Source organism: Camellia sinensis, chromosome 1 (assembly GCF_055761805.1).
Source record: "Camellia sinensis isolate YWXY chromosome 1, ASM5576180v1, whole genome shotgun sequence".
Lineage (NCBI taxonomy): Eukaryota > Viridiplantae > Streptophyta > Magnoliopsida > Ericales > Theaceae > Camellia > Camellia sinensis.
Window position 1 is genome coordinate 12,994,064 of NC_138961.1, and position 72,089 is coordinate 13,066,152.

Below are 72,089 nucleotides of genomic sequence, written 5' to 3' on the forward strand. Positions count from 1 at the left end.
ACGTCCGGCCGAACGTCCACCCGAATGACCAGCTCAAGCAAAATTTTGTGAAAATTTTACACTAGAAGGTTGACCCCCCGATCAACCACCTCTTTGTTTTCTCAGTAAAAAAAAAAAGGGAAAGAAAGAAAGATCAGAACCAGGTTTTTCATTGACTGGTCGACCGGCCAGTTTGATGAAAAGCCAAATTTCTCCGTTAGGGCAGGCGATATCAAATAGAATAAATTGTCTTTTTTTTATACTCAGATTTGATGAAAAATCTGATGAACCATTGGAGATGCTCTAAGAGTATCATATCAATGTTTTATTAAATTTGAATTTGATGAAAAACGTCTCATTTTGGTACTTCAACTTTTTCACCAGATTCATATCAAATATAAGGAAAACTAAGGAAGTGTTTGGTAGAGTTTTAGAATTATGATTTAAGAGTAGAATTGTATTTTGTGTTTGTGAGTTTTGAAATTATAATTTGAGTGTGGAAAATTTGTTTGATTATGAGTTTTGAAAGAGTTTTAAATTGAGTTTAAATTGAGTGATGTGACATATGATATTTGATACAAAAATTTACAATTCATAACCAAACACACAATCCAAAATTCTATTCAAAACTCATAAATTTTTTTAAAAAAAATCACAAATATTTTTTTTGTAATATAAAAATAACAGGTGCAAAAGGAAAAAGGAAAAAAAAAAGCGAACATTGTTTCGGTCAACCGGCCGGATGACTAGTTAGTCCAAATTTTTCCGCCTTTGAAAGAGTCTTCAAAAGTGAGTATGAAATTAATTTTTAAAAACGCTAAACAAACACCACACTCAAAAGTGAGTGCGAAATTATATTTCAAAAGTTTCACCAAACGAAGCCTAAAACTTTCATCAAATAAATGGAGTTTTTCATCTTTTATTAAATTTAAATTGTTATCGTTAGGCTGAACATCCTCTTGGATGTCCACCTCAAAAGCAACTTTAATAATTTTTTTTATTCATGTTCGAACGATCTTCAAAACATCCACTTGGACGCCCTTTTAGATAACCGGAAAAACATTGATAAAAATTTTAATTTTAATATTGAAATGAAAGATATCAAATCAAATTTTTATTTAAATTTGATAAAATTTTTAATTCACTGTTAAGATATGATCTAAAAGTAAAAAAAAAATAAAAATAAAAATTATGAAGTAAATACACAAAATAAAAATAAAAAAACAAAATAAACCCCGAAATGTATAATCCCTCTCCCTCCCAACAACTTGGTAGAGAAAATTAAAGAACCAGCATGGTAGAGAAAATCAAAGAAGCAACTTGGCAGAGAAAATTAAAAAAGCAACATGGTAGAGAAAATCAAAGAAGCAACATGGCAGAGAAAATCAAGGAAGCAACACGGTAGAGAAAATTAAATAAGCAACTTGGCAGAGAAAATTAAAGAAGCAACATGGCAGAGAAAATCAGAGAAGTAACCTGGTAGAGAAAATTAAAGAAGCAACATGGCAAAGAAATTTAAAGAAGTAACATGGCAGAAAATATCAGAGAAGCAACCTGGCAGAAAAAATCAAGGAAGCAACCTAGTAGAGAAATTAAAGAAGCAACATGACAGAGAAAATCAGAGAAGTAGCATGGCAGATAAAATTAAAGAAGCAACATGACAGAGAAAATCAAAGAAGCAACCTGGCAGAGAAAATTACACATGGCAGAGAAAATCACACAACTAGCCAGAGAAAACAAAGAAGTAACATACCAGAGAAAATTATACATGCCGGAGAAAATTACACATGACAAATAAAATTAAACATACTAGAGAAAATTACACTGGGACTTTACTTGATGGTACTCAGTTCGATTCGAGTCGTGATAGGGGAACACCGTTTAAGTTCACTCTTGGCCAAGGTATAGGTTTCGTAATCTTTTCCTTATTTGTTAGATCGCTATTGATTGTTCAACCATAAAAGATTGTAAGGGGAAATTTCTCTGGGCTTGGAGAGGGGGAATTTCTCTAGGTTTGGAGAAGGGAAATTTCTCTGGAGAAAAGGGAAGGCCAGAGAAATTTTCTCTAGAGTGTGAAATTTCTCTTAAGGCCAGAGAAGGAAAATTTCTCTGGAAAGAAGGGAAGGTCAGAGAAATTTATCTGGGTTGGATCAAATTTCTTTGGTCCACAATTTCTCTGGATAGAATTTCTCTAGCAAGTTCGGAGAAATTCTCTGGATGAAATTTCTCTATATCAGATTGAGGGACTATAGACATCATGAAAATATTAGATATCATTTATGCTATAAAATCTTAATACCAGAGACCTTAAAAAAAAAGACCCCTTATTTTTTACTAGTTTTCACTTAAAATAATGTTATACATATTAACAAATTAATAATAAAAATTTAGAAACTGAAATAAGATTCACATTAATCCTAATAGATACAAAATTTGTAGTTATTTGTATAAAAATCTTCTTCAACTTAATTGTAATTCCTATATCAAAGTAACTGTCTTAATTGTAATGCCTATATCAAACTGTTACTAAAGTCTTACTACTCAAAACTTCCTCCTCTCTCTCTGTCGCTCAAGTCGGTTACACCCAAATCTTTCATGCCCTCTACACTCTCTATATCCACACCATGTCTCTGTGCGTGAAACGATCCCCTCCGTCGATCAATCGTCTGCAACTGATCCATCTTCTCCAGTTCCGCCCCTTTTCTACCTCACCACCACCACCACCGCCTTCTTTCATTGTCTCAAGGTCGGAGACCAATTCTCATGAAAACCCAAGCACTTTCAGATCTTTCCTCAGATGGGTTTCGGGAATTGTTCTGGGTTTGAGCGTTGGGTTGGTCGGTTACTTGTCTTCTTCAGAGAAGTCATTTCTGGCTTTCGCTGACTGGTCAACGGCTGTTACTGCGGAAGTCTCAGTGGATGATCATCAGACCTCAAACCCTAAATTTCTCTTTGAAGGCAAGCCATTGTCTTTTGTTTTTAAGTATTGATTTTGGGGATGATCACATTGTCTAAATTTTGATAAGTTGGGAAAATCCCTACTAGCTCTTTCTAATTGTTATGTACATCTTGTATGTTTTAACTTCTTATGTCACAGTATTGCTTTGAGAATTTTTCATTTTCCATGAACACATTTAGGTAGTGTTTGGTTCGTTGGAATGATTTTAGGCCAAAATGGAATGGCTATTCCTTGGCCTCCCAATGGAATGGCCATTCTCCTAAATTGGTGAATGATGATTCCACTTCCAATGTAAATTTCTTTCCCTTTTACCAAACAAACATGAGAACATGTATTGCAATGGAGTGACCATTCCATTCTAGCCTCTTTCCATTCCGAACACTGGATTAGGGTTAATGCAACAGGATTATATTCTCTCTCTCTCACAGTAAGTAACGGCGGGATTTTATTTTTGGTTACAATATTGTTCTTAGCTGTTGGACTAGCAGAGGAAATTCATTAAAAACGTTGTTTTTCAGGCACTTTTAGAAAATTCAAGGAAAATTACGGCCATCAAAATCCTTTTGCTCATGAGACCAAAGTAAGCTTCTGTTGTTATATTAGCAGTTTAACACGTCTCAAGATGATTTGTGACATTCAGATTTTCCTTGTTACCATTGTCTGGTGTATTTTATTTTTTTCCCAAACTCCCTTGCTCACCTTAACAAACTGGTGTTTTGTTTTGGTCTACTCATCTTTGTGATTCCCACTCGTGTGTGTGTGTGTGTTTTGTTTATTTCTTCTGTCATAGCCTTCTTGATATTTTGATCCATTAATTATCTGTCTATATTTGAGTGGTGCTTATCTTTGTGTGGAAATGGATTGCTTTCTAATCTTTATCCTTTATATAGAGTTTGGACAATTCCATGGAGGACTTCTGTGCAAACATCAAGGTTAGATGAGCTAAATGGTTCATTTTCTTTGTCCTTGCTTTTTCTGTTGACAGATTGCTGAAACTGTTGAAATTATGTTGTGGTGTCATGAGATGGAAAAAGGAAAATAGATAAATAAATAAATAAATGTGAAAATTGTTGAAATTATGTTGTGGTTTCATAAAGAGGGGGAAAAAAGGAAAAATAGGTAAATAAATATATGAATGAATGAGAAAAGTCAAAACGTCGTACAAAATTATTATTGATTATTTGTGAGGATAGTTTTATAGGATAAAAACATAAGTTTGCCCTAAAGGGACAAAATGATGCAGGTTCAGGCATTATGGAAACAAATCCCTTTATTTATTTGTTTCAGTTTGTTTCTTTCTAGGCATTTAGCACTCTGCTATGAATATGCTATTGTTCTCATGGTTAGTCCATTTAATATCCTTGTCCGTTCCATTTGACATTTACTAGATCATGTGCATGGTCAAATAATTTTCTTTCATGCCCTTTATACGTCTTAAATTTTATAAGAGAAATTTTGAGTTTTTATTAGGTGTATTTAATGCTCAGAGCTACTTTCCTCCATATGGCAATGATTCGAATTTAATAGAATTGAGATTTTAGAGAGTTTTTAAATTTTCTTTGGGATGGTTGTGTGATGCAATTCTAAACCCAGTGCAATGTCTAGAGTTTATCCTCGTCTTCTTCTTCCTTTTTTTTTGGGGAGGGGCATTTGTAGCCTTTTCCCACAACCAGATCTATTTTGTCACTGCCATTAACCCATAATCCCTTCATATTTTAACACTAATTTGCAAAATAACCTAAAACTATCCTTAGTTACTGTTCATGGAACTGTTACAGCACCAAGAACACCCTCCAAAATCAGGTCTTCTCATGCCCAAAGCACTACTCTTTTATTGCCCCATACAAATCCCGGTAATCTACCTGATTTTTTCAATCTTTTGGCTGCTAAAACCAACTAAAATGAGGCTTTAAACCTGCTTTCACTGCTGCTGTTTATTAGATTTGGGCACACTACTAGTAGGACCGTGTCTCTTGCACTCATCCTACATGATTCATTTGTTACTCTGCTGGATTGGTTTGACTTGTTAGAAATCAACATGGATTTGTTGTCTTAAGATAACCAAAACAGAACTAAAGAGGGCCAATACCGTTTTGTCTTTGTTTTTTCTCTGATCTAGTCCATTTCGGCTGTTTCATGAAATTTGGTTGGGTTTTGAGCATACCGGTGTTCTGTCCAGTATTTGCACTCGGCCTTCTCTTTTGTCAAACGTCACATTTTAAAGAACATATATGGAGTATATGGCCTAGTTTGTTTGTTGGAGATGGAGGGTGGGATAGTATATAATATACTGTGGGCCCAATATATCTATTGTTTGGAAATTTTTTTGGAGGAGGAGATAATATACCTCTTCATTGTATATCCCCTATTTTGACTGGATATACAATAACACTACCCCTTCGTTATTGTATATCAGGGGGTGGGGGGATAAGGAAATATTTTACTCTTTTACACCTTGCTATATATAATAACCCACATAGGAAACCCTACATCATTCTCACCATCTGCCGTTGCAAGAAGAAGCGATGGAGAAACGGCGCTGACCAGTTGCCGATCTACCCCCGATTGCCGATTTCTGTCGCTGGCATCAAACATAAGGTTCTCCTCTGTCATTTACTTTACCTAAACACACAGATTTTCTATTTTGTTTATTCCTCAAAAATCGCCGGCATCAATCTTTATTCCCCATTGTTGATTTGTGTATATATGTCAAATCTGTGTCTTCTCTCTTGTATGTGTGATGGGTTTCCATAGCTTTGAGCCATTGGGGCTCAGCCTTGGCCAAACCTTCATTATACATACACATATATATACATATATATATACACACATATATACATATGTATAGCCCTCCTGTATCCATTGAGCAGTGCACTATACCTGTATCCAATAAACATTGGGATTCAAAATTTGATAAGTTTAGAGATACAATAACGAAGCTGTAATGCCAAATCTCTCACATGTAAGTTTTTTATTTAATTATTATTAAACCCAAATTTTGTTCCTATCTTTGTAATTAGTTTTTATCTGGGTGGGTAATTTTTTATTTTTTTTTTTAATGTTATTTTTATTTTTGGGTCAACAAATAGTTCTTTTATTTATTGACATTCCCAGTATTATTTATCAAATTCTCTGTTTTTAATGTGCCTAATTTTGTTGTAATTGTTGGGGTTGTATAAGTATTCTATGTTATGGACATATGTATGGTATATGATGGATGATGACAATTAGTATTATGCTTAACATATTGCCTTGTTTGTTGTAAGATATATTAGAATTTGATTACTGGATGAATTTGATTCTGTCCATGTTGTAAGATATGTTAGAATTTGATTCTACCCAGGTTGTATATTACCTTGTTTATTGTAAGATATAGAATTTGATTCTACCCAGTTGTATATTGCCTTCTTTATTGTTGCCTATTGCCTTAGGAATGACAAGAAAACAATCAAGATTTTCTTTGATGTGGCTTAAGTTTGCTTATTTTTTTTGCTTATTTTTGTGTTTATGAGTTGAGTTGTAAATTTTGAGTCAATTTATAAAGAAGAAAATAAGCAAAAGAAAAAAAAAATTTAAGCTAACTTTTTAGGCCAATGGAATTATTAGTGTATTATTGAATAATTGCTTTGATAAAAATTAACCTCTTGAAAATTTAAGAAAAAGAATGATGGTTATGTTTAAGAATAAAAATTTTAATTATAACAATTTTTTGGTTATTAATTTTAATTATAACAATTTTTTACTTTGGCAAATCTTGAAATTTTGGTTATTAATTCCAAAATGTTGGGCATTGGTGGCCCAGATGGGCAGTATTATGTATGGTATGAGGGCAAAATTGGAAATTGCTTGCTCATATACCCCATCCCTTTTGTAAACAAACATGGATAATTTATATCCAATGCTTAAATCCTGTACAAAACAAACAGGGCCCTGGGATATGTTATCCAATGCTCAAATCCTCTTCATTGTATATACCCTTCCAAATCTCAAAGATATCATATCCTGCTTTTTATATCCAAGCAAACAAACTGGGCCTATGTATATAAAGAAAATGGATTTACATATGCAAAACACAGATCTAACATCTGGAGCATATATACATATATATATATATATATAGAGAGAGAGAGAGAACATATGTATAGAAAGGAAAGATCTAACCCATGGAGAGAGAATGTGTACTCTAGAGAGAGAGTGTGTCACTAGGAGATAATCCATATTTGAATCTTTTTGGTCTCCGGTGTTAGAAAAGATTGGCAAAAGATTAGAGGGGTGGAAGAAATATTTGTTGTCTAGGGGGGTAGGTACACTCTCATGCAGTCTGTGTTAAGTAGTATTTTCAAGATCCCGATTAGGATTGCAAGGAAGATTGAAAATTCAATGAGGGATTTTCTTTGGGAAGAAAAAAAAAGATCATTTAGTGAATTGGAGCATTATTTCTCTTCCTAAGGAGAAAGCAGGACTAGCTATATAGGAAATGTTGTGGCTAGGAACACAACCTACTTGGTAAGTGGTTATAAATATGGTTTGCCATCATTAAAAGTAAGTATGGGCTTCAATCTAATGGGAGAGACTCACATGTGGTTAGCAGGGGTACCAATTGTGCTCCATGGAAATCCATTTCTAAGATCCTCCTACGAATATCCAGATTTTTTTTCTTTGAAAGTGGGTGATGCAGAGAATTCACAGAATGATTTACTTGAAAAATTGCTTATGGCATGACCCTGCCAAACTTGCTTATCACATGAATTCGGAGATGGGGAAATTCCATCAAGCAAAGATAACAAAGATACCCATTCCAAATTTTCCCGATCATTGAGACTCCTAGAAAATTCTAGATTTCAAGAAATCCGAGCAACACTAGAAGAAACCGAAGAAGCAACGGACACAAAATGTAACCGATCAACCATATAAAGATGTGGAAATGACATATTAAAGGAAAAATGTGCCGCACAAGTGTCCTCCGATTTTTTCAATCTTTTGGCTGCTAAAACCAACTAAAATGAGGCTTTAAACCTGCTTTCACTGCTGCTGTTTATTAGATTTGGGCACACTACTAGTAGGACCGTGTCTCTTGCACTCATCCTACATGATTCATTTGTTACTCTGCTGGATTGGTTTGACTTGTTAGAAATCAACATGGATTTGTTGTCTTAAGACAACCAAAACAGAACTAAAGAGGGCCAATACCATTTTGTCTTTGTTTTTTCTCTGATCCAGTCCATTTCGGCTGTTTCATGAAATTTGGTTGGGTTTTGAGCATACCCGTGTTCCGTCCAGTATTTGCACTCGACCTTCTCTTTTGTCAAATGTCACATTTTAAAGAACATATATGGAGTACATGGCCCAGTTTGTTTGTTGGAGATGGAGGGTGGGATAGTATATAATATACTGTGGGCCCAATATATCTATTGTTTGGAAATTTTTTTGGAGGAGGAGATAATATACCTCTTCATTGTATATCCCCTATTTTGACTGGATATACAATAACACTACCCCCCCGTTATTGTATATCAGGGGGGAGGGGATAAGGAAATATTTTACTCTTTTACCCCTTGCTATATATAATAACCCACACAGGAAACCCTACATCATTCTCACCATCTGCCGTTGCAAGAAGAAGCGATGGAGAAACGGTGCTGACCAGTTGCCGATCTACCCCCGATTGCCGATTTCTGTCGCCGGCATCAAACATAAGGTTCTCCTCTATCATTTACTTTACCTAAACACATAGATTTTCTATTTTCTTTATTCCTCAAAAATCGCCGGCATCAATCTTTATTCCCCATTGTTGATTTGTGTATATATGCAAAATCTGTGTCTTCTCTCTTGTATGTATGATGGGTTTCCATGGCTTTAAGCCAATGGGGCTCAGCCTTGGCCAAACCTTCATTATGCATACACATATATATACATATATATATACACACATATACGTATGTATAGCGCTCCTGTATCCATTGAGCAGTGCACTATACCTGTATCCAATAAACATTGGGATTCAAAATTTGACAAGTTTAGAGATACAATAACGAAGTTGTAATGCCAAATCTCTCACATGTAAGTTTTTTATTTAATTATTATTAAACCCAAATTTTGTTCCTATCTTTGTAATTAGTTTTTATCTGGGTGGGTAATTTTTTTCTTTTTTTTTTAATGTTATTTTTATTTTTGGGTCAACAAATAGTTCTTTTATTTATTGACATTCCCAGTATTATTTATCAAATTCTCTGTTTTTAATGTGCCTAATTTTGTTGTAATTGTTGGGGTTGTGTAAGTATTCTATGTTATGGACATATGTATGGTATATGATGGATGATGACAATTAGTATTATGCTTAACATATTGCCTTGTTTGTTGTAAGATATATTAGAATTTGATTACTGGATGAATTTGATTCTGTCCATGTTGTAAGATATGTTAGAATTTGATTCTGCCCAGGTTGTATATTACCTTGTTTATTGTAAGATATAGAATTTGATTCTACCCAGTTGTATATTGACTTGTTTATTGTTGCCTATTGCCTTAGGAATGACAAGAAAACAATCAAGATTTTCTTTGATGTGGCTTAAGTTAGCTTATTTTTTTGTTTATTTTTGTGTTTATGAATTGAGTTGTAAATTTTGAGTCAATTTATAAAGAAGAAAATAAGCAAAAGAAAAAAAAAATTTAAGCTAACTTTTTAGGCCAATGGAATTATTAGTGTATTATTGGATAATTGCTTTGATAAAAATTAACCTCTTGAAAATTTAAGAAAAAGAATGATGGTTATGTTTAAGAATAAAAATTTTAATTATAACAATTGTTTGGTTATTAATTTTAATTATAACAATTTTTTTATTTTGGCAAATCTTGAAATTTTGATTATTAATTCCAAAATGTTGGGCGTTGGTGGCCAGATGGGCAGTATTATGTATGGTATGAGGGCAAAATTGGAAATTGCTTGCTCATATGCCCCATCCCTTTTGTAAACAAACGTGGATAATTTATATCCAATGCTTAAATCCTGTACACAACAAACAGGGCCCTGTGATATGTTATCCAATGCTCAAATCCTCTTCATTGTATATACCCTTCCAAATCTCAAAGATGTCATATCCTGCTGTTTATATTCACTAAATGATCTTTTTTTTTCTTCCCAAAGAAAATCCCTCATTGAATTTTCAATCTTCTTTGCAATTCTAATCGGGATCTTGAAAATACTACTTAACACAGACTGCATGAGAGTGTACCTACCCCCCTAGACAACAAATATTTCTTCCACCCCTCTAATCCTTTGCCAATCTTTTCTAACACCGGAGACCAAAAAGATTCAAATATGGATTATCTCCTAGTGACTCACTCTCTCTCTAGAGTACACATTCTCTCTCCATGGGTTAGATCTTTCCTTTCTATACATATGTTCTCTCTCTCTCTCTCTCTCTCTCTATATATATATATATATATGCTCCAGATGTTAGATCTGTGTTTTGCATATGTAAATCCATTTTCTTTATATACGTAGGCCCAGTTTGTTTGACAGGTGAACTCTCTCTCTCAATCTCTGTCTCTCTCTCTCCCGATCGTTGATTTTTTGTGGATGAACAACAGATTTGATTTTTTCATCTCTGATTTTTTTCATCGCACAGCCGATCTACTTCGTAGGTGATCTTTGATTTCTTTCATCATCGCACAGCCGATCTACTTCACAGGTGATCTCTCATCTCTGATTTTTTGTGGACGAACAAATCTTATTTTTTGTGGACCAAAACAGATTTGATTTTTGTTGTGGGATCTGATTTTTTGTGGACCAAAACAGATCTGATGGGATCTGATTTTTTGAATCTGTCTGTTTGAATGTGTTTGTTTGAATCTGTCTGATTTTTTAACTTCTATGGAATTTTATGATGTTTTTTCATTTTACTTAAAAGTAAATCAAATGTGTTGTGCTGTGCTTCAATGTTAATTATACAAATTAGATCAGTGCTATGCCTGTCCTTAGATTATTTCTCTTCCATTATTACAAGGGCAAATGTTGTTGATTATTATAGTTTGCTAGTTATCTGGCTCAACATCTGAGTGCTTGTGCTGTGCTTCATGTTCATTATTATAGTCTGTCTGTAAAATTGATTATAGAATCTGAGTGGAGGATAGTATTTCTGTAAAATTGATCAACCAATAACAAATAAATTGAGGCAGGAAATGAACATGAGCATTCTATAATTTTCCAAATAACTGTAGATTTCCACAATCGATTCATTGACCTCTTTTTGTTGTCGCAGTATACGTTTTTGCTTTGGTCTTATGTTTTTGTTTATGTATCCAAAACTCTGTAGGCCTTCATCCTCTTGGCAATGCATGAATTTATTCTAAACTCTGCAGGCCTTCATCCTCACCAATCGTTGATTTTTTTTTTGTTTTATATATATATAAGTTGAATTTGTTCTAAACTGGTATTCTGACATTGAATTTGTTCTTTAGATTTGTGTATTGACATTTACAACTTGATTTTCAGGTTCCCAAATACATGAAGGCCCCAATTTACATCTACTACCAGCTCGATAACTACTACCAGAACCACCGACGGTGAGAGTATTTCTTCTCTTACCTAATGTAGTGACAAGTTCATTCATTTACTTAAATTACCTTGCTTCTTTCATCAAATGTATTTCTATATATATATATTTTTTGGTATGATTATATTATATATATGTGTCCATTATCTTTCCTTCCATTTATCTAGTATTATTGGCATCCTTCTATAGTTAATGCTCTTGATGATAATTGGTGCTTCTTTGCATTCATTTCTGGTAACTGTCATGGTATCTATTTGTTGCAATAATCAATGGTAAAATGTTATCATGTTAGTCACTGTCTTATCACATTTCCTTTTTGGTTCCTTCTTGGTTTATGTAGAAACCCAAGCTTTGTTCAATGGTAAAATGTTATCATGTTAGTCACTGTCTCCCAATTGTTCCTTGTGGTTTAATTGCATGGAGTTTGTTCAATGATACGTATAGCTTTTCTCGTGGGACAGAGGAGTTGAAGGTCAACAGGAAGAACATTGCCTGGAAGAGTGACCGATATCACAAATTTGGGAAGCAAGTTTATCCCTTCAATTTTCAGAATGGGACCTTGATTGGTGGTGGAAATCTGGACCCAAATATTCCTGTAAGCTTTTACAGAGAACAAATTAATTAGTGTAGACGCGCCCGCGGAGGGGGCCTTATGCTACTACAGTTCGGACTCGCGATTTTGTTGTCGCGGTTCTTAATCTGAACCAAAGAGTCCAAATCTGGCAAATCATTTTGAGAAACAGATTTTTGAAAAAGTAGTGCCAAACATGGACTGCTTTGCCAGATACAAAGTCGCCACCTAAATGTTTTTTAATGGGGGAAATTTAGGAAACCTTGACTCGGTGCCGAAGGCCACATGTCCGTCATCACCGGAGTTGTCTCGGCTCGGGAGCTTGGGTACGATTGGGGAAGGTCAGCTATGAGCACCCCCTTTCGCCCGATCCGAAGACCGGCCTCTACTAACCATGATATCCGATTTTGAAAACATTACGTGTTCTTATTCCATTTATTAGCCTAGAATTACTACGTTATACGCGCAGCAAACAAGTATAGACTAGATTGCCTAACTTGGAAATAAGCATTGCATATCCGTTTGTTTTGGAAAATGTTTTGGATTTGCTACTCGCAAGTAGGCTAAAATGCGGATTTCAACGAGTCTTTCCAACTCAAACAATCTAACCTTCACCCACAGGCATTCAAACAATTTAACACATAAGCACTTAGCCGCATGGCAGGCACACTGTCATGGCAACACTCACACGCATGCGGGATGCTAAAGCATAAATACTTACATCGTACTCCGCGCCAAAACAGTAAACTAGTTAGCAAACATGCATGTCCTAGTTTATGTTAAAAATGGCTAATGCATCACATGCAAAAATGCAATCTAGGCAGGCTCGACTAACCCTAAACATGGCATATGAAATGCGATCAATTACCACATATTCAATTTGTGAATTGAAGTACAGATGCAGTTAGCGTGATGTACCGAGCCTAATGTATGTAATACAAATGTATGGATGCACGCATGCATAGCATAAGGTATGCTAATTTTAAAGATGCCCTAATCTACCATCATAAGCCGGTAAATAAAAGGGAAGAAAGAAGTGGGGATTGGAAGACATACACACCACCCACACACACTTATTACAGATTTGCCCTCACTCGGAGGGACCGAATAAATAATACAAATTTAATTAACTACGCAAGCTAATTAATATTACAAATTGCCTAATTAACTAAGCAAATTAAATAGGCTAAGAAAAGCAGTAAACCGCCTCGGGGGGAGGGCTCAATGCAATGCATGCCCGGTCCCGCTCGGAAATGCGCTGCCATGCGTGAGCTGCCTCTGTTTTCCTTCCTTCACTTCTCTGGAGGTTGCCAAAACCTCAGGACTGCTTCCTTGGGAAATGGAGATCACCACCAGCTGAATGGAATTGCCACCGGCAGTGTGGTATTGTCACCGGCACAAAACAAAGCTATCGGCTGGTGATTTAATGCCGGTCGGCAACATATACTGCCGGTCGGCAAAGAAAGTCTGCAGAACCTGCAACTCACAGCAACAGAGGGCAAGACAAAGCATGGCAGCACAATTCAAGGCATATATGCACCAACTATGTCCCTTATCATGATAATGACTCAAAGGGGCATGTGCCTCGATTCTTGGACCACCAATCACGCATTTCCATGCATGATGGCCCAAGGAATCAAGTATGCAACTTTCATGTCAAATGAAATGCAAATCAATCAAACAAACTAAGGCCCAATTCCTATCATCAAGTCAAGCAACAAAGCATGCATGCAAGATGCAATGCAGCCTAAGCATGCAAGCTAAGGATGCAACATGACATGGCAACAAGCTTATGCAAGCATACAAGCAAACATGGGGCCATGCAAATGGATACAAAGATGGACTTATACATGATTTAGGCAACTCTAAATAGGCCTAAAACAGTAGCCAAAATGACCAAAACAGAGGACCAAAACACATGCACACATACATATGATAAGGCCCAACACTTAGGCACAAATGGGGCAACTCTCAAACACATTTGAAAGAAGGTAATCATGGACATATAGCATGCAGCATGAGCATTAAAATCATGTTAAAACATAATGCCAAACCAAGCAATAAATCAAGCCAAACATGCAACTAATGGCCTAAGTGCTCAAAGCAAACCAATGGAGTTTTGAACTACACTTAGCAAGACCAAACATGGCATGAACTTATTGACCAAAAACAGAGTTTTAGGACATTAATACAAGGCCTAAGGATCACTTAGATGGCATCCAAATGACTCAAAAACAAAGGCATGCATAATCACCAAAACAAGGAGCATTGCTACACAAGCTTATAAGGCATTAAAGATGCATCCAAGGTAAACATATAGGCATGCAAATAGGACTGAAATGACATGGTGGATGATTCCAAAACACCAAATCAATGCAAAAATAGCATGCTACACACTCACATACTTAAGGCCAACAAGCCAAAATGCAAAGAGGCTATATGATGCATGCCAAATCCGACCCATACAACCTAGGACAGACCTAGAACATGTCAAGATAAGCACAAAATCTTCACAAATGTAAGCCTAAAACATGCTAGAAACAAAGGCACACAACCTAAGACATGTTAAGGGATCACAAGGCATTACATGGCAACTATGCTAAGCATGCATGGAGTACCAAAACCAATTTAAAATCATGTTATATTATGGAAATATAAGCATGAAAAACAGTCTATACATGCTCAACACACACTCAAACATAGGCTCTCTTTAGAGGCCAAAACATGCCCTTTTCAAGGACAACAAGGAGAGGGGGTGGCCCTCTCCTTTTAGAGACTTCAAGGCACCATCTCCACCACTGAAATCCCTCAAGATTTCAGTGGTGAAGAGGCCCAAACACCGAAGTCCCGAAACTAGCACAAAATAGCACAAAATGAGGCCTTTCAAGGCCTAAGAGGGGTCAAACACCTCCAAACCAAAAAACACCCTTAATAAACAATCAAAAGGGTCTAAAAACAGAACTTTTTTGTATTATACACCAAGCTTAAAAACGAATTTAAGACAGGTATAAATAAGGTGCAAAAATAGGGAATAAAGGGGTGAGATTCTTACCCTTGAAGCCTTCTTCAACAATGATGCTCCAATGGTCTTCCTTGGCTTGAATCCAACACCAAAACTTCAAAATCAGTCCCTTAGAACCTCAGTTCCAAGAGGAAGGTGAAACACTAGGTGCTTGTGTGCAATAGTATGGACTAAAACACACACAAGAGCACAAAAGAGAGGGAAAGAGAGATAGGATGTGTATCTAACCCTAACCCTAGAACTCAAACCCTAACAATGGCTGTCTAAGCTCTCAAAATATCTCAAGTGTCTTACCTCTCAAGCCAAGAGACCAACCTCTCCCTTTATGGCACTTCTTGTCTTGTAAAGCTTACAAGACAAGCTTCATAAGAGGGAGATCCCTCCATACACGTGTATGGAGGGAAGCAAAAGGCAAGACAGCTGTCTTAAAATATCTGCAAAAGCAGATGCACAGTAATCGGCCGGCCAAAAATGCCATCTTGGCCAAAAAGAGTGCCGGCTGGCACTAAAAAGTGCTGACCGGCAACAAATAGTGCCGGCCGGCAATATAAATTACCGGTGGCAGCAAAAACCAGCCGGTGGCCTCTAGCCACTGCCGGTGGTGGGTGGGGATGGTCTACAAGCCCTACCCTGCCTCTCAAAGGCAAAACACAAGTGTTTGGTGTGAAACCAGACACTAAACAGTCAAGTTCGGAGATCCTGAGGCAAGGCGCGCGAGCCGAAACCTCCGGGAACTCCAAACGAACACAAACATGGATAATCACCGAGTGTTCCAAGCGGTGACGTCCAAGTCTTGAGGACGGTCAAAAATGGGGTGTCTACAATTAGTCTCTTCTTTCTGAGTGCTTATATCTTCTTTGTATCCTCCTCATGGAAAATACTTATATTCTTGAATATGTGCCTACTTTTTTTTCTTTTTTTTTTTTGCAGTACCATTCTGTGATCACCCTTCTTATGTGTCATATTTAAAGCCCTAATTTGTTCCAAACTGGTATTCTGACTTCACTTGCTAAGATAGAATTTGTTCAGACAGATTCAATATATTTAGAACAAATTCAATGTAAACAGATTGAATTCAACTGGTATTCTGACTTCACCAATTGAATTTTAATATATTTGTTCTAAATTGAATTTTGTTGTGTTTTTTATTTTATAAATTTTTTATAAGTTTTAATTTATTAATTATTAATGTTGGAGCATTTTAGAAAATATGAGAAAAAAGGTCCAAAATAAAGATTGACAAAATGGGAGAAAAAAAGGGTATAAAAATAAATTTTTTATAGCGATCCCGGGTTTTACCCTTGTTGTGTAGTGATCCGGACATGTGTCCGTGGATGTTGGTTGTTGTTTATTATCTTGTTTGCATCCTCTTTATTTTATATTTGAGTTATAGGATGTGTTGGGCAAGTTTGTTACAGGTTGGTTGTGTTTGGGAGCCTAGTGTTGCTGCCCAGATTTTTGGCCATTCGCTCGAGCGAGGAGTTGGTCGCTCGAGTGAGAGTGAGGTTCGTGTCTGGTGGGTCGAGCCAGGGTGGCTTCGCTCGAGCGAGTGTTGCGTCTGGTTCTGGACCTGAGAGTTGCCATTCTTGGCTCGAGCGAGCTTCCTTCGCTCGAGCGGTCTGGGTTTTTCCTCGCTCGATCGAGAACATCTTGGCTCGAGCGAGAGTTTTCTGTGTCTGGTCGCTCGAGCGACGAAGGCTTCGCTCGAGCGAGCGTGTTTTATATCAGCGGATAGTAGCGTTTTTGAACATCACTTTTTCACTTTATTTTTCTTTCAAACCCTTGATCCGAGACCCTCTCTCTCTAAACTTATATTCTCTCTAAGAATTGATCTCCCTATAGTGTGAATCTAGCCTAGGGCCTTTGTTAAAAAGATAGAGGGCGTTGAGGGCTTTGATTTAATCTGAAAAAGTTGGGATTTGGAACACATTGATCTTCGACTCTTCATCTCCTTTTTGGCTCAAACTTCGAGGTAGGGATATCCTACTCCTCTCTATGGATTTTGTCTTTAAATTTTGGTATTTTGAGATGTTGGGGTTTGTTTGGTAATTTGGTAAAAGTTTGGGGCTTTTGTGCAATTTTACAAAAGTTGGGGTTTTATTCATAATAAACCTAGATGCATGTTTGGCATAGAGAAATGGAATGAATGTTAAATCATTGATGGAAATGGGACCTAAGGGTTGAAATGTTAATTATGGGAATTGACCTAATTACATTGTTTAATTAATTGGGATAATTAATTGAGAAGAATGAGAAAATGAAATGTTGATTTAATATCCATTGTGCATTTATTTTCTGTTTAGAAATAACTGCTTTGGGCTATCGGTGGGGGATGGTCGTGATTGTTGTAGACAATGCATGATGATTAGGCAAACTGAAACTAATCAATGGAATGTGTCATGGAATTTGACGGTTAATAGAATACATTAATTGTATGTATTGAGTGATTGTATATAGAACCAATGTGTTTGTATACGTTATGTGTAGAGGAGGAGATGGGGGATGTACTCTGAGGTTTAGGGAAAGATAGGGGATGTACCTCTAAACCGGATAGTGTTGGGAGAAGATAGGGGATGAACTCCGTAGATACAGCTCATATGCTTGTCTAGAAAAGTGAAGATAGAGCTCATATGCTTATCTGTGGATATTGTGGTTATACATATCTGTTGTGAAGTGTGGATATAGCTTATATGCTTATCTGTGGATATTGTGGTTATACATATCTGTTGAAAAATGTGGATATAGCTTATATGCTTATCTGTTGATATTGTTGTTATACATATCTGTTGAGAATGTGGGTAGTGCTTATATACCTATCCGTTGAAAAAGGGAAAAATGAAAGGAAACTTGGACTCATAAGTCGTATGACATAAATATGTGATTTATGTGATTGTATCAGTGTTAGCCATCTATCAATTGCTAATATTTTAGTCATTGTTCATGATTGGTTTAGTGTATTTCTACTGGGCTGTGGCTCACCCTATATGGGAATATCATTTTCAGGTGCAGGTAGCATGCCACCTCCAAGGACATAGCTTGGGAGGCTAGAGGCGGGCACACTGTTGTCGTTTTACTTTTTGGTGTATTACATGTAAATACAAGCCAAGGGCTTAATGTGTATGAGTTAGTACTCTTTTGTTGTAACCAAGTGTTAACTTGGAAAGCTGTAAGCCCGTAGGGCATTTTGTTTTGATGTTAACATGTAATACTTATGTAATGAGACGCTAATGAATAAAAGAAGGTGGTTAGTTTATATGTCAATGCATGTCTTATTTGATGGGTTTAATGTTATTATTTTGAGGGCGTTACAACTTGGTATCAGAGCGTACCGGGTTCGAATACTTTGGGTACGTGGGAAGTGATTAGGATCACAATGGGTTTGTCTCGCTTGATAGAGACGTAGATGTAGTATCATATGCTATGTGCTTAAATGATAACATGCTTATGTGACTATGTGGGTATGGGATTTACTTTCTAGGATGTTGATTGGATCCTTGAGTTTCTGGGAGTCTTGTTGGAAAAGCACTTGATCAATGCTGTTTCTAACCGGAACTCTAGTAACGTCTCGGGACTATCATTATCCGGAAATGAAATTCGTAAGTGCTTATGTGTTTATGTGCTTACGTGGAGTGAATTACAGTTGTCCATGTATTAGGACGTGAGTGTTTAGCTTCGGCACATTTATGAATGTGCTAACGTTCTGTGTTGCCTTTATTAGGATGTCAGGACGAGGAAGAGGAGCTAGGCGTGGTAGACCTGCGAGGCAGGAGGTACCGTTACCGGAGGAAGTTCCGGCAGTACAGGAGGGAGTTGGTCAGGCCAATGTGGCCGAGCCAGCAGGTCAGCAGGCTATGAGTGCCTTGACCAGAGAGATAGCAGGAGTTTTGGGTATTCTTAGAACTGAGAATCAGGCAACTGAGGCAGGGCCTTCTTTCTTGAAGAGGGAGTTTTTCCGGTCTAATCCGGATGAGTTTATCGGGGATCCGAAGGAGCCACTGAAGGCTGATGAGTGGCTAGAGCAAATGAGTAAGACGTTCGAGATGCTTGGCATCGAGGACGGAGCACTGAAAGTGACCTTGGCATCATTCCAACTGAAGGGAGATGCGGGTCAATGGTGGAAGTTTGAGAAGGCTCGTGTTGGTGGTACCTGGGAGGCGTTTGTGAATGCTTTTCAGGAGAGGTTTTTGTCTGCAGCAGCTAGGGAGAAGCTGAGGGATCAGTTCAGCCGGCTTAAACAGCAGGGCTTGTCAGTGGCCGAGTTTGAGGCTACTTTTACCAGTCTGTCCAGGTTTGCACCTGAACTGGTGGCGTCTGAGGAACGCCGTTACTATGAGTTTGAGCGGAAGTTGAGGCAGGGCCTCAAGCTGAGAGTTGGTGGGTCTTATATCCGAGAGTATAGGCACTTGGTAGATGCTGCTGCTCATATGGAAATTATGATGCAGGAAGAGGAGGAAGAACAGAAGGGCTCCAAGAGGAGCCAGGATAGTCAGGGTGATGGCAGGAGGCAGAGGGGTTATAACCCTCAGCAGTCTCAGGGAGCAGTTGTTAGATCGACATTTCCAGTGCCGAGTGCAGGCTCGGGGAGAGGCAATCAGGGGGAGTTTACTTGTTACAAGTGTGGCCAGCTAGGTCACAAGGTTTCTGTTTGCCCGCAGAAGGGTGGGGGTCAGAGAGCTGTTTCTTTTTCAGCTAGACCGCAGAGTCAGAGTTTGGGCAGGGGGCAGCCCTTGTCTTGTTATCAGTGTGGACAGCCTGGGCACCTGAAGAGGTTTTGCCCGCAGTTGAGTGCCACTTCGAGAGCGTCTGGTTCTAGGCAGACGCAGGGTTTTCAGCCAGCTCAGTCTGTGCAGGCCTCGAGGGCCAATCCGGGAGCTTCGTCATCCCAGTCTGTGCAGCAGTCTTTTGCTCCGAGAGGTGAGCAGGTAGACCAGGGGCCTACAGAGCGCGTGTATGCTGTTACCGCGCAGGATTTAGTACCGGCTCCATCAGTAGTGAGAGGTACTTTTCTGTTTTGCAACTCGGTTGCTAATGTGTTGATAGACACGGGTGCATCTCATTCTTTTGTATCTGCTGCATTTGCATCTGTTTTGGAATTGGAGTTAGCACAGTTAGCATCTCCTATTTGTGTGGTATCACCTTTGGGTGGTGAGTTGATCCTGAAACAGGGTGTTAGAGGTTGTGATATAGAGGTCGCCGACTATAGGCTTCCTTTTCCGTTTGTTGTCATGCCTGTGAAGGGTTTTGATGTTATTTTGGGTATGGACTGGCTATCGTCATACCAGGCTGTTATTGATTGCTACCGCCAGAGGGTCACGTTATGTACCTTGAGCGAGGAGTGGTTCCATTTCTTGGGAGACCGGGTTGGTAGTGTTTTGCCAGCGGGGTATGATTCGCGAGGGCGAAGTGAGCTTAGTGGTCTACTTGCTAGCTTTGAGAGTAGTGAGTGTGTTGAGACACAGATTGTATTGCCGAGGGTGGTTTGTGAGTATTCGGATGTCTTTTCCGAAGATCTTGTTAGTTTGCCACCTCACCGAGAGATAGAGTTCTCTATTGATTTAGTGCCCGGCACGGTGCCGATTTCTATGGCACCTTACCGTTTTGCTCCAGCAGAGTTGGTTGAGTTGAAAGTTCAGCTCCAGGAATTGCTCGATAAGGGCTTTGTTCGCCCTAGTGTTTCGCCGTGGGGAGCGCCGGCCCTCTTTGTTAAAAAGAAAGATGGTGCCTTGAGATTGTGTATTGACTATCGGAAGTTGAATCGGGCTACGGTTAAGAATAAGTATCCTATGCCCCGTATAGATGATTTGTTTGACCAGTTGAAGGGTTCCCGTTGTTTCTCTAAGATAGACTTGAGATCGGGTTACCATCAGTTGAGGGTCAGGGAGGAGGATATCCCGAAAACGGCATTCCGTACGCGGTATGGCCATTATGAGTTTTTGGTGATGCCATTTGGGCTTACCAATGCACCGGCAGTCTTTATGGACTTGATGAACCGGATTTTCCAGGAGTTCTTAGACCGATTTGTGGTCGTCTTCGTGGACGACATCCTTATTTATTCGCCTTCAGCGGAGGAGCACGAGGAACACTTGAGAGTGGTGCTTGAGTTGCTTAGAGCCCATAGGCTGTATGCCAAGTTTGGGAAGTGTGAGTTCTGGCTGAGGGAAGTCAAATTCTTAGGCCACGTGGTATCTGGGGAAGGGGTGTCTGTTGATACATCCAAGGTTGAGGCAGTGCAAGATTGGGCACAGCCTAAGAGTGTGTTTGAAATCCGCAGTTTTCTGGGATTAGCTGGGTATTACCGTCGGTTTGTGAAAGATTTCTCCAGGTTAGCGTCACCGTTGACTAGACTGACTCGGAAGGGAGTCAAGTTTGTGTGGAGTGAGACTTGTGAAAAGTCGTTCCAAGAGCTGAAAGTTAGATTGACCACCGCTCCGGTGTTGATTATTCCGGAGAGAGGGTTGGGTTATGCGGTTTATTGTGATGCCTCACGAGAGGGTTTGGGTTGTGTGTTGATGCAAGAGGGGAAAGTGGTAGCTTATGGCTCACGTCAGTTGAAAATTCACGAGAAGAATTACCCTACACACGACCTAGAGTTAGCAGCAGTGATCTTTGCCTTGAAAATCTGGAGGCAGTACCTTTATGGTGAGAAGTTCGAGGTGTTCTCGGACCACAAGAGTTTGAAGTATCTGTTTACACAGAAAGACTTGAATTTGAGGCAGAGGAGATGGATGGAATTCATCGAGGATTATGATTTTGAGTTGCATTATCATCCGGGAAAGGCCAATGTTGTGGCCGATGCCCTTAGTAGGAAATCCTTTAGTGATGTAGCTAGTGTAGCTATCCGGGAATGGGAGATGTTGGGAGTACTTGGCGAGTTTGATTTGCTACTGGGCGAATCTGTTGAGGCTGCGGCCTTGTTTTCTGTTGTTGCGCAGCCTACACTTGTGACACGAGTGTTAGAGGCACAGGGAGGTGACCTTGAGGTAGAATCCCTCCGAGAGAAGATCTCCAGTGGGAAAGTTGAGAAGGGTTTGACGGTGTATCCCGACCTGAGTGTGAGATACCGAGACCGTTTGTTTGTACCGGAGTCTTGCCGAGAGGAGGTACTCCGAGAGTTTCACCATTCGCGCCTTGCGGTGCATCCGGGAGGTACTAAGATGTATCAGGATTTGGGCTGCCAGTTTTGGTGGCGGGGTATGAAGAGAGATGTGGTTGTTTTCGTATCAAAGTGCCTTACTTGCCAGCAGGTGAAGGCCGAGCATCAGAGGCCAGCGGGTTTGTTGCAACCCTTGCCTATTGCCGAGTGGAAGTGGGAGCATGTCACTATGGACTTCGTTGTAGGTCTTCCGAGGACTCAGCGGGGTAGTGATGCTATTTGGGTGGTTGTAGACCGGTTAACAAAGTCGGCGCACTTTATTCCTATGCGCGTGAGAGATTCAGTAGATCATCTTGCCGATTTGTATGTTCGGGACGTAGTGAGATTGCACGGGGTCCCAGTGACGATCATCTCAGATAGAGATCCTCGTTTTACTGCTAGGTTGTGGCAGAGTTTGCAGAGTGCCTTGGGCACTAAGTTGACCTTTAGTACGGCCTATCATCCTCAGACTGACAGGCAGTCCGAGCGTACTATTCAGATCCTCGAGGATATGCTTCGGGGTTGTGTCCTGGACTTCAGTGGGACGTGGGAGAGGCACTTGCCATTGGTAGAGTTTGCCTACAACAACAGTTTTCAGTCTAGCATCGGTATGGCACCGTTTGAGGCCTTGTATGGCCGACCGTGTAGGTCTCCAGTTTGTTGGGCCGAGGTGGGTGATGCACCTTTGTTGGGTCCGGAGTTGGTTAGGGAGACGACGGAGAAAGTTGAGCTTATCCGTAGGAGGCTTGTTACAGCCCAGAGTCGGCAGAAATCTTATGCTGACCGTAGGAGGAGGCCTTTGGCGTTTGAGGTAGGTGATCATGTCTTTCTGAAGATATCACCTAGGCGAGGTTTGCTGAGGTTTGGGAAGAGTGGGAAGTTATCCCCTCGGTTTATTGGTCCTTTTGAGATCCTTGAGAGGATTGGTGAGGTTGCTTATCGGTTAGCCTTACCGCCTCAGTTGTCCGGAGTACATGACGTGTTTCATGTGAGTATGCTTCGGAAGTATGAGCCAGATCCATCACATGTGTTGGATTGGCCGATTTAGAGGTAGATGAGGATGCCTCGTATGAGGAGAGACCGGTTCGGGTCTTGGATAGGCGGGATCAGGTCCTGCGTGGCAAGACCATTCCTTTGGTGAAAGTCTTGTGGAAACATCACGGAGTGGAAGAAGCCACTTGGGAACGTGAGTTGGAAGTCCGAGAAAAATATCCGGGCTTGTTTGTTGATATGTAATCTTGTATTTAGATTTTGAACTATTGTTGAACTTAAGAGCTTTTATATATGTCTTAAGTTGTGAAACATTGAACATGTTTTGGTTTATTGGACGTATGTTTTGGAACTTGCCTCATATGGAAGTTGAATGTAACATTGTACATGTTGAATATATTGTTGAAATTGGAAAGATAGTGCATAATGTTGATGCATGTTGCAAGTACATATGTTGTTTACATATTGTGAAATGTCTCTTGTTAAAGGGATGAGATGACCAGTAATGGGTCGAATTGTTGAATGTTAGAATTGTAACATTGTCTAAAATGAAGGAAAACTTATTTTTGAAAACTTGTGCTTAATTTCGGGGACGAAATTCTTTAAGGGGGGGAGGTTATAGCGATCCCGGGTTTTACCCTTGTTGTGTAGTGATCCGGACATGTGTCCGTGGATGTTGGTTGTTGTTTATTATCTTGTTTGCATCCTCTTTACTTCATATTTGAGTTATAGGATGTGTTGGGCAAGTTTGTTACAGGTTGGTTGTGTTTGGGAGCCTAGTGTTGCTGCCCAGATTTTTGGCCATTCGCTCGAGCGAGTAGTTGGTCGCTCGAGCGAGAGTGAGGTTCGTGTCTGGTGGGTTGAGCCAGGGTGGCTTCGCTCGAGCGAGTGTTGCGTCTGGTTCTGGACCTGAGAGTTGTCATTCTTGGCTCGAGCGAGCTTCCTTCTCTCGAGTGGTCTGGGTTTTTCCTCGCTCGATCGAGAACATCTTGGCTCGAGCGAGAGTTTTCTGTGTCTGGTCGCTCAAGCGACGAAGGCTTCGCTCGAGCGAGCGTGTTTTATATCAGCGGACAGTAGCGTTTTTGAACATCACTTTTTTACTTTATTTTTCTTTCAAACCCTTGATCCGAGACCCTCTCTCTCTAAACTTATATTCTCTCTAAGAATTGATCTCCCTAGAGTGTGAATCTAGCCTAGGGCCTTTGTTAAAAAGATAGAGGGCGTTGAGGGCTTTGATTTAATCTGAAAAAGTTGGGATTTGGAACACGTTGATCTTCGACTCTTCATCTCCTTTTTGGCTCAAACTTCGAGGTAGGGATATCCTACTCCTCTCTATGGATTTTGTCTTTAAATTTTGGTATTTTGAGATGTTGGGGTTTGTTTGGTAATTTGGTAAAAGTTTGGGGCTTTTGTGCAATTTTACAAAAGTTGGGGTTTTATTCATAATAAACCTAGATGCATGTTTGGCATAGAGAAATGGAATGAATGTTAAATCATTGATGGAAATGGGACCTAAGGGTTGAAATGTTAATTATGGGAATTGACCTAATTACATTGTTTAATTAATTGGGATAATTAATTGAGAAGAATGAGAAAATGAAATATTGATTGAATATCCATTGTGCATTTATTTTCTGTTTAGAAATAACTGCTTTGGGCTATCGGTGGGGGATAGTCGTGATTGTTGTAGACAATGCATGATGATTAGGCAAACTGAAACTAATCAATGGAATGTGTCATGGAATTTGACGGTTAATAGAATACATTAATTGTATGTATTGAGTGATTGTATATAGAACCAATGTGTTTGTATACGTTATGTGTAGAGGATGAGGTGGGGGATGTACTCCGCGGTTTAGGGGAAGATAGGGGATGTACCTCTAAACCGGATAGTGTTGGGAGAAGATAGGGGATGAACTCCGTAGATACAGCTCATATGCTTGTCTAGAAAAGTGAAGATAGAGCTCATATGCTTATCTATGGATATTGTGGTTATACATATCTGTTGTGAAGTGTGGATATAGCTTATATACTTATCTGTGGATATTGTGGTTATACATATCTGTTGAAAAATGTGGATATAGCTTATATGCTTATCTGTTGATATTGTTGTTATACATATCTGTTGAGAATGTGGGTAGTGCTTATATACCTATCCGTTGAAAAAGGGAAAAATGAAAGGAAACTTGGACTCATAAGTCATATGACATAAATATGTGATTTATGTGATTGTATCAGTGTTGGCCATCTATCAATTGCTAATATTTTAGTCATTGTTCATGGTTGGTTTAGTGTATTTCTACTGGGTTGTGGCTCACCCTATATGGGAATATCATTTTCAGGTGCAGGTAGCATGCCACCTCCAAGGACATAGCTTGGGAGGCTAGAGGCGGGCACACTGTTGTCGTTTTACTTTTTGGTGTATTACATGTAAATACAAGCCAAGGGCTTAATGTGTATGAGTTAGTACTCTTTTGTTGTAACCAAGTGTTAACTTGGAAAGCTGTAAGCCCGTAGGGCATTTTGTTTTGATGTTAACATGTAATACTTATGTAATGAGACGCTAATGAATAAAAGAAGGTGGTTAGTTTATATGTCAATGCATGTCTTATTTGATGGGTTTAATGTTATTATTTTGAGGGCGTTATATTTTTTTTAAAAAAGTTCAATCCGCAAACCGCCCGTAACCGCCCGCACATCCGCGAACCCTATCCGCACAAACCGCAAACCGCATTGCGGGCGGTTGCGAGTTGACTTTTTCCCAAACCGCATAGATGCGGGCGGGTCCAAACCGAACTGCAAACCGTCCCAAACCGAACCACGGACACTGCGGTTTGTGCGGATAGGGTTCGCGGATGTGCGGGCGGTTGCAGGCGGTTTGCGGATTGAACTTTTTTTTCAAAAATTTATTTTTAAACCCTTTTTTTCTCCCATTTTGTCAATCTTTATTTTGGACCTTTTTTCTCATATTTTCTAAAATGCTCCAACATTAATAATTAATAAATTAAAAATTATAAAAAAAATTATAAAATAAAAAACACAACAAATTCAATTTAGAACAAATATATTAAATTTCAATTAGTGAAGTCGGAATACTAGTTGAATTCAATCTGTTTACATTGAATTTGTTCTAAATATATTGAATCTGTCTGAACAAATTCTATCTTAGCAAGTGAAGTCAGAATACCAGTTTGGAACAAATTAGGGCTTTAAATATGACACATAAGAAGGGTGATCACAGAAAGGTACTGCAAAAAAAAAAAAAAAAAAAAAAAAAAAAAAGAGAGTAGGCACATATTCAAGAATATAAGTATTTTCCATGAGGAGGATACAAAGAAGATATAAGCACTCAGAAAGAAGAGACTAATTAATTTGTTCTCTGTAAAAGCTTACAGGAATATTTGGGTCCAGATTTCCACCACCAATCAAGGTCCCATTCTGAAAATTGAAGGGATAGACTTGCTTCCCAAATTTGTGATATCGGTCACTCTTCTAGGCAATGTTCTTCCTGTTGACCTTCAACTCCTCTGTCCCACGAGAAAAGCTATACGTATCATTGAACAAACTCCATGCAATTAAACCACAAGGAACAATTGGGAGACAGTGACTAACATGATAACATTTTACCATTGAACAAAGCTTGGGTTTCTACATAAACCAAGAAGGAACCAAAAAGGAAATGTGATAAGACAGTGACTAACATGATAACATTTTACCATTGATTATTGCAACAAATAGACACCATGACAGTTACCAGAAATGAATGCAAAGAAGCACCAATTATCATCAAGAGCATTAACTATAGAAGGATGCCAATAATACTAGATAAATGGAAGGAAAGATAATGGACACATATATATAATATAATCATACCAAAAAAAATAAATAAATAGAAATACATTTGATGAAAGAAGCAAGGTAATTTAAGTAAATGAATGAACTTGTCACTACATTAGGTAAGAGAAGAAATACTCTCACCGTCGGTGGTTCTGGTAGTAGTTATCGAGCTGGTAGTAGATGTAAATTGGGGCCTTCATGTATTTGGGAACCTGAAAATCAAGTTATAAATGTCAATACACAAATCTAAAGAACAAATTCAATGTCAGAATACCAGTTTAGAACAAATTCAACTTATATATATAAAACAAAAAAAAATCAACGATCGGTGAGGATGAAAGCCTGCAGTGTTTAGAATAAATTCATGCATTGCCAAGAGGATGAAGGCCTACAGAGTTTTGGATACATAAACAAAAACATAAGACCAAAGCAAAAATGTATACTGCGACAACAAAAAGAGGTCAATGAATCGATTGTGGAAATCTACAGTTATTTGGAAAATTATAGAATGCTCATGTTCATTTCCTGCCTCAATTTATTTGTTATTGGTTGATCAATTTTACAGAAATACTATCCTCCACTCAGATTCTATAATCAATTTTACAGACAGACTATAATAATGAACATGAAGCACAGCACAAGCACTCAGATGTTGAGCCAGATAACTAGCAAACTATAATAATCAACAACATTTGCCCTTGTAATAATGGAAGAGAAATAATCTAAGGACAGGCATAGCACTGATCTAATTTGTATAATTAACATTGAAGCACAGCACAACACATTTGATTTACTTTTAAGTAAAATGAAAAAACATCATAAAATTCCATAGAAGTTAAAAAATCAGACAGATTCAAACAAACACATTCAAACAGACAGATTCAAAAAATCAGATCCCATCAGATCTGTTTTGGTCAACAAAAAATCAGATCCCACAACAAAAATCAGATCTGTTTTGGTCCACAAAAAATAAGATCTGTTCATCCACAAAAAATCAGAGATGAGAGATCACCTGTGAAGTAGATCGGCTGTGCGATGATGAAAAAAATCAAAGATCACCTATGAAGTAGATCGGCTGTGCGATGAAAAAAATCAGAGATGAAAAAAATCAGATCTGTTGTTCATCCACAAAAAATCAACGATTGGGAGAGAGAGAGACAGAGATTGAGAGAGAGAGTTCACCTGTGAAGCAGATCGGATGTGCGATGGTAGATCGGAGATGAAAAAAATCAGAGATGAAAAAAATCAGTGAAGTTGTTCATCCACAAAAAATAAACGATCGGGAGAGAGAGAGACAGAGATTGAGAGAGAGAGTTCACCTGTGAATGAAGTAGATCGGCTGTGCAATGAAGTAGATCGGCTGTGAGAAAGAGAGATCGATCGGTGTGTGCAGAAATGAGAAGAGAGTGAGAAAAAGAGAGACAGTGAGTGAGATGAGACTGAGAGAGAGTGAGGGAGGGAGGAGCCGATTAGATTATTAGGCTTTTTTTTCTCTTTTAGTATAGGTGAGTGAGTGAGATGGTGAGCGAGAGAAGAGATGGACGGTTTAGATTAGATTTGAAAAAAAAAAAAATTAATTGTGGCATGACCCTGCCAAACTTGCTTATCACATGAATTCGGAGATGGGGAAATTCCACCAAGCAAAGATAACAAAGATACCCATTCCAAATTTTTCCGATCATTGAGACTCCTAGAAAATTCTAGATTTCAAGAAATCCAAGCAACACTAGAAGAAACTGAAGAAGCAACGGACACAAAATGTAACCGATCAACCATATAAAGATGTGGAAATGGCATATTAAAGGAAGAATGCGCCGCACAAGTGTCCTCCCAAAACTGTGAATTCTCTCCATCACCCACTTTCAAAGAAAAAAAATCTGGATATTCGTAGGAGGATCTTAGAAATGGATTTCCATGGAGCACAATTGGTACCCCTGCTAACCATATGTGAGTCTCTCCCATTAGATTGAAGCCCATACTTACTTTTAATGATGGCAAACCATATTTATAACCACTTACCAAGTAGGTTGTGTTCCTAGCCACAACATTTCCTATATAGCTAGTCCTGCTTTCTCCTTAGGAAAAGAAATAATGCTCCAATTCACTAAATGATCTTTTTTTTTCTTCCCAAAGAAAATCTCTCATTGAATTTTCAATCTTCCTTGCAATACTAATCGGGATCTTGAAAATACTACTTAACACAGACTGCATGAGAGTGTACCTACCCCCCTAGACAACAAATATTTCTTCCACCCCTCTAATCTTTTGCCAATCTTTTCTAACACCGGAGACCAAAAAGATTCAAATATGGATTATCTCCTAGTGACTCACTCTCTCTCTCTAGAGTACACATTCTCTCTCCATGGGTTAGATATTTCCTTTCTATACATATGTTCTCTCTCTCTCTCTATATATATATATATATGTATATATGCTCCAGATGTTAGATCTGTGTTTTGCATATGTAAATCCATTTTCTTTATATACATAGGCCCAGTTTGTTTGCTTGGATATAAACAGCGGGATATGATATCTTTGAGATTTGGAAGGGTATATACAATGAAGAGGATTTGAGCATTGGATAACATATCCCAGGGCCCTGTTTGTTGTGTACAGGATTTAAGCATTGGATATAAATTATCCATGTTTGTTTACAAAAGGGATGGGGCATATGAGCAAGCAATTTCCAATTTTGCCCTCATACCATACATAATACTGCCCATCTGGGCCACCAACGCCCAACATTTTGGAATTAATAATCAAAATTTCAAGATTTGCCAAAGTAAAAAATTGTTATAATTAAAATTAATAACCAAAAAATTGTTATAATTAAAATTTTTATTCTTAAACATAACCATCATTCTTTTTCTTAAATTTTCAAGAGGTTGGTTTTTATCAAAGCAATTATCCAATAATACACTAATAATTCCATTGGCCTAAAAAGTTAGCTTAATTTTTTTTTTCTTTTGCTTATTTTCTTCTTTATAAATTGACTCAAAATTTACAACTCAATTCATAAACACAAAAATAAACAAAAAAATAAGCTAACTTAAGCCACATCAAAGAAAATCTTGATTGTTTTCTTGTCATTCCTAAGGCAATAGGCAACAATAAACAAGGCAATATACAACTGGGAAGAATCAAATTCTATATCTTACAATAAACAAGGTAATATACAACCTGGGTAGAATCAAATTCTAACATATCTTACAACATGGGCAGAATCAAATTCATCCAGTAATCAAATTCTAATATATCTTACAACAAACAAGGCAATATGTTAAGCATAATACTAATTGTCATCATCCATCATATACCATACATATGTCCATAACATAGAATACTTATACAACCCCAACAATTACAACAAAATTAGGCACATTAAAAACAGAGAATTTGATAAATAATACTGGGAATGTCAATAAATAAAAAAACTATTTGTTGACCCAAAAATAAAAATAACATTAAAAAAAAAGAAAAAAATTACCCACTCAGATAAAAACTAATTACAAAGATAGGAACAAAATTTGGGTTTAATAATAATTAAATAAAAAACTTACATGTGAGAGATTTGGCATTACAGCTTCGTTATTGTATCTCTAAACTTCTCAAATTTTGAATCCCAATGTTTATTGGATACAGGTATAGTGCACTGCTCAATGGATACAGGAGGGCCATACATATGTATATATGTGTGTATATGTATATGTATATATATGTGTATGCATAATGAAGGTTTGGCCAAGGCTGAGCCCCATTGGCTCAAAGCTATGGAAACCCATCACACATACAAGAGAGAAGACACAGATTTTGCCTATATACACAAATCAACAATGGGGAATAAAGATTGACGCCGGCGATTTTTGAGGAATAAAGAAAATAGAAAATCTGTGTGTTTAGGTAAAGTAAATGACAGAGGAGAACCTTATGTTTGATGCCGGCGACAGAAATCGGCAATCGGGGGTAGATCGGCAACTGGTCAGCACCGTTTCTCCATCGCTTCTTCTTGCAACGGCAGATGGTGAGAATGATGTAGGGTTTCCTATGTGGGTTATTATATATAGCAAGGGGTAAAAGAGTAAAATATTTCCTTATCCCCTCCCCCCTGATATACAATAACGGGGGGGGGGGGGGGGTAGTGTTTATTGTATATCCAGTCAAAATAGGGGATATACAATGAAGAGGTATATTATCTCCTCCTCCAAAAAAATTTCCAAACAATAGATATATTGGGCCCACAGTATATTATATACTATCCCACCCTCCATCTCCAACAAACAAACTGGGCCATGGGCCCAGTTTGTTTGCTTGGATATAAACAGTAGGATATGATATCTTTGAGATTTGGAAGGGTATATACAATGAAGAGGATTTGAGCATTAGATAACATATCCCAGGGCCCTGTTTGTTGTGTACAAGATTTAAGCATTGGATATAAATTATCCATGTTTGTTTACAAAAGGGATGGGGTATATGAGCAAGCAATTTCCAATTTTGCCCTCATACCATACATAATACTGCCCATCTGGGTCACCAACGCCCAACATTTTGGAATTAATAACCAAAATTTCAAGATTTGCCAAAGTAAAAAATTGTTATAATTAAAATTAATAACCAAAAAATTGTTATAATTAAAATTTTTATTCTTAAACATAACCATCATTCTTTTTCTTAAATTTTCAAGAGGTTAATTTTTATCAAAGCAATTATCCAATAATGCACTAATAATTCCATTGGCCTAAAAAGTTAGCTTAAAATTATTTTTTTTCTTTTGCTTATTTTCTTCTTTATAAATTGACTCAAAATTTACAACTCAACTCATAAACACAAAAATAAGCAAAAAAAAATAAGCTAACTTAAGCCACATCAAAGAAAATCTTGATTGTTTTCTTGTCATTCCTAAGGCAATAGGCAACAATAAACAAGGCAATATACAACTGGGTAGAATCAAATTCTATATCTTACAATAAACAAGGTAATATACAACCTGGGCAGAATCAAATTCTAACATGTCTTACAACATGGGCAGAATCAAATTCATCCAGTAATCAAATTCTAATATATCTTACAACAAACAAGGCAATATGTTAAGCATAATACTAATTGTCATCATCCATCATATACCATACATATGTCCATAACATAGAATACTTATACAACCCCAACAATTATAACAAAATTAGGCACATTAAAAACAGAGAATTTGATAAATAATACTGGGAATGTCAATAAATAAAAGAACTATTTGTTGACCCAAAAATAAAAATAACATTAAAAAAAAAAGAAAAAATTTACCCACTCAGATAAAAACTAATTACAAAGATAGGAACAAAATTTGGGTTTAATAATAATTAAATAAAAAACTTACATGTGAGAGATTTGGCATTACAGCTTCGTTATTGTATCTCTAAACTTCTCAAATTTTGAATCCCAATGTTTATTGGATACAGGTATAGTGCACTGCTCAATGGATACAAGAGGGCTATACATATGTATATATGTGTGTATATATATATGTATATATATGTGTATGTATAATGAAGGTTTGGCCAAGGCTGAGCCCCAATGGCTCAAAGCTATGGAAACCCATCACACATACAAGAGAGAAGACACAGATTTTGCCTATATACAAAAATCAACAATGGGGAATAAAGATTGATGCCGGCGATTTTTGAGGAATAAAGAAAATAGAAAATCTGTGTGTTTAGGTAAAGTAAATGACAGAGGAGAACCTTATGTTTGATGCCGGCGACAGAAATCGGCAATCGGGGGTAGATCGGCAACTGGTCAGCACCGTTTCTCCATCGCTTCTTCTTGCAACGGCAGATGGTGAGAATGATGTAGGGTTTCCTGTGTGGGTTATTATATATAGCAAGGGGTAAAAGAGTAAAATATTTCCTTATCCCCTCCCCCCTGATATATAATAACCGGGGGGGTAGTGTTATTGTATATCCAGTCAAAATAGGGGATATACAATGAAGAGGTATATTATCTCCTCCTCCAAAAAAATTTCCAAACAATAGATATATTGGGCCCACAGTATATTATATACTATCCCACCCTCCATCTCCAACAAACAAACTGGGCCATATACTCCATATATGTTCTTTAAAATGTGACGTTTGACAAAAGAGAAGGCCGAGTGCAAATACTGGACGGAACACCGGTATGCTCAAAACCCAACCAAATTTCATGAAACAGCCGAAATGGATTGGATCAGAGAAAAAACAAAGACAAAACGGTATTGGCCCTCTTTAGTTCTGTTTTGGTTATATTAAGACAACAAATCCATGTTGATTTCTAACAAGTCAAACCAATCCAGCAGAGTAACAAATGAATCATGTAGGATGAGTGCAAGAGACACGGTCCTACTAGTAGTGTGCCCAAATCTAATAAACAGCAGCAGTGAAAGCAGGTTTAAAGCCTCATTTTAGTTGGTTTTAGCAGCCAAAAGATTGAAAAAATCAGGTAGATTACCGGGATTTGTATGGGGCAATAAAAGAGTAGTGCTTTGGGCATGAGAAGACCTGATTTTGGAGGGTGTTCTTGGTGCTGTAACAGTTCCATGAACAGTAACTAAGGATAGTTTTAGGTTATTTTGCAAATTAGTGTTAAAATATGAAGGGATTATGGATTAATGGCAGTGACAAAATAGATCTGGTTGTGGGAAAAGGCTACAAATGCCCCCCCCCCAAAAAAAAAGGAAGAAGAAGACGAGGATAAACTCTAGACATTGCACTGGGTTTAGAATTGCATCACACAATCATCCCAAAGAAAATTTAAAAACTCTCTAAAATCTCAATTCTATTAAATTCGAATCATTGCCATATGAAGGAAAGTAGCTCTGAGCATTAAATACACCTAATAAAAACTCAAAATTTCTCTTATAAAATTTAAGACGTATAAAGGGCATGAAAGAAAATTATTTGACCATGCACATGATCTAGTAAATGTCAAATGGAACTGACAAGGATATTAAATGGACTAACCATGAAAACAATAGCATATTCACAGCAGAGTGCTAAATGCCTAGAAAGAAACAAACTGAAACAAATAAATAAAGGGATTTGTTTCCATAATGCTTGAACCTGCATCATTTTGTCCCTTTAGGGCAAACTTATGTTTTTATCCTATAAAACTATCCTCACAAATAATCAATAATAATTTTGTAAGATGTTTTGACTTTTCTCATTCATTCATATATTTATTTACCTATTTTTCCTTTTTTTCCCCTCTTTATGAAACCACAACATAATTTCAACAATTTTCACATTTATTTATTTATTTATCTATTTTCCTTTTTCCATCTCATGACACCACAACATAATTTCAACAGTTTCAGCAATCTGTCAACAGAAAAAGCAAGGACAAAGAAAATGAACCATTTAGCTCATCTAACCTTGATGTTTGCACAGAGGTCCTCCGTGGAATTGTCCAAACTCTATATAAAGGATAAAGATTAGAAAGCAATCCATTTCCAAACAAAGATAAGCACCACTCAAACATAGACAGATAATTAATGGATCAAAATATCAAGAAGGCTATGACAGAAGAAATAAACAAAACACACACACACACACACACGAGTGGGAATCACAAAGATGAGTAGACCAAAACAAAACACCAGTTTGTTAAGGTGAGCAAGGGAGTTTGGGAAAAAAATAAAATACACCAGACAATGGTAACAAGGAAAATCTGAATGTCACAAATCATCTTGAGACGTGTTAAACTGCTAATATAACAACAGAAGCTTACTTTGGTCTCATGAGCAGAAGGATTTTGATGGGCGTAATTTTCCTTGAATTTTCTAAAAGTGCCTGAAAAACAACGTTTTTAATGAATTTCCTCTGCTAGTCCAACAGCTAAGCACAATATTGTAACCAAAAATAAAATCCTGCCGTTACTTACTGTGAGAGAGAGAGAATATAATCCTGCTGCATTAACCTTAATCCAGTGTTCGGAATGGAAAGAGGCTAGAATGGAATGGTCACTCCATTGCAATACATGTTCTCATGTTTGTTTGGTAAAAGGGAAAGAAATTTACATTGGAAGTGGAATCACAATTCACCAATTTAGGAGAATGGCCATTCCATTGGGAGGCCAAGGAATAGCCATTCCATTTTGGCCTAAAATCATTCCAACGAACCAAACACTACCTAAATGTGTTCATGGAAAATGAAAAATTCTCAAAGCAATACTGTGACATAAAAAGTTAAAACATACAAGATGTACATAACAATTAGAAAGAGCTAGTAGGGATTTTCCCAACTTATCAAAATTTAGACAATGTGATCATCCCCAAAATCAATACTTAAAAACAAAAGACAATGGCTTGCCTTCAAAGAGAAATTTAGGGTTTGAGGTCTGATGATCATCCACTGAGACTTCCGCAGTAACAGCCGTTGACCAGTCAGCGAAAGCCAGAAATGACTTCTCTGAAGAAGACAAGTAACCGACCAACCCAACGCTCGAACCCAGAGCAATTCCCGAAACCCATCTGAGGAAAGATCTGAAAGTGCTTGGGTTTTCATGAGAATTGGTCTCCGACCTTGAGACAATGAAAGAAGGCGGTGGTGGTGGTGGTGGTGAGGTAGAAAAGGGGCGGAACTGGAGAAGATGGATCAGTTGCAGACGATTGATCGACAGAGGGGATCGTTTCACGCACAGAGACATGGTGTGGATATAGAGAGTGTATAGGGCATGAAAGATTTGGGTGTAACCGACTTGAGCGACAGAGAGAGAGGAGGAAGTTTTGAGTAGTAAGACTTTAGTAATAGTTTGATATAGGAATTACAATTAAGACAGTTACTTTGATATAGGAATTACAATTAAGTTGAAGAAGATTTTTATACAAATAACTACAAATTTTGTATCTATTAGGATTAATGTGAATCTTATTTCAGTTTCTAAATTTTTATTATTAATTTGTTAACATGTATAACATTATTTTAAGTGAAAACTAGTAAAAATAAGGGGTCTTTTTTTTTAAGGTGTCTGGTATTAAGATTTTATAGCATAAATGATATCTAATATTTTCATGATGTCTATAGTCCCTCAATCTGATATAGAGAAATTTCATCCAGAGAATTTCTCCGAACTTGCTAGAGAAATTCTATCCAGAGAAATTGTGGACCAAAGAAATTTTATCCAACCCAGATAAATTTCTCTGACCTTCCCTTCTTTCCAGAGAAATTTTCCTTCTCTGGCCTTCAGAGAAATTTCACACTTTAGAGAAAATTTCTCTGGCCTTCCCTTCTCTCCAGAGAAATTTCCCTTCTCCAAACCTAGATAAATTTTCCCAAACCAGAGAAATTCCCCCTCTCCAAACCCAGAGAAATTTCCCCTTACAATCTTTTATGGTTGAACAATCAATAACGATCTAACAAATAAGGAAAAGATTACGAAACCTATACCTTGGCCAAGAGTGAACTTAAACGGTGTTCCCCTATCACGACTCGAATCGAACTGAGTACCATCAAGTAAAGTCCCAGTGTAATTTTCTCTAGTATGTTTAATTTTATTTGTCATGTGTAATTTTCTCCGGCATGTATAATTTTCTCTGGTATGTTACTTCTTTGTTTTCTCTGGCTAGTTGTGTGATTTTCTCTGCCATGTGCAATTTTCTCTGCCAGGTTGCTTCTTTGATTTTCTCTGTCATGTTGCTTCTTTAATTTTCTCTGCCATGTTACTTCTCTAATTTTCTCTGTCATGTTGCTTCTTTAATTTCTCTACTAGGTTGCTTCCTTGATTTTTTCTGCCATGTTGCTTCTTTAATTTTCTTTGCCAGGTTGCTTCTCTGATTTTTTCTGCCATGTTACTTCTCTAAATTTCTTTGCCATGTTGCTTCTTTAATTTTCTCTACCAAGTTACTTCTCTGATTTTCTCTGCCATGTTGCTTCTTTAATTTTCTCTGCCAAGTTGCTTCTTTGATTTTCTCTGCCATGTTGCTTCTTTGATTTTCTCTGCCATGTTGCTTCTTTGATTTTCTCTACCATGTTGCTTTTTTAATTTTCTGTGCCAAGTTGCTTCTTTGATTTTCTCTACCATGCTGGTTCTTTAATTTTCTCTACCAAGTTGTTGGGAGGGAGAGAGATATTATACATTTCGGGGTTTATTTTGTTTTTTTATTTTTATTTTTTTTTTAACTTTTAGATCATATCTAACAGTGAATTAAAAATTTTATCAAATTTAAATTAAAATTTGATTTGATATCTTTCATTTCAATATTAAAATTAAAATTTTTATCAATGTTTTTCCGGTTATCTAAAAGAGCGTCCAAGTGGATGTTCTAAAGATCGTTTGAACATGAATAAAAAAAATTATTAAAGTTGCTTTTGAGGTGGACATCCAAGAGGATGTTCAGCCTAACGATAACAATTTAAATTTAATAAAAGATGAAAAACTCCATTTATTTGATGAAAGTTTTAGGCTTCGTTTGGTGAAACTTTTAAAATATAATTTCGCACTCACTTTTGAGTGTGGTGTTTGTTTAGCGTTTTTAAAAATTAATTTCATACTCACTTTTGAAAACTCTTTCAAAGGCGAAAAAATTTGGACTAACTAGTCATCCGGCCGGTTGACCGAAACAATGTTCGGTTTTTTTTTTCCTTTTTCTTTTTGCACTTGTTATTTTTATATTACAAAAAAAATATTTGTGATTTTTTTTAAAAATTTTTATGAGTTTTGAATAGAATTTTGGATTGTGTGTTTAGTTATGAATTGTAAATTTTTGTATCAAATATCATATGTCACATCACTCAATTTAAACTCAATTTAAAACTCTTTCAAAACTCATAATCAAACAAATTTTCCACACTCAAATTATAATTCCAAAACTCACAAACACAAAATACAATTCTATTCTTAAATCATAATTCTAAAACTCTACCAAACACTTCCTTAGTTTTCCTTATATTTGATATGAATCTGGTGAAAGAGTTGAAGTACCAAAATGAGACGTTTTTCATCAAATTCAAATTTAATAAAACATTGACATGATACTCTTAGAGCATCTCCAATGGTTCATCAAATTTTTCATCAAATCTGAGTATAAAAAAAAGACAATTTATTCTATTTGATATCGCCTGCCCTAATGGAGAAATTTTGCTTTTCATCAAACTGGCCGGTCGACCAGTCAATGAAAAACCTGGTTCTGATCTTTCTTTCTTTCCCCTCCCTTTTTTTTTTACTGAGAAAACAAAGAGGTGGTCGATCGGGGGGTCAACCTTCTAGTGTAAAATTTTCACAAAATTTTGCTTGAGCTGGTCATTCGGGTGGACGTTCGGCCGGACGTCCGGTGGGTCCACGCTCAACGGCTACGCACAGTAATTTGGTGAAAGGTGCAACACATCTTCAATTTAGTGAAACTTTTGCTCCGTTCTCAATTTGATATCAATTTGGTGAAACTATTGGAAAGAGAAAAAATGGCTTTTTTCATTAAATTCAAATCTGATCCTCAATCTGATGCAACATTGGAGATGGTCTTAAAGCATCAATATCAACCTCTTCAAAATTTCAGTCAAATTATAACTTAAAAAGCTATTTTTCTATTTTAGCTAGTCACCCACTGCATCAAACTCTCTATTTTAACTTAATCCTATTAAAATATTTGTTATTCTTTTTTTTTATATAAAAAAATTGATGAGCTATCAACCAAACAATTCTTATGTTTTACAAAAGGTAAAACTGGAGGAAATGTAAAAATAAAATAAAAAAATTGTTGTTGACTGGTTGTCTGGCCAATCTTCCAGGCGGATGTTCGGTTACACCCAAATCGTGTGTGTTTAGCGATGAACAGTTGCTCGCCTCATCGGACGAGTTACTGTAGCAAATTTAACAAAACGTTAATTTACAAAAAAATTATTGAGGCTGATAGATGAAGGATTTGATGCTGATGCTCTCTACAATAGCTTTATAGAGCTTGATGCGAATGCTCTTAGGTATATAGTAAGTAGAAAAATTAATTAAAATAGTAGTATAAAAAAATATTTGGTACAAATAAAATAATAAAAAAAAGAAAAAATTGTGATTTTTTCCTTAAGACCTTTTGTTATTTACATTTTTTTTCCTATTAAAATAGTCAACGATATTTGAAAAAATTATAGTCATACTTAAAAGTTAGTCCATTTTAAATAAATAAATTATACTAGTAAGGGCATCTCTAACAATTCACCAAATATTTCATTAAATCTAAGTAAAAAATATGAATTCTTCTATCTGATATCAGCCACTCCGACGGTGATGTCATCAAAACACAGGTTGACCAGGGAGATGACCGACCGCACACCTGGTTGGTTGACCGGCAACTGTAAATGCTTTATAAGATGACCATAGGCAATGTGATCCAAGACAAAGCCCTGCTTTTGAAGCTTCTCTACCAAAGCATGTGCAATGCTTGTAAAACCCTGTACTGCATAACTTTTTGAGGACATCATGACAAGTATGCAATTTTGTGTGAGGATATGCCACCAGCATGCTTTCAAAAAGCTCGAGTACTTCCTTGAGAAGTCCTTTATGGCATAACAACCCCAAAGAGCTTTACAATCCTTTAGCTTGGGTGACCATTTATCTAGAAGTGCAACTTCCCAACAATTGAGGAGCCTCGTCAAGTTTCTTTTCCTGAGTAAACCAGTTATTAAAGCAGTATGTGTCTCCATCTTGATTTTTGTGTGTGAATCGCTTTTCACTGAGTGCTTGGACAAGCAAATTGAGAGTTTCTTGATCAAGCTGATTAGTCAACTTTGGTGGTCATCCGAGGGTGGACTGGGAGGTCGACCGGTCAATGTAATTTTTTTACAAATTTTTGCCTTGGGGTGGTCATTCGAGGGGAGATCCGGCTAGTCGTCCGGTAGGTCACCACTCAACAGCTATGCATAGTAAATTGCTGAAAGGTGCAAGACATCTTCAGTTTGGTGAAAATTTTGGGACGTTCTCAATTTGATATCGTTTTGATAAAACCGTTGGAGATTAAAAATGTGTCATTTTTCACCAAATTCAAATTTAGTGATGATTATGGTGAACCGTTAGAGATGGCCTAACACCTAAGCATGGGCTTGTTTGGCAAAATGTGTTTTTTTTTTTTCTGTTAAAAATCACAAAAAGATGAAATAGATTAAAATAATTAATAAGATAAAATTTCACATCAAATCCATAATTATTTCACTTTTTTCTCATAAACATCACATTCAACTACAAAAAAATCCAATCATCTTCTTAAATACAAATGTTTTAGCCTACTAAAATAGCTAATTTCCCAAATTCAATTCAAATTCAATTTTGGGTGCACTAGAAAAATTGTTCTTTTTTATCTTTTTATTTTTAAGTCACATCATTTTTCTATTTTTCTGCACATTTTTTCGTAAAAAGTTAAAAAATATATTTATTTAGATCATCTCAAACAACTCTTTATCCTCCAATTTTTTTTAATGAAAGGTGCTTAAGTGTCATGCAATATGTGAATTTTAAAATTTAAAATTAATTAATTTATTTTAAATAATATGGTAGATATCACATTAATTAATAATTAAAAAAAACTGTAAATTTAATCATTTATATAGTGTGCCAATGACTGATGGAGACACTAAAGTTAAGACAAAAATAAAATTTTAGAAGATATATATAAAAAGAAAAAAGATAAATTACAAACATATTTTTAAAAATCTACTTAAAATGCAGCCTGTCCTTTATAGTTTTAAAAATTGTAAATATTTTTTGTTAAAATTTTTATATTAACAAAATTAATAGAAAAAATAAAATTTTTAATTGCTCTTTTATATAACAATAAAATTATCTAAATTGTAATTAAAATATATTTTTAATATTATTAAAAAAATATTTATTAATTTAATAATTTATTAATAAAAAATAATTATTTATTATGTAATTAAAAACTTAAAACCGCGTAATGGAAAAATTATATGACACAATTTTTATTTTAAATAAATTTAAGAGCAAAGTTGCCGACTCAACATTAAAGCAAGAGTGGGCATGTCGGTAGAGAAGACGAGGCTTTTCCATATTAAGCCTATTTTATATTTTAATTTCTAAATTGGGTATAGTTTGGACGGAATTCTCAAACTAAGCTAAAGTGCTATTACAAATCACGCTTTCACTGTTTGGAACCCAAAATATGATGAATAGTGAAAGCATTATTGCAAATCACGTTTTTTTTTTTTTGATAACTCAGGTATCCCCAACCCGCTGATTTTAAAGGAAGTCAGGACTAATCCTGAGGGCCCTGAAGTTAACGACCGGGCAAACCTCCAGTGGTCCCAAGGGGTGACTCGAAGTCGAGACTTGTGGATTTTATTCTCCAGACTTTACCATTCGGCCACTTGCGTTGGGGTTGTTGTAAATCACGCTTTTAACATAAAAAATTTTCTGAAACGCTTTCACTGTGCATATTGTTTAATTTTTTTTCCTGAAGAAAACGTGATTTCAAATCACACTTTCACTGTGCATATAATTTAATTTATTTTTCCTGAAGAAAATATGATTGTGAATCATACTTTCACTATTGACCAAGGAAATACGATTTTAAAATATATTAAAATGTGAGCAAAATAAAACTTAAATGGGATGTAACCCAAATGGTAATCCACTTCCTTTGCTTAGCTTGAGACGGCCTCAGTTCAACACTCTACATTTCCAAACTGTTGCTATTTTTCAAAAATTCAACTCTTTTGTTTTGTTTTGTTTTTTTTTTTTTCTTCCACTTACTCTATACTTTATATATTTATTATGTAATTTTTTAATAAAAAAAAGTAAAACATTTATTTGGTTAACTAAAAAAATTCTCTATAAAATACAATTTTTTTCAAAATGTCAACATAATTGTTTAAAAAGTATTCAGTGTGTTTAGTTTGAGTTTTTTAGATTTAGTTATTTGAAAATTGAGTTTTTTGATTTTCGTATTTTTTTGTTTTTAGTGAATATTTTTAAAATTTTAAACATTTTTTTTACTTTTTTAGATGCACCTTAGTTAGATATATCTAAAAAATAAAAAATTTGTGAAAAAATATTTTTAAAAATTAATAAATACATAAAAATACACAAAAAATGTACTGAAAAAATGTATTTTTTAAAAAAAATACAAAAAATATTTTAAGTATTTTTTTTTGTGTTTTTGGTATTTAGTGAATTTTTAAAAGGTTTTTTTCACAATTTTTTTACTTTTTAGGTATATTTATGTTAAGTGTGTCTAAAAAGTATATAAAAAAAATTGCTAAAAAAAATTGCTTAAAAAAATTGCTTACGAATAATTGTGTCAAAAGATAATTACTGATTTTTTAAAATATTTTAAGCAAATTTTTTTTAAGCAATTTTTTTAATCAATTTTTTTTTTTTTTTACTTTGTAGACACACCTAACATAAATATACCTAAAAAATAAAAAAATTGTGAAAAAAACCTTTTAAAAATTCACTAAATACCAAAAATACACAAAAAAAAATACTTTAAAATATTTTTGTATTTTTTTAAAAAAAAATACATTTTTTTAGTACATTTTTTGTAATTTTATGTATTTATTAATTTTTAAAAATATTTTTTCACAAATTTTTTATTTTTTAGATACAGCTAACTAAGGTGCATCCAAAAAAGTAAAAAAAAATGTTTAAAATTTAAAAAATATTCACTAAAAATAAAAAAATACGAAAATCAAAAGACTCAGTTTTCAAATAACGAAATCCAAAAAACTCAAACTAAACACACTGAATACTTTTTAAACAATTATGTTGACATTTTGAAAAAAATTATATTTTATAGAGAATTTTTTTAGTTAACCAAATAAACGTTTTACTTTTTTTTGATAAAAAAATTACATAATAAATATATAAAGTATAGAGTAAGTGGAAGAAGAAAAAAAAAAACAAAACAAAACAAAAGAGTTGAATTTTTGAAAAATAACAACAGTTTGGAGATGAGGGGTGCTGAACTCACGCCGTCCCAAGCTAAGCAAAGCAAATGGACTACCATTTGGGCTACATCCCATATAAAACATATTTTGCTCACATTTTAATATATTTTAAAACCGTGTTTGCTTGGTCAACAGTGAAAGCGTGATTCACAATCACGTTTTGTTCAGAAAAAAAAATTAAATTATATGCACAGTGAAAGTGTGGTTTGGAACTACCTTTTCTTCAGGAAATTTTTTTTTAACAATATGCACAGTGAAAGCGTGGTTTTCTTTAGAAAAAAAATTTATGTTAAAAGCGTGATTTGCAACCACGCTTTCTTAATTAAAAGCGTGGTTTGCAATAGCGCTTTTACTATTCATCATATTTTGGGCTCCAAACAGTGAAAGCGTGATTTGTAATAGCGCTTTAGCCTAGTTTGAAAATTCTGTCCAAACTAAGCCTAGTTTAAAAATTAAGATACAAAATAAGCTTAATATGGGAAAAGCCATGAAAAGACGGGCTTAATGGGAATAGCATAACATTTCAAATGTAATTTTATTTTGTTTTATTTTTTTTTTAAAAAAAGGGGGAATAGCATAAGGGTTGTTTGGATAGAATGTTAGAAAAATGTAGTACCAATTTCCATGAAAAAAATAAATTAAAAATGTCAAGGCTTATTTTTGTGCATTTATTTGAAAATAAATAATAAACCAACAACACTGATTCATGTGACCAAAATGTCAGTCATTTATTAGGTCAAGTTTGGCATGTCACAAAAAATAAAAAGTCAAAAAGTTATTACTATTCACCAAAAAAAATATTAAAAAATTAATTTTATACACAAAATTACAACACATCAATCTGACAGCCTCAGATCTGTGCTGCGTTGTGTAACGAAAATTGCACAGTTGGGGTGCAATTTTAACACACTGCTGTTTGGCCCGTGGGGCCCATCACGGGTCCCATTTTGATAATCTAAACCGTTCAATGTTAAAACGGGACCCGTGATGGCCCCCACGAGCCAAACAACACCGTCCAGTGCAATGCCCAAAAAGTAGACAATTACTTCTTAGCATCTATTCCACCTTTGCAGACATGACAGTCGTACAACTCATACTCTAATCTTCTCATACACACTAATTTATACAATTTTTTAATACACATTTTCCCATAAAAAGTCAAAAAGTTAACCCAAACAATCATATTTTTTTCCTCAACTTTTTAGTTAAAAAAGTCAAAAAGTACACTTATTTAAAATACCCCAAACAACCCAAGACTTCTGTGTAAAAATAATATGCCAATAATTTGGTTGTAAAGTTTTATTTTTTGTTTTTATATAAAATAAATAAATTCTATACAGGGAAATTTTTTATACAAAAATTCAATTCAATATGCAAATGCTTCATTTTGATCTTATGATTTTGAATAAATTACAAATACACTCTTAGAGTTTTGTTTAGAATACAAATTGCCCCTTATAATTATGGAAATTACATTTTATTCTTGAGATTTCTAATTTCATAACAAATGACTAGGGGTGGGCGCGGGTCGGTTGTGGCCACGGAACCTCCAATCCGCCATCCGTCCGCCAGATTGGCGGATTGGAGAAAATCAATCCGCATCCGTCCGCCAATCCGACGGATGTGGATTGAGCGGATTGGCGGTTTGGCGGATGGATGCGAATCGGTTTGACGGTTTAAAATTTTATAAATTTTTAATATAATTCAACTTTTGCACTTCTTCAAAAAAAAAAAAAAAGTATTACAATCAATGACTTAAAAAAATATTACAATCATTGCATGCCCCATCCAAAGTAAGAAAGTTTGAAACTTTAGAATATCATAATTACCGCATGCCTCATCCACATAAAGTATTACAATATGTGGTTCTTAAAATATAAAACAATTCAAACCACCAAAACCATAAACATAGCAGTAGTAGAGATTGTATGTCTCTGTATTGTTACATCTATATCTGTTTTTGAAAACAAAAACCAACCAACATATATCATATTTTCTATTTATTATTTTTAGAGATAGATTTAAAAACTAAAAAATATAGATAAATAATACATTTATTTTTTTAATTAAAAAAAGATATTCAAGTTGAAACTTTTTTTCAACAGAATATTTAAGCTCTTTTTTAATTGAAAATACAAACAGAATATTTAAATAAACTAAAAACACAAAGTCTTATAAATTATTAGGGTGCTCGTGGTTTGGCGGTTTGGTTGCGGCCAAAGGAATCTCAAATCTGCCATCCGTCCACCAGATTAGCGCGGATTGGAGAAAATCAATCCGCAACCGTCCGTTCGTCATCACGCATCCGTCCAAAATGCGGCGGATCGGTTTGGTTCGGTCGATTTTGGCGGATCGGTACATCCGCTGCTCACCCCTACAAATGACTCATTTTATTAATTAATCATTAAATCAATTAAGAATTTTTAATAATGTCATATATATATTTTAATTAATAATTTAGGTAATTTTATTGTTGTATAAAAGAATAGTTACGATTTTTTTAATTAATTCTGTTAAATAAAAAATTCTGATATGAGAGTATTTGTAATTTTTCTAATTATAGAGTCAATTTATATTTTAAGTAAACTTTATGAGGTGTATATGCAATGTATCCTATAATGTTTTTTTTACAAAAGAAGATATTTTTAAAAGAGTTTTTTGTGCATAGTTTTAATTTTAACACAAGAAGAGCAAATGAAAATTTCAATTAGACGAAAATATATTATAATATATTAAATTAAGATATTATTTATTGGTGAAAATTCCATGTATATGGTGTATATGTCATTAAAGTTCAAGGATTGAATTACGGCTTGGCCGAAGGGTCTAATAATTATACCTTAAAGTGTGATAAGAGGAAGGTCAAAAGTTTTAGAATAATACTATATGTATCAATTGATATACTAATATACCAATTGATGATGTAGCATATTTTAAGAGGTTTTTGAAATTTGTAATGTAATTAATAACTGGTGTCAATAATAATGTCATAACTAGTGTTGGTACACTAGTTAGTATATTAATTGGTGCGTATAACACTACCAAAAGTTTAACATGATGAAGTAGCGCCGAACCATTTCAATTATAATATAACTATTGTACCATACTAATGTTATCTTTGTAAATAAAAAAAATAAAAATTTCAAGTACTAAAATTTGGATAGATTTTTAGGCAAAATGAATATATTCTTTGCCTTATAAATTTCAAAAATAAACTTAAGACCTGAGTACTCATTAAAATATTAGAGATATATAAATAAAAACCAAAAAAGAATGACAAACAAAATCTAGATATATGAAAAGTAGCAAACATAACTATTGATATATTTGATATAACAAATGAAATATCATAATAAACAAAATACGAATATAGAAATTACATTAATGAATACTAAAACCTTTTAGTTTATAAAATGGGTAAATTATACTGACATCCCCGAGATTCTATTTAGGCCTCGTTTGGGAACATACTTTTTAAATAACTTTTTGGCTTTTTAGTTAAAATATGATGTAAAAAATACTATTATGTTTGGGATAACTTTTTTACTTTTTACGAAAAGATGTGCAAAAAGTAAAGAGAAAATGAAAATTTTGACTTTTTGGGATAGGTTGTTGGTTTTTTGTAGTAATTTTTGACTTTTTGACTAAAAAAGTCACTTGCCAAACGAGGCCTAATATAGATTTTTTTTTTCACGTTTGAAAAATTACACTTATCTCTTGTCAGATTAAAAATTTGTCCCTTAGTCTTTATACATTTAAAATAATATAATAATACTGATATTTTATTCATGTCATTTTAAGAGAAATAACAATCATCTTCTTTGATTTAACTCAGACAAAAAAATAACTTTTTTAATTTTTACTAATTTTTTAATATTTTAAGCAATTTTTTTAATTTTTTTTTTTAGATGCACTTAATCTATATATACTTAAGAAATATAATATTTTGTGATTTTTTTTAATTACAAATTCACCAAACACAAAATATATAAAAATACAAAAATTCAGTAATATTGTAACAAATGTGAATGATGGTGTTTGGTAATACTATAATAAATGTGGGTAAATAGACGAGAAATAAAAATGATGGCGAAAATAAAATGAAAAATTCTATTCATATATAAAAATATATACAAAAAATATCATAAAAATATTGTGATAGTAATATTATTGTAAATATAAATCATGTTTATAGGTATTTTGTTTTAAAATGAAATATCATCATTAAGTTATATCATTGTGTTTGAAAATTTTATATAAAATTTATGTTTGTATATGGCTTAGTAAGAATATGTTCAGGTAGAATTTAATAATGAAAAATTATGAAATATAGTCATGATGATAGGAAGAAGAAATAGTAGAAAAAAAATGATAAAATGATCATTTAGAAAATTTTAAAGCATTTATGAAACAATTTGTAATGAGATTACAAACCTTAAGGAGGGAAATGTAATTTTTCAAGCGTAAGGAAGGAATTTGTATTAAACAGAAACTTTAGGGGTGTTAGTGTAATTTATCCTTGTACAATTTAGGATAAATTACAAACACACCTCCTGAAATTTACTTAAATTATAAATTATCCCTGTAGTTCTAGAAATTACATTATGCTCCCTAAGGTTTCTAATTTCATAACAAACAGATCATTTTATTAATAAATCATCAAATTAATTAACAATTTTTAATAATGTTTAAATTTTATTTCAATTAATAATTCAGATAATTTTATTATTGTATAAATGAACAGTTAGAAATTTTACTTTTTCAATTAAATAAAAAATTCTGACAATGAGGTATTTGTAATTTTTCAAACCACAGAAGACAATTTGTATTTTAGCAAAATCTCAGGGGGTGTGTTTGTAATTTATCCTAAAATTTATTTGGATAAATTTAGTTTTAAGTGTAAATTATGAAAAATTTAAAACATAAAGGGTCAAAATGAAAAAAAAAAATATTAATATTTAAAGTGAAAAAGTGACTTAAAAAAAGAAGAAGGATAAAAGTGTAATTTATCCAATTTATTTTTGGGCTGTTTTGGGAAGATGGTAAAAAGTGACTTTTTGACTTTTAACCAAGTTTTTGGCTTTTTTAGACAAATGATTTGGGAAGTTGGTAAAATGTTACTTTTGACTTTTTTGATTAATACTTACGATGCCAAATTACAATAAAATGATCAAACTACCCCCATTAATTTAAAATATTTACAATTTCACTTATGTAGCACATTTTGACTCATAAAGGGTAGAATTGTAATTTCATCAGTAGCTAAAAACTAACTTCCCAAATGAAAAAAATACACAAAAGTCAATTTTTGACTTTTACTACAAACCAAAAAAAAATGACTAAAAGCTAACTTTCCAAAATAGCCCTTTATAACATTTCCCCTAGTTTTATTTGGGAAACCCAACAAACACTGCCTTGCATCGGGTTTGTTTGGTTTGTTTTTAATAGAGTTGTTTTTGAAAAAAAATTTGGGGAGAGAGTTTAGAAATCTCTCTCTCTAAAAAAAAAACAGATAGAAAAATGTTTAGGAGCACTAAAAAGAGATCACTAAAGGGAACACTAATGATGTGACAGTGGCCCCGCCCACTTTCTATGCCTTATTTTTATTTTTTTATTATTTTTTAGTAATTCTAATATATTAGTGTTATTAATAATATATTTTTTAATGATCTAAATATATTAATCTTATTAATGGTGTATTTTTTTAGTGGTCTAAAATCATCGTTGAAACAGATAACAGAACACAGAAGAGAGAGAAACAATCAATCAATCTTCAATGGGTTCTCTCTCTGCTCCTCAATCTTCAGACCTCTCTCTATCCTCCAAACAAACACTTATCGACCCAAACGACCTTCTCAACCTCTTCAAATCCCAGCAAAAGTACCTAAATTTCTTCTTCCAAAATCTCGATCTCTCCCAAACCCTAGCCTTCACTCAAACCCTCTTGAATTCCCATGGCACCATCTTCTTCTCCGGCGTCGGAAAATCTGGTTTCGTAGCTCGCAAGATCTCCCAAACCCTAGTCTCCCTCGGAATCCGATCTGGGTTTCTCTCTCGTCGATGCCCTTCATGGCGACATCGGCATTCTCTCCGACTCCGATGTTCTCGTTGTTAAATTCAATGTAAAAAGAGAGAAATATAAAGAGAATAATGTATCTATTGATATTATTATTGATTGTATTATTGATGCATGTTATGTACATGGTTGGTCTCCTTTATATAGGAGATGTGGGTGGAGAGTAGGTGTAGTGGAGTAGGTGGTGTAGATGGAGTTGTGTAGTGGAGTAGGTGAAGTGGAGTAGTTTTAACAGCCCTCCTCAAACTCAAGGAGGATAGACACTAACCAACTTGAGTTTGGAGAGAGTAACAAAACAGGAAAGTAAACTGATGAATAAAATAAAATAGGATAGGAGACACGGTAGGGTCGTGTCAGACCGTTGTAGGAGGTAATGTCTGGACAGTTTACGAGGTCACACCGGACCGATGTAGAAGCTAACCGGAATCAATGTCGGGACAGTTTATGGGGTCATGCCGGACCGATTTAGAATATACTGTATGATGGTGTATATAGGCTGCCCAAATATATATACATGGATATATATATCGAGCCCTCAAAAGTCGCGCCCTCAAAAGGCGCGCCCACTGCATCAAAAGTCGTGCCCGACAGAAAGCATCGAGCGGCGAGCCATCAAAAGGCGCGCCAGACACGTGGCGATGCACGTGAGCGACAGAGCAGCGTGTCGGCCGCGTCGTCATTGTCGATATAAACCAATGCGGAGGCTGTGTAAACCAAACCAGGCTGAAACCTCTGAGCATTGTCATTCTGAAACATTCTGTAACCAACCCGTTCTGACATTACCAGTCGGAAATCGCTGCTGCTCTGAAACACTCATCAACCCAAAACATGGCCTCTTCTTCCCGTGGTCTACTCACTCTCTTTCCAGACCTCAACGAGTCCACAAGAGAGATAACTGGTGCGGTTGCCCTTGAACCTCAACCAAGCACCCCTGAGTTTGCTTCGTTGACTTTTCCTATGCGGTCTGTGGAGCAAAGAATGGCAGCACAATCAGATATTGAGGCCAATCAGTATACATTGAAGTCATGTGTGAAGACGATGACGGCAGTCACAAACTTGTCGCACCGGCTTCAGAGTAGGACAAATGAGGTGCAGTAGTTAAACGCCCAACTGGCACTGCTCCAGCGCATGTATAAGGATGCGCGAGCAGAAATATGTGTACTAAAGGCGGAAAACAAGGAGCTGAAGCGCAAGGCCACCGTTATGTTCCGATTTGGAGGTCCGCCATATGCTGCAGTGGAGGAGCAGGAGGGAGTGAACGTGCTCGGCGGCGCGGGAAACACAGAGGCAGCACCGTCAAGAGCTGCCCAGGACGGAGGCAAGAAGAAAAGACCGGCGGAAGAGGCGAAGAAGTGAGGTCGGTGGGTGGCCATCGGCAGAAAAGAAAACAAATCTTTTGTTATTGTGATGTTGGTTTGTTTGTTTGTCTTTTTTTTTTTTTTTTTTTTTTTTTGTGTGTGTTTTGGTATAGAAATGTGATCGGGGTTGAACCCTGTCATGAATAAAACGAGTGTTTTGTTATTTATTTATTTATTTTTTTTTTTTTGTGCAAATCATATGGCAAGAATGACACAATAGGGAACATAAATAATAAGGGAAAAAAAAGATTAAAACTAAGGTGAAAGAAAAATAAATAAATAAAAATAATATTAATATATTTGAAATTAAAACGAGAGAGTGAGGGAAAAAAGAGATTGGTTCACGTGGTTTCTTGGCCCACGGTTTTGTTAAAATCTGCCATGGTGTTTGGTATTTTTTATTTATTTATTTTTATTATTATTATTATTTTTAATAATAATAATAATAATATATTAATGGGGAAAGCATGTGCGCTGGTGGGTTGGAAAGTGAAAAAATGAGAGAGAGAGAGAGAGTGGGGTACATGATGATGATTGTGTTTATAATAATAATAATAATAATTATAATAATAATAAAATGAATGAGATTTCAGAGAGCAAAGAGAATGGAGATGCATTAGGCATGTGAGGTGTAAAGTGGAGGACAAAATAAAAGAAAAAGGTAAGGAATGTGATGATTTCTGTCCCTTGGGCGTGAAGGTGGTGCTGGTAAGTGGCGGTGATGGTGGTGTTGGCAGCCAGGTGTGTCAGGTCTATGGTCGAGAAACGGCCGGAAATGTTGACACCGTGGATTGCTTGAGGGCGACTGTTAGATCACGGCCAGCAAGGTCAAGACGGAGGATAGCATGAGGAAGAGCATACCCCTCATAGATAGGCACGGTGTGGCTCACACCATCACCAGAATCCAGCACAATACCAGTTGTACGACCACTGGCATATAGAGAGAGAACAGCCTGGATGGCAACATACATGGCAGGCACATTAAAAGTCTCAAACATAATTTGGGTCATCTTTTCTCTGTTTGCTTTAGGGTTGAGTGGTGCCTCTGTAAGAAGCACTGGATGCTCTTCAGGAGCAACACGGAGCCCATTGTAGAATGTGTGATGCCAGATCTTTTCCATGTCATCCCAGTTGCTGACAATACCGTGTTCAATAGGATACTTCAAGGTAAGAATATCTCTTTTGGATTGGGCTTCATCACTTACATAAGCATCTTTCTGGCCCATCCCAACCATGACACGAGTGTGCCTGGGTCGACCTACAATACTGGGGAAAACTGCCCTGGGAGCATCATCACCAGCAAACCCAGCCTTCACCATTCCAGTTCCATTGTCACAGACAAGGGGCTGAATATCCTCAGCATCAGCCATCTTTTATAACTAGTAGTGAGGAGGAGACAGATAAGACGAGCGAAAATGGGTGAAGATTGAAGATCGTCCAAAGCAATGACTAGCTCTCTCTCTTCTCAATCGAAACCCGAAAACGAAGTTGAAGAGCAATCTAGGGCGGTGAAAGAGAGTGTCGTCGCCGATGTGAAACAACCTAGGGCAGTGCGTGTGTAGACACCCCATTTTTGACCGACCTTAAGACTCAGACGTCACCGATTGAGCGCTTGGTGATGTTGCATATTGTGCTCGTTCAGAAGTTTCAGAGTCGCGGCCGTAAGCCCTGCCTCCGGACTTCCGAACCCTCTTTTGTGCCTTGTCTCGGTTTGCGAACCGGGCTCGGTTTTCTCTGTTTCTTTTCCTGAGGGGAGAGAGAGGTCCTGTAGACCATCTCTCAGTGGCCGTGGGCTACATTTGGTGGCCGTAGGCCATTTTGCCCATTTCGGAGTCCGGTTCCCGGTTTTCGGAATCGTTGGCCATGTGCCTCGATTCGGGACCGCTTAACCATCTCCATTTGCTCTGATTTTTGGCATACTTCCTATTTTCTCCCTTTTGAGGGACACTAGGGTCTGAGAAACCCATTTCGTGGCCGAACGCCACTTTCGGTGCTTAACAGCCCATTTTCGGGACCTCGAACTGCGCGTTTTGGCCCCCGAACATTCGTTTTGCAACGGTTTTCGTTCATTTTTGGCAGGTACCTCTATTTTATCACTAGGAAGGCCGTAGAAGGGTGGGAGGCCAGTAAGTGTTGCAACAACCAGTTTTTGCTCCTCCGGCGCCCTCCGACGCCCGTTTTTCTCACTTCCGAGCTAATGTTGAACAACTTGGAGCCATTTTCTTCAAACCCAAACCACATATTTGTGTTGTACACACTTGGGAGGACCCTAAAAAATGGTGGCCGGCTAGTAATTCCACCTGACCCTTTTGAACCCCTCCTTCCGAGCTAATGTTGAACACCTTGAGACCATTTTCTTGAACTTTCAACCACATATTTGTGTTGTACACACTTGGGAGGACCCTAAAAAATGGTGGCCGGCCAGTAATTCCACCTGACCCTTTTGAACCCCTCCTTCCGAGCTAATGTTGAACACCCTTGAACCACTTTCTTGGACTTTTAACCACAGGGTTGTGTTGAGGACACATGGGAGGACACCATCATGTGGTGGCCGGCCACTAAATCAGCTTGACCCTTTTGACCCCTAGCCGGCCGGCTAGGGGGTGTGGCCGGCCGGCCACCTGCAACCAAAATACTTGGCCGGCTGAGATCCTCACACTGTTCACTTTACAGCTGTATGGCTTTATCCCCCAGAAAATATCAATATCCGGGGGATATTTTGTGGGGGAAAGTTGGCCTCCTTTTCCCCCACCTTTACACCCCCTTTTTGGTCCATATAATCAGCTGGCCACATTGCATACAAGGGTTGGAAAAAATTGTCTTCAAGCTTCAATACACATATCTCTCTCCATCTTCCTCATTTGCCTAAAAATCCCTAAGTCCTACACCTTGTTTTCTTCATCACCACCAAGCTCTACCACCACCACTTCATTTCAGCAGCAAGGGGAAGAATTCCAGCAGCTAAGAGGCAACAAATTTGGCCCAAGAAGCAACAAAAGAAGTGGTCTTCAAGGGTAAGTTGCAATTTCCCCTTTTTGGCCCTTTTCTTGTATCTTTTGTAATCCCTCTATGCTTTTTGCTTTGAGCTCCGGCCATAACTGAAAGTGGCCTTCTTTTGAGCTCATTTTCATGTCTCATTAAGGGCTCAACCCTGTTTGAGCTCTCTATCTTGCACTTGCTTTATTATCCCTCTAAAATGTCATTTTCTTGCATGATATTTTTAGCTTGTGTGTGATTTGTTTTGGAGTATGTTGTAAACTTATAATAGGCTTATTTTGAGCCCCTCTTCAACATTGAAGAAGAGCTCAACACTGTTTGAGACTTCCATGTTATACTTGCCTTTATACTCCCCTTTTGGTCCCATTTTTGCATGCTATGACAGCCTATTGTGCTTTTGTTTTTGGCCATTTTACAGTTCTGAAAGTAGTCTTATTTTGGCCCATTATTTATGTTTCATTTAGGGCTCGACACCATTTGGGACCTCCATATGTCACTTCATGTTATATCTCCCTTTTGGTCCCCATTCTTGCATGTTTTGTTAGCTTATCATGCTTTGGTTTTTGGCCATTTTACAGTTCTGAAAATAGCCTTATTTTGGCCCATTCTCCATGTTTCATTAAGGGTCTTTGGCCGTTTGTGGAATATTTTGTATACCTCATGTTATAGCCTCTTTTGAGCCTTATTTTGCATTGCATTTCTAGCATGTTTGTATACTGTTTTGGAGTTTTTACAGTTCTTTAAATATGCTTATTTTTGGTCCCTCTTCAATGTTGTAGAAGGGAATTTTTCAGTTTGGGCTTTGCATATACCACTTGCCTCTTTGGCCACCTTTTGGCCCTTTTTCTTGCATGGGAGTGCAGCCATACTTGTGTTTGTTTTTTGGGTTTTTACAGTTCTGGAAAACATCATATTTTGGGCCCCTCTTCAACTTTGTTGAAGGGCCCTAACCTGTTTGAGGACAGGAGATGTAAGTTGCTTCTTAATCTCTCGTTTAGGGCCATTTCTTGCATGCTAGTTTTGCCCTGTCTTGGTTTGCTGTTTGGCCATGCTATAAACTGGAAAAGTGCATATTTAGGGGCTTCCTTACTTCTGTCTATTCATTGTATGTGCCATTTGTGCATGTTTGATATAGCTATAGGCCATTTCGGGTGCCAAAATTCACGTTTCGGGACCATTCCGTGCATCGGGTGTGTTTTCGCCTCATTTCGAGGCTGTTTTCCCCCACTTTTCAGTGTTGAAATCCTATTAGCATGTTTGCACATCATTTTCCATGCCATAGTTTGCATTTTTGCTTGCCTCGGTTTGCGTGCCCGTGTGCACGCATTTCGAGGCACTTCATTTTCATCTACCGGCATCCTATGTGAGTGTGATTGAGGCTCTCTCATGTTGGTATAAGCCCATATCATGTTTCCATGTCATTTGCATTGCGTATGCCATTGCCTTGGTTTGCGAGCCCGTGTGCACGCATTTCGAGGCATCTCATTTTCATAGCATTGCGTATGTTAGGATTGTATCTTAGTTGCATTTCATGCATGTCATGCATATTGCATCATGTTCGGGATAGGAGTTAGCCCGGGCACGGGAAACGAGGTACATTTCGTACTTCGAGTGACGGAATGTGTCTCAATTCCCCAATCACCGACACTCCGGATTATCCATGATGGAGTTAGGTTTTAGTTGTGTTTTCATGTGCATTCATCCTATATTAAATTGTGCATTTCGACTCCTCGGCCATCATGCCTCGGTATGCGTGATTGGTGGCACGAGGATCGAGGCATGCATATATTTGTGAAAATACATTGCTATGCCCCTTTCCTGCTCTCTGTTGCAGCAAAATAAAGAATCAGCAACTTTTCGGAGTCTGGCACGCTTTCCAAGAATAACTGCTAACAGAGGCTAATTGGGGCATCCCGGTGGATTTCCGCGCAAAGCAGCCTAACATGCATCATCCATTAGAAGCAAGGCAGTCCCTGGCTTGCATGCCAGTTTTATTAAGCTTTCTTAGTTAATTTGTTAATTAATTAGGAATTTGTATATTATTCGGACTGTAATATTTGGACTGTAATATTCTTTTATTCGGGACTGTATATTTATTCGGACCCTCTGTGTGAGGGCATAATTGTAATAAGTGTGCGTGAGTGTGATGTATGTCTTCCAACCCCACGTCTTTCTTCCCTTTTATTTACCTGCTTATGATGGTTAGATTAGGGCATATTTCAATTAGCATACAGTATGACAACATGTTTGCATCATTCATCTGTTTTGCATGCACCGGGCTCGGCGCATCATACTAACTGCATTTGTATTTCAATTCCAAATTGAATACATGTTAGCTGTAGCATTCCATATGCCATGTTTAGAATAGTCGAGCCTGCTATAGTTTGCATTTTTGCATGTGTTGCATTAGGCATTTCTGTATACTTAGGATCATGCATGATTTTCTAATGTAGTTTCTGTTTTGGCTAGGAGTACTCGGTGAGTTTTATGCTTTAGCATCCTTGCATGCGTGTGAGTGACTTCCATGAATAAGCATGCTTACCATGAGGCTATGTGCTTACATGATATAACTGCCTGAATGCCTGTGGGTGAAGGTTGGGTTATTTGGATTGGAACAAATCATTGATTGTGAGTTTTAAGCCCACTAGATAGTGGCAAAACCATCTTTTCTAAGCCCACCCGAGGGTGGCAAAATCTGTATTTTAAGCCTACTTGCGAGTAGCGAACCATCTTTCAAAAATAAACATGAAATGTTTTGTTCCAATTCGGGCGACCCAGTCTATACTTATATGCTGTGTGCATCACATAGTAACCTAGGCTAATAACCGGAATAAGAACATACAATGTTTTCAAAAATAGATATCATGGTTAGTAGAGGCCGGTCTATGACCGGGCGAGCGGGGGTGCTCACGAAGTGACCTTCCCCAATCGTACCCAAGTTCCCGAGCCGAGGCAACTTTGGTGATGACGGACACGTGGCCTTTGGCAACGAGTCAGGGTTTCCTAAATTTCCCAAAATAAAATATTTAGGTGGCGACTCTGTATCTGGCAAAGCAGTCCATGTTTGACAGTTCTTTCAAAAATCTGTTTTCTCAAAACGATTTGCCGGATTTGGACTCTTTGGTTCAGGCTTAGAACCGTGACTACAAACCGAGTCCGAGCTGTAGCGAGGTCCCCCGCGGACTTGTTACAGCGTGGAGCATCGCGTGTGCAATTCGTCACAGTTGGATGATAGCATGGAGATCTGCAATTTGTGTGAACAGTAGTGCAAACAGCAGGTTGAAGAAAGGAAATTTCAAGTCTCCTTTCATAACCCTCAATTCCAATTGCGGAGAGTTGGAAGATGCAGGAAAGTGAAGGTATGTGTAGAAAATTCCAACGGGCAGCGAAGGCAAGGTTGCCGGCCGGCTGCCCGCCGGTGAGAAAACAAAATACGGGCCTAACTCTTATTGCTCTGATACCATGTTAAATTCAATGTAAAAAGAGAGAAATATAGAGAGAATAATGTATCTATTGATATTATTATTGATTGTATTATTGATATATGTTATGTACATGGTTGGTCTCCTTTATATAGGAGATGTGGGTGGAGAGTAGGTGTAGTGGAGTAGGTGGAGTAGGTGGAGTTGTGTAGTGGAGTAGGTGAAGTGGAGGTGGAGTTGTGTAGTGGAGTAGGTGAAGTGGAGTAGTTTTAACACTCGTAATGTTCAGCAAGAGCGGAAACACCGACGAGCTCTTGCGGCTCGTGCCGTGTGCCAAGGCCAAAGGTGCGTACTTGATCTCTGTGACTTCCACGGAGTCGAATTGCTTGATGGGTTTGTGCGATTTGAATGTGTATTTGCCTCTGGAGAGGGAATTGTGCCCGTTCGATCTTGCGCCGGTGACATCGACTGCCATTCAGATGGTTTTTGGGGACACTGTGGCAATTGCCCTGATGGGTGCAAGGAATTTGACTAAGGATGAGTATGCCGCGAATCACCCAGCTGGGCGGATCGGGAAGAACTTGATTTTCAAGGTGAGATAGTGTTGGTTTGACTGAAATTTGAGAATTATTTGTGTTAATATAATTCTATGAAGAGAGAGAAAAGAGAATAATCTGTATATTGAATCATCATAACGAAACACAAGTACAAGGTCGTTTATATGGTGTACAATAAGTCCTAAGTATTGAGGAAGGAATGGTTGGAATGGTAAATCCTAATCTAGGTAGAATATTAGAATAGTAATGATAATCTAGATATAACGCGTATACATTCACAATTTGCATTTGTTACTAGTTTTTGTGTGATTGCGGATTTGGATCAGGTGAAAATATGATAGATCTAGGACTTAATCAAACGCTTCCTTTAATCATTTGATGGTGTTGCAAGCTGGTGGGTCTGTCCATTTTGGTTGCGGTAAAGATATATGCACATAATTGGTGCTAAAAAAAAAAAACTAGAAAATTATTTTGTGGTTCGGATTTAACTAAGGTATTATAGGGCCCACATTTAAAGTGAATCTAAGCCCTACAATGATTTTTCTTGGAATATTTCTGTGCATGGGTTCTGTTGAGAGAGAGAGAGAGAGAGAGATCGAATTACTTGAGGGGTGTCATGAGTATGAAACTAGGGCAAATAAAGCTTGGTTGAGTTGATATGGATACTATTAGATTATCCTACTGTTGATAATATGATTTTCATCTGGGTTGAGTCTTGTGTCTGTGGAGTATACTTGAAGTCATGTCATTTATGTTTAATGTTGATTGGTAATTGTTTTGTTAATGTACATAAAAGTCAGTTTCTTTTTTTTATTTGCTTTTCCTCTACCTTTCTTCGTCACAATAAAGGGGTGTCAACATAGCGATGATAACGTAGATTGATTGATGGATGCTAATTGATCAGTTTTTGGACATTTCTTATTATGATAATAACTCATAACCACCACAAAAAAAAAAAAAAAAAAAAAAAAAAAAAATTATTGGCTGGCTTCATTTTTAAATAGTGGATGGAATGGGCAAGGTTAGATTGAAAAATCCACATACCTTGAGTTTATTGAAAATATTTTCAATTAAATTTTTTCCTTGGTGAACACATGTTACATCTGTCAGGACTGGTGAATCTGGTGGTTTTCTACATCAAATTTCAAGAAAGTTTCTCCATTTATTTTCAAGGGACATGTTTACAGTTAAATTATGTGAAGTTGGGACTTCAGTAAATTTTAGTATGAAAACTGTTCTTTCCTCGGCCAGAACTAGGGGGCATTTGGAGCTGAGGCATGTAATGTGTTTGGAGGCTTGCTAGAATAGAATCTTTGTTCAACACCAGTTCTGTGGATTTGTAAATAGTCGATATTGTGTTCTTTGTTCACGACTCATAATTCTTACAACTACAACAACAAATGGATTAAATTGGAAGGGGAATAAGTTATTTGAATTCTAATATCATGTTCCCAGGAAAATGATTTCTAGAGGAACAAGTGCAATTTAAAGCAGTGGTGGAGTTAACTGGAAACTTGTTTTGTTGCTATTGAATGCTGACAAAGCTTTGAGTTGGTGGTTTTTTTTGTATGTAAAGAAAAAACGTTAGTGGATGGAGCGCACACACGCACCCACACAAAATAGAATAAATAGGGAAAAAATGTGGGTATTGCATTCCAACTATTTGGGTTGGTTGGACTGAATTCTGTGTGTTGCAGGTGAAGGATGTTATGAAAAAGCAAGAGGAACTTCCAGTCTGCAGGGAAGGAGATTTGATAATGGATCAGCTAGTAGAGCTAACCAGTAAAGGATGCGGGTGCCTCCTTGTTATTGATGATAAGTACCACCTTATAGGAACATTTACTGACGGTGATCTGCGGCGCACCCTGAAAGCTAGTGGGGAGGGCATCTTTAAACTCACAGTGGGAGAAATGTGCAACAGGTAATTGTCTCACTTAAGATCTTAGGGGAAAATATTGGTTCTATAGCATATCTATACTGTAAATTTGACTTGGGTTAAATCACTTTGTTAAAGTTATTTTTGATGCCAATGATTATCAAGATTTGATGCTTCTAGACCGTCTGGTTTGGACTTGTCTGGTAGTTGGCTAAAATCAGAGAGTTCAAACTCTCCGACCATCGTAATGTTTACTTACATGTAATAATAGATGTGAATAAGTTAGAAAATGGAATTCTTTTATGTCAGTCTGCATGACAAATTTTTTTTCGCCAATAACTCGGATGACATTTCAGGAACCCAAGGACAATTGGTCCCGGTGCAATGGCAGTTGAAGCAATGCAGAAGATGGAATCTCCTCCATCCCCTGTTCAGTTCTTGCCTGTCATCGATAGTCAGAACATCTTGATTGGTATTGTTACACTGCATGGATTGGTCTCAGCTGGCTTGTGATTCCATCCTCCATTTTATACAATGGTTGATTCTTTGTAATTTTTTCATAGATCCTCCTACAAGGTGGTGTATTTATTCTTTAGCTTATTAATTCGGTACTCGTGAAGAATGTCAAGAACTTATTATTTTCTTTGTTGATGTAATGAGTTTCTTGAGCCTCCTATCTTAGAATTTTGTGTTGAAAACACCATTACTTCAAGATTTGCTAATCAAATAGATAAACACAAAATTATTGAACCAGGAAAGTGAAATAGTACGTTTTGTATGACAGGCTATGCTGCTCACTCCAACAATCAGACAACTTCTTGTAATGGTTAGGACCTTGATGGTTTCAATCCTAAAAACTAGTTTATTGCAATTTTTATGGATTACTTGTAGGTTGTTATAGCTTAAATGGACTGCTTATTATACAACAATGATTTAGAGCTCTAAATAAGGAGCTCTAAATCTACCACTAGTGAGGTGAAAATTGAAAAAAAAAGAAAAAGAAAAAAAAGCAAGGCACAACATACACTGTGGTAGTGGGTGGGATTTACTGTCACATCATTAGTGGTGACTCTAATTAGAGCTTTCGAGTATTTTTAGCTTATTATATATATACAACTTTGATTGAGAGCTCTAGTAGAGCTGCTCTGAAAGCAGCTCTACTGTGGCACACCTTCACACCAAAAAAAAAAAAAAAGGAAAGATAAAGTAATGCTACTATAAAGCTCTTCTTTTAGAGCTCTAAAATATTTTATATATATATATATATATTAAGATTTTGTGTAAGATTATTTATTCTCTGTAGCTTCTAGTTATGTATTAAAAATAGTTTAAATAATTTTGAAAAAAAACTAATTATTTTAAAATTGGAGAAGATAAACTTTTAAATTATTAATTTTTAACTTATAAGTTTGCTGTGGCTAAAGAAAACTTAAAAGCTTATTTTAGTAACTTTAAAAGGTCTTTAAAAAATTAAAAATATATCAATCAAATTAAATTTTATAAGATTAATATTTTTAATTAATAAACTAACTTTTTAACTGACTCTCAAACAAACACTAGGTCAACTCAGAATAAGTTTTTAACTATGCTTTTCAATCCAGTTATCCTCAATGTTTAACATTTTTGGATGAATATGGGGAATTGCTATGAAGTTTCCTTTGATTTGTTTGGTTTCAAATAATTTTCTTTTTAGGCTTGTGTGCGCTACACGCCCTTACTAAATAAGTAATGATAAGATTGTGACAAATTGCTAACAAAAATATTAGGTAAATTATTAATAGGTCCTATAAGTTAGATTTAATTCTCATCAAGTTTTACTGAAAATAAATCTTGATAAAATTGTCACTAAAAATATTTTTTTTAAACAATTTTTGTACATATGTCGCTAAAAAATAACAATTAGTGACTTTTTTTGTCATGATTTTATAAATAGTCGCTAAAACTTATAACTTTTTTTTATGACAATTTTTTTTCATAAGACCTATTAGACAATAAATCCACTTATTAAGATCTACACGTAAGTAGCTCGTAATATTATAATGATCACATTACTTTAATAATTTTGCATTTTATTTTATATTTTATTATTATATTAATTTGACGTATTCGATTATTTATGTTAGTTATCAATATAATTGTAACATGTTACCTATATAAAATGTGATAAGATAACGCAATAAACACATTTATGGGCATATGTTTTGGTATAAAAATGAGTATGTTATTATCTTTAATATGGATAATGTGATCAATCACGGAATTAGATCTACATGATTTTCTTATATGAGCGTGTGATTTATAAAATGTCAATTTAGTGTAACTTTTTTCAAGGTGAACATTGATATGTTGAAATTTTTTCTTAATTTTTAAATAATTAATTTTTTTACTTATTTAAATTCTTCCTGTTTCTTGAACTATAAACAAAAGCTGCACCAAATAAATTGACATAAACTTTTCACACCAAAAAAAAAAAAGAGTTTTAAATAACTATATAAATGGTACCAAACAACACTAAAAAAATAAAACTCATTTTATATGAAAAAATAAAATTTATTTTATATGAAAATTGTATTTTATTCTGTCAAACATTTCAATGTTTCTAGACTTTTCTCCTAATATAATTGTGAATTGAAAAAATGTGTCACCATAGTCCTCAATTCTACAGTCTCTCTCATATCCACTTGCACTCAATGCCAAAACCTTTCCCTTTCTCGCAACATGCCCTCTTCCCAGAAATGAAATGACCACTCCTCTCTCTCTCTCTCTCTGCACAGTTTATAACTTCAGTTGCTTCCCCTTTTGCTGGAAAAAAATTCTGATTCTGAAGACGATGATCTGATCTTCTCTTTACTCTTAAAGCACTTTCCATAAATCAGAACAAGTCCACTTTCTCAAGAACTCTCTCTGATTGCACTATGCTTCAATCTCAGGTACTTCCCATCCTAGACAAGCTTCAACAGGAATATCCTATTTTCTATTCTCTCTTAACTATAGTTTCATATTCATCTTTCTTCACCCACTACATCTTTTTGTCCACCTGAATTTTCTCTCTCTCTCTCTCTCTCTCTCTCTCTCTCTTCACAAATTATATACATTGAGGCCATTGAGCATTCACCACTTGACTTTATAAGGGTTATAGTCCAATTACGTTGATATCTTGAAAGCAATACACACTCTCTTTAGTGTATTGCATCTTTGTACTCACTCTCTATCTTTCTCTCTTCTTCAACTACTAGATCCATCTGAGCTAAGAATGTTGCAGAACTTATAAAGACTGAAGGAGAGTCACCACTATCAGAGTCAGATTCTGATGAAGATTGAGTAAAAAAGCTTAGAAGATCCCAGAAGAAGAAGATAAAGATCACAACACACGCAGATCTTTGCTTCCATGGATTTTTTCACAGTACCACTACCACTACCACCACCAAGCAACATTCCCCACATTCCAAAAATAATCACCACCACCACCGCCAACAACAAGCATTTCATCAACAAGACTAGTATCAACTTCAGCTTCACCTTCTGTTCCTAGCCAGTACGAGAGCCAGAAGCGCCGAGATTGGAACACCTTTGGGCAGTACTTGAGAAACCACAGGCCTCCACTCCCACTCTCCATGTGTTCTAGTGCTCATGTCCATGAATTCCTTCGATACCTCGACCAGTTTGGAAAAACCAAAGTCCATAACCAAACATGCCCTTTCTTTGGGGTCCCTAACCCACCTGCACCATGCCTTTGCCCTCTCAGGCAAGCCTGGGAAAGCCTCGATGCTCTGATAGGCCGCCTTAGAGCGGCCTACGAAGAGCACGGTGGGAAACCCGAGGTGAATCCGTTTGGGGCAAGAGCAGTGAGGCTTTTCTTGCGTGAGGTTCGCGATTTTCAAGCTAAATCTAGAGGGATTAGTTATGAGAAGAAGCGAAAGCGGTCGAAGGAGAAGGTACCACCACTGCAACAACCTCCTGTCGCAACTCAGTGATGTACACTACTCTGCACTATGGAGTATGGCTTAAAGTAAGTTTTTATGTAAGAATTTATTAATTGCACCTAGATGAGGGTTACCAGCATCAGACGTTTAAAATTTAGATATGTATATGTATGAGCCGTTATTTAAGAACTTTGACCTAGATGTTCTATATGGGAATTTTTATATCTTCTATATTCTATGCTTAATTTCCATTTTGATGGACAATTAGAGCATGTAGAAATGGTCATTTTTTTTGTGTGTTTTACTTGTTAGGTTTGTTCAAGACCATGACTCGTGGATATGCAATCTCTCCAGTTTGCTGTTATTGGAAACAGTAGGGTTTGGGACTACCAAGAATAGAAATATAGAAATATAAGACGAGTTTCCAGTGAAGTAGTAACAAATGGCAGGCTACATTGTATGCATATCATGTACGGCTATATAATATGTACTTGAAAATTTGTTACATTTTAAACATTTGCAATTCAAGTTTCATAGCATTAGTTATTATCTTCATATTCCAAATCTCTCAATTTGGTGTTGAAGAATGTTTGAGAATCCTCTATTCCACTTTTTTCTGTCCTTTCGTCTTAAACACTGTTAATGTAATTTGTAAATGTAAATTACCACCCACTCCACCTACCACCTCCGCTACCACCCACTCCACTTCACCTACACCTACTACCACCTTCTCTTCTATATATAGGAATTGTAAACATTGTAAACATACAACATTCAGAACATCAATCATAATACATCTCATTTATTCACTTGTTCTCTCTCTATCAATTTATCTTACATGGTATCAGAGCCATAAGATTTAGGCCTATACTCCTTTCTTTCCGGCGGGCAGCCGGCCGGCAACCTTGCCTTCGCTGCCCGCGGGAGTTTTTCAACACATATCACTTACACATACCTCCTACTCCAACAGCTTCTCCTCCTACTTCAAATCAAGCACGAACAGAACCCCTTCGTGATCTCCGAATCGCTGTCGGCTCTGAATCTCATTACTTCCAACCACACCTGGGTCGTACAACCCATGACCCGATCCGATTCCAATCGATCTGACCACCAGCCCCACGGCGGCGGCACCTCCTGTGGTGTCCGCTCCGCCGAGAGGCAGCCCAGCCGGAATCTGAAAAGTGATCCTCCAATCTCTCTTCCCCAAAAGCAGAATCCAAAACCCATCAAAAAAAAAAAAAAAAAAAAATGCCTTCAAATCCATTAAAATCATCATCTCTTGTTCTTCATAGAATCAACACCACCACTACAAACACTTGCCACAAACAATCCCATCAACGGCGTACCCCTCTAACGTGCGCCACTCCGGTGCCGGACTCCGTCGCGCGCTACCACACTCACGCCGTGGGTCCCAACCAGTGCTGCTCCGCCGCCATCCACCACATCGCCGCTCCCGTCTCCACCGTCTGGTCCGTCGTCCGCCGCTTCGACAACCCACAAGCGTACAAGCACTTCGTCAAGAGCTGCCACCTCATCGACGGCAACGGCAACGTCGGCATCGTCCGGGAGGTCCACGTCATCTCCGGCCTCCCCGCCATGTCCTCCAACGGGAGGAGACCGTTGGGCAAACCCACTTCTTTGAGCAAGAGCTTTGCTTTCTCTTGGCATAGGTCGTTTCCTTGGTAGAACTCTGCTTTTGCTTTGACCTCTTCTACTCCTTGGTAGAACTCTGCTTTTGCTTTGACCTCTTCTATGATCAGAGACATGTTTTTGCTTTACCCTCTTCTGTGATCAGAGACCATTCATTAGGCAGGCTATTTTTCACAAATCCACCACTAGCACTCTTTCACACCATTAGCACACTTTTTCTTTTATTTATTTATTTTATTTTTTTTTTATTCTCTTTATACCATACCCTCCCGTCCATGTCATCCCACTTGCTGACCATGCCATGTTCACCAGACACGGTCTCTCTCTCTCTCTCTATAATTGCTACCACACCCACCACAGCACCGATCTCTCTCTACTCACGGACAAAACCTTTTTTTTTTTTTTTTTTTAATCCCACCCACTACGCTTGTTTCCCTCTCCTTATCACATGCATGTGCACTTTTTTTTTCTTCTACTTTTTGGCAGGTTAATGGCTTGACACTTTTCAACCCATGTGCCTCTCTTTTTTTTTTTCTTTTATTCTACTATTTTGACTCATCTTTCCACCACTTTTTTTTATTCTACTGTTTTGCCCCATGCAACACGCAGCCTATAGAAATTTTTTTCTTATTATTAAAAAGTGATCTAATCAATACCCTCATGTTTTCCACTGGCCGTGTCCATTTTTTGCGCTCCACTTTCTTTATTTTATTTTATTTTATTTCTTTATTTTTTTTTATTTTTTATTTTTATTTCTTTATTTTTTTTTCATTAAAAAAAAAAAAAAAAAAAAACAAAACAAAACACACCATTGCAGATTTTCACTCTCTCGAATTTTACGCATCTTCTTTTTGATTTCACACGCAGATGAACTGCCAACCAAACTCCACCTCATTTTATTCCTGTCGGGCCTCCCCCGATCACCATACAAAAAAAAAAAAAAAAAAAAAAAAAAACAAACAAACAAACCTACAAAACCACACCAAAACAACAACATCCACAGGCGGGATTTTTCTCTACTCTGCCGCCGGTCTCTTCTTTTTGCCTCCGTCCTGGACGGCCCTTGCCGGTGTTGCCTCCGTGTTTCCCACTCCACTGGGCATGTTCACTCCCCCATCCTCCACCACTGCAGCATATGGAGGACCTCCAAATCGGAACATCACGGTGGCCTTCCGTTTCAGCTCCTTGTTTTCTGCCCTTAGCACGCTTATCTCTGCTCGCGCATCCTTATACATGCGTTGGAGCAGAGCCAGCTGGGAGTTTAACTGCTGCACCTCATTTGTCCTACTCTGCAGCCGGTTCGACAAGTTTGTCACCGCAGTCATGGTTTCCACACATGACTTCAAAGTATACTGATTGGCCTCCACATCCGACTGCACAGCCATTTTTTGCTCCACCGACCGCATCGGAAAGTTCAACGGTGCAAAACCGGCAGTGTTTGGTTGAGGTTCACTGGCCACTGTACCCGTTATCTCTCTTGTTGACTCGTTGAGGTCAGGAAAGAGAGTCAGCAGACCACGGGACGACGAAGCCATTTTCTCTCGCAACAGAGTGTTACAGACTCTCTCTCTCAGCACAACAGTGTTACAGCCTCTCTCTCTCAGCACAACGCAGAGTTTTACAGAGGCTTTCGCAGGTTTTTTGCTTCTGCCTCGGCCTCAGGTTCAGTCTTGGTTATATAGCCGAGGCAGCCACGCGCATCGCGCGCCTCTTGACGCCAGACAAACCGGCACGCCAGCCAAGGCACTCACGTGCCTCGCCATCATATTTGGCCCGCCTTTTGATGCATCGGGCACGCCTTTTGATGGCACGCCTTTTGATAGCTTGGGCACACCTTTTGAGGGCACGACTTTTGAGGGCTCGATATCTACATCCATGTATATTTTTTGGGCAGCTTATATACACACTCATACAGTGTCTTCTACACCAGTCAGCTTTATCAATCCCTTTTCAACCTCAAATAGGTTTTTATCTTCACACCTATTTGAGTTTGAGGGGGGGTTATACACAGTATCATGTATAAGTCGCTCATGGCGCACTGTGCATCACCACAACCTCTGCTACAACGGTCCGACATGACCCCGTAAACTGTCTTCTACAACGGTCCGACATGACCTCGTAAACTGTCCTGCTACAACGGTCCGACATGACCCCGTAAACTGTCTTTTACAACGGTCCGACATGACCCCATAAACTGTCCCGACATTGATTCCGGTCAGCTTCTACATCGGTCCGACATGAACCCATAAACTGTCCCGACATTGATTCCGGTCAGCTTCTACATCGGTCCGACATGACCCCATAAACTGTCTTCTACATCGGTCTGACACGACCCCACAGTGTCCTGCTACATCGGTCCGACATGACCCGGTCCAACATGACCCCGTAAACTGTCTTCTACAACGGTCCGACATGACCCCGTAAACTGTCTGCTACAACGGTCCGACACGACCATACCGTGTCTCCTACAACGGTTTGACACGACCATACCGTGTCTCCTATCCTGTTTTATTTTATCAGTTTATTTTTCTGTTTTGTTACTCTCTCCAAACTCAAGTTGGCTAGTACCTATCCTCCTTGAGTTTGAGGGGGGCTGTTAATGTAATTTGTAAATGTAAATTACCACCCACTCCACCTACCACCTCCACTACCACCCACTCCACTTCACCTACACCTACTACCACCTTCTCTTCTATATATAGGAATTGTAAACATTGTAAACATACAACATTCAGAACATCAATCATAATACATCTCATTTATTCACTTGTTCTCTCTCTATCAATTTATCTTACAAACACTTTCTTTATTTAAAATACTTTTTTATTATGGATTTCTCTCTGATAAAGAAGAGGTTTAGAATAAATGAATAAGAGAGAGAGAGAGTAAGATAGAGAATCCGGTCTGGTTTTCTTGAAGAATTTACTTCTTATACTTCTTAGCAAAAGAGAAGAATACCACAGAGGTCTTATACAAGTTTTATGGTTAAAAATATTTGATATTTGCACCTGAAAGATCTCAAGAGTCAAATTTTATGATCTCGAGGAGGATTTATGAAAGTGGAGACAGTTCCAAACTATGTTCTTTCTTTCTCTGGTGAGGCAGAAGGCATTCCTGTTTGCTAGTGACAGACACAATTCAGTTTTCTAATTCTTTCTTCTACTTCCATTTTTTTCTTTTCTTTTCTAGTTCTCTCATTACTTCATATATGTCTATGTAATCCCAAAAAAAGGTTGAGACTATTAGAAATAATAATTTTCTCAATTGAAATAGTTACAAAGTGGTATTATAATTTTGTTATGAACGTTGGAGAAATATTATGAATAATTATCATGTAGTTTTAAAAAAACATGCATATGTATTTTTTAGTAAAGTATATATTACGATTTTCCTATAAAAACATTGATAATGGCGCGGGGCTTTGATTAGATGTTCCTAAAAGAGGACAAAACATTAAACAAGTTTTAAAAAGAGTGAATTATGGAGTAGGTGCTGACGCATTAATGATCTAACAATATCTACATTTAGTGAAAAAGACAAAATCCAGATCTAAGTTTTTCATAATATATAGATGATACAGCCAACTCTACACAAATGCAAATAAACAATAAAAAACTTTAGGTTGCATTTAAATTAATTGGATTTCAAATGAATAGATTTAACATTATTCATTCATCAACATAGGAAATTAATTAGAGTCATTAATTAGATCACAATTAGAGTCGTTAATGAAACACGTTCACTACAACAAAAACATACTTTAGTGGCACTACACTAGTGGCATATTTTTAAAAAATGTCACAAAAAATAATATTTAGTGGCACGTTTTTGAAAAATGCCACAAAACGACAAACATAAAAGGCTCTAGTGACATTTCAATGAACAAGTGTCACAAAACTACAAAAAAAACATACTTTAGTGGCACTACACTAGTGGCATATTTTTAGAAAATGCCACAAAAATGATATTTAGTGGCATGTTTTTTGAAAAATACCACAAAACGACAAACATAAAAGGCTCTAGTGACATTTCAATGAACAAGTGTCACAACACTACAACAAAAACATATTTTAGTGACACCATAGTAGTGGCATGTTCTTAAAAAATGTCACAAAAAGAATATTTGGTGGCATTTTTTAGAAAAATGTCATAGAGCCACAAACATGCAAGGCTCTAGTGGCATTTCAATTAAAAAAAGTGTCACTTCACTACAACAAAAATGTCACTACAACAAATTTACACTTTAGTGACACTACACTAGTAGCATGTTTTTAGAAAGTGCCACAAAAATAAAAATTGGCATTAAATGTTTTAGAAAAATGCCACAGAACCACAAAACATATAAGGCTTTAGTGACATTTCAATAAAGAAATGTCACATCAATTTTATGACATTTTATAAAATAATGACACAAAAAATTATGTTCGTGACATTTACCAACAGATACCACTAAACTTTAGTTGCAATGGCAATTTTTAAAAAATGTCAGGACACTAGGTAGGTGCAAATTACTTTTTATGGCACTTAGGTGAAAAGTGTCATAAACAAATATTTTATACCATTTTGAGAAATGCCACTAAGCCAAAAACTTTCCGAGCTTATAATAACATTTTTAAAAAAACAAAAAATGCCAATATATTTTCTAAATTTTTAAAATGCAGTAAATGATTAAAAATAAATGAATTAAACTCAATATACACTACAGGAAAAAGCATATTCGGCGACTAAATTTCCAGACCAAAAAAATTTGGTCACCAAAACAGCATTAGTTGCCAAAAGTAAAGCTTTTTGGCGACTAAACAATTTTAGTAGCCACAAGTCTACAATTGGCGACTAAAACTAAGTTTGGTCGCTGATTATATGGGTTTTAGTGACTAAAAAATTTTTAGTAGCCCAAAGTAAAACTTTTTGGCGACTAAAAAAATTTAGTAGCCAAAAGTCTACAATTGGCGACTAAAAATAAGTTTGGTTGCTGATTATATGGGTTTTACCCACTAAAAAAATTTTAGTAGCCAAAAGTAAAGCTTTTTGGTGCCAAAAAAAATTTTAGTAGCCAAAAGTCTACAATTGGTGACTAAAAAATAAGTTTAGTTGCCAAAAGTGATCATTTTTAGCGCGAGAGAACTAAAATCCTAGGGCGAGAATAAAATTTTTTGGTGACCAAAATTTTGGTAGCTGAAAGTGCATCTTCGGCGACCAAATCCGATTTTGGTCGACAAAAGTTAAGTTTTTTAGCAACTAAAAAACAATTAGTAGCCAAAATTATAGAATTGGCGACTAAAAAATATTTTTAGTCACCAAAAGTAGTCTTTTTTTTATTTTGATAGTAAATAGTTTATTTTACATAAATTATGTTCAATAAAATAATTATGTTTATACATATACTTTTATATTAATATGGATGTATGTACTATATAAATAATATATGTTGCATATATAATCATGTGGTGCTATAGAGGTGTAGTGGGAAGAGTATGGTGTATAAGGTTTATGGTGCGGAAGGTTGGCGGTTCGAGTCTCTGCAAGAGCGGATCAAATTGTTCTACGACGAATTATCGTCATGAATAGCACTTGATAGCGTCACGAATAGTGCCTACCATGACATTAAAGTGTCACTGAAAAGTTTTAGTCTTGATAGTGTAATGACACTTACAAGTGTCACTAACTCTTTTTTTAATGGCGCTTGATAGTGCCACAAATAATATCTACTATGACATTAAAATGTCATTGAAAGTTTTCAGCCATGATGGTGCAGTGGCACTTGCAAGTATCTACCGTGGCACTCGTATCTACCGTGACACCGATAGAAGTAGCACTTGTTCAAAATGCCACAAGACCAAAAAATGTCATTAGAAGAATAGTTTTGTGACACTTTCAAATGTCACTAAACTAAGAAAATGTTGTAGTGGTTCATGAAAAAAAAAGAAGTTGTGCTAGGGATCCTAAATATTTTACTAAGCCTCTCACATGAGTATGGGATTCACACACATGTGGATTTGTGTGAGTCTCACTCATGTGAGAAGTTTGGTAGAATATTTGGGTTACATAGTATTTCTCAAAAAGAAATTCATAAAAGGATATCAAATAACTAGATTTATCAAGTTATTTTAAATTCATCCACTTAAAACTCTCATATTCATTATTATAATTGGGATCTAAACTACCAAATCAAACCAAGTCAAGTCTTAAGTCCCATCAAATGAGGTCAGATGGATAAATCATTCTTTTTCACTCGATTTTATCCACGTCAATCGGGATCTAAACTACCATTACAAAAAATAAATAAGTAAATAAAAAAAATAAAAAAAATCATTTTCACTACTCATTAGGTTCATATAAAATTATTTAAACATATTTCAAAATTCAATAATGGACCGGAAGAGAAGAAGAGAAAGCTTAACTTAAGTGTAAGTAATCTTCATTATGATCATTGTCTCTCATGATGAAAAACCAAGTGCTATGTTCTGCATTTGGTGCTTTCTTGTCCTTAGCTATATGTAAATTCATATCCTTCACTGCTTTTAATTGTAACTGGAACATATATATGGTTTTCAATAACTTACCTTTTTATTTTACAGGTTTTTATCTATTTTTAATTTTTTTTTTATATCATTTGATGCTTAATTTTCTATTTTTGCTAACATTACTCAAAGCCTCCCTCTCTCTCTCTCTCTCTCCATATTGTTTGAATACTCTCCCCCCCTCTCTCTCTCTCTCCATATTGTTTGAATACAATATTCACTTGAAACTAAAATTTTGAGGCCATTATTAGTTGATGAGCTCACTCAAATTTCAATATCCAAAATAAAATTTCCATACATAATAATGAATTTTCTTTGTTCTCTTAAGAGATTTGTCTCATTGATCACCTTTTTGTGTACTCAAATACTATAAAATTTTAGTAAAACGAATTTTAATATTGGACTTTAACTACTAAAACTGAACTTTCAACTCATTAGGTGCATTTTTTTTTTTATTGGTGTTATTTAATTTCCTTGAGATGTTCTCCTCTACATATTCTCATTTCTTTTCATAACTTCTAAATTTCATCTGTTGATTTCTCTCCATCAAAATAATTTAATTATGCCAAAAATCGTCTTCAGTGACGTCAGGAAGAAATTGTTTGCTCACCTGCGACAAGAGGGCATGCTCTGCCATTGATTCTAGCACAACCAATTCGATGTCAAAGGACAAAGGAAAGGTGACAAAAACTCTTATTCCAAACTTCAATAGAAGAAACAACAAAAAGGAAAATTAGAACATGATGAATT

The 72,089-nt window shown here is 36.4% G+C and overlaps 1 protein-coding gene, 3 long non-coding RNA genes, 1 other non-coding gene and 1 pseudogene across 7 annotated transcripts; 3 read left to right on the forward strand and 3 right to left on the reverse strand.

Moving 5' to 3' along the window:
* The first annotated feature begins 10,622 nt into the window (after positions 1-10,622).
* Positions 10,623-12,118, forward strand: LOC114315436 (putative ALA-interacting subunit 2). The gene is made up of 4 exons (XM_082912434.1): positions 10,623-11,503; positions 11,661-11,668; positions 11,786-11,790; positions 11,834-12,118. Exons 1-4 carry the CDS (start codon positions 11,445-11,447, stop codon positions 12,116-12,118), a joined length of 357 nt encoding a protein of 118 aa, XP_082768560.1. The 5' UTR covers positions 10,623-11,444.
* Positions 12,119-26,301: 14,183 nt separating this feature from the next.
* LOC114315435 (uncharacterized) lies at positions 26,302-28,739 on the reverse strand. Its single transcript, XR_014327566.1, has 3 exons — positions 27,187-28,739; positions 26,602-26,735; positions 26,302-26,456 (listed from the first exon to the last, which is right to left on the reverse strand). It is a non-coding gene; the product is annotated as an uncharacterized LOC114315435 (long non-coding RNA).
* A 19,961-nt stretch (positions 28,740-48,700) lies between these two features.
* LOC114315433 (putative arabinose 5-phosphate isomerase) lies at positions 48,701-59,951 on the forward strand. Its single transcript, XR_014331157.1, has 4 exons — positions 48,701-49,062; positions 57,087-57,405; positions 59,067-59,290; positions 59,602-59,951. It is a non-coding gene; the product is annotated as a putative arabinose 5-phosphate isomerase (transcript).
* LOC114315392 (actin-7 pseudogene) lies at positions 51,146-51,907 on the reverse strand (annotated as a pseudogene). The gene has a single exon (XR_014329959.1). The product of XR_014329959.1 is annotated as an actin-7 pseudogene (transcript).
* Positions 59,952-61,754: 1,803 nt separating the features above from the next.
* On the forward strand, positions 61,755-63,723 carry LOC114315393 (uncharacterized). 2 transcript variants are annotated; one of them, XR_003647781.2, is made up of 3 exons: positions 61,952-62,175; positions 62,482-63,254; positions 63,481-63,723. It is a non-coding gene; the product is annotated as an uncharacterized LOC114315393 (long non-coding RNA). The 2 variants fall into 2 exon arrangements; XR_003647780.2 differs by having other exon boundaries at positions 61,755-62,175; positions 62,482-63,723.
* Positions 63,724-64,042: 319 nt separating this feature from the next.
* On the reverse strand, positions 64,043-65,139 carry LOC145791540 (uncharacterized). The gene is made up of 2 exons (XR_014331160.1): positions 64,914-65,139; positions 64,043-64,874 (listed from the first exon to the last, which is right to left on the reverse strand). It is a non-coding gene; the product is annotated as an uncharacterized LOC145791540 (long non-coding RNA).
* Positions 65,140-72,089: the final 6,950 nt, after the last annotated feature.

What these genes read in the sequence shown, in the direction of transcription:
- LOC114315436 (XM_082912434.1), top strand. Translation starts at nt 11,445, where the DNA reads ATGAAGGCCCCAATTTACATCTACTACCAGCTCGATAACTACTACCAG.